This window comes from Diabrotica undecimpunctata, chromosome 3 (genome assembly GCF_040954645.1).
Source record: "Diabrotica undecimpunctata isolate CICGRU chromosome 3, icDiaUnde3, whole genome shotgun sequence".
In the NCBI taxonomy this organism is placed as follows: domain Eukaryota; kingdom Metazoa; phylum Arthropoda; class Insecta; order Coleoptera; family Chrysomelidae; genus Diabrotica; species Diabrotica undecimpunctata.
Window position 1 is genome coordinate 7,983,728 of NC_092805.1, and position 72,089 is coordinate 8,055,816.

Sequence of the window (72,089 nt, forward strand, 5' to 3'; positions counted from 1 at the left end):
AAGTTTGGCAATAAGTTTGATGTCTTTCTCATCTAGTTGGATGCTCTGCAAGGCGGTAATTAGTCTGGTATGCTGAACGCGATCAAATGCCTTTTCAAAATCAATGAAGCACATATATACGGGTTTTCTTACCTCCCAACATCGTTGAAGGAGTGTTTGCGTAGAAAATAGTGCTTCTCTAGTTCCAAGGCATATTGAAATATAGTGACATTTAAAAATATAATGAGGTTACCACTCTTAGCTTCTTAGCCGCTGCCTTTTAAATGGAAGCAACAAGTAGAATCCACGCCAAACAACGAGAAAAGACAGTGGATTTGAGGTTAAAATATGACAGAGCAGCAAGGCGTATTAAAATAGTCTACGTTGTGGCTGAATAGCCAGCCAACAGGTGAAGATTGATTCAACTTCCAACAGTCCAAGGTTCATAACATTTGGAACTGAGACTAATAAAGATTCTATGAATCAATTTTAATTATAAACTTTTATTAAACTATTTGATCAGAAATAATTATTTTACATATGTAACATTGACAAAATAATCAATAAAATGTAAGTTGAATGAATCTAAGTTAAATAAAGAAAGAAAATATTTTATTTTATTTTTATTTGAAATTATTTAATATGAAAATATGATAGAACATATACCTTAGTGGACAATTTTAAAGTAAACAAAATATTAAGCCTAATTCTGCAATATTAATGCGTGATAAATTTGGCTCAAGTTACTAATGTCCGTTCTCTTACGCTCTTAATAAGTCTACTGAACAGAATCTATGAAACTGCAGAATTTCCTACAGATTGGCTAGTTTCCACCTTCATCCCTCTTCCCAAAAAGGCAAATGCCACCAAATGCTCTGATTACAGAATTATAAGCTCAATAAGCCATGCACTCAAAATCCTTCTTTCTGTTATTCACTCTCGCATATATAGAAATCTTGAAGAAAACATTAGCAGTGTTCAGTTTGGGTTTAGGCCCTATTTTCCATACAAGTATTGATACACAGTAAATTGTGAAGTCTACGCATACTTTATAGACTAAAAAGGCATTTGATAAGGTGCAACATCAAAAATTATTTCAGATACTGAAAGAATCTAGTATTGATGACAAAGATTTACGCCTAATTAAAAATTTATACTTATAGCAAAGGGAAACTGTACGAGTAGACAACGAAACCTCACAAAAATTCACGATAAAACGGGGAGTATGTCAGGGCTGCATTTTATTACCGACGTTGTTCAATATTTACTCGGAAACGCTGTTCAGGGAAGCTATTGATTATTTGATATATGCGGACGATACGGATTTGATTGCTGATAATCTGGAGGATCTGCAAACATTAATAGACCGTGTAGTGGAAGCCTGTGAGAGATACGGCATGAAACTAAACTGTAAGAAGACCAAAATTATTGTAGTAAGTAAAAACGACGTAATACAGCACCAATTCACAGCTATGAATCCGTAAAAATAATCGACAAAATTACACACCTTGGATGCAGCCTGGACGCAGCATGGACGAAATATAGAATGGGACCACTCACAGGAAATAAGATGTATAGAAAAGGCGAGAGCTGTCTTCAATCGCCTCAGGAAGATTTTATGTAATATGCACCTGAAAATTGATATAAAAACACGAGTCTTGACATGCTATGTATTTTCTACCCGTTTATATGAAGTCGAAGCCTAAACCTCGACGCAGGCAACATCCAAACGATTAGAAGCCTTCGAAATGTGGTGCTACCGCTGCATGCTCAGAATTTCCATCCATCATGTTACAAACAACACCGTGATTCAACGTATGAATAAAGATCTGGAAATTATGCGTATCGTGAAAATCAGAAAGATGATATACTTAGGGCATGTGATGCGCAATGAGAAGTATCAACTAATTCAACTAATTTTACAAGGCAATATAAAAGGCAAACGATCTCAATTGCGCAGAAGGACATCGTGGTTGAAGAACATCAGACAGTGGGCAGGAATGACTACCATACATCTATTTAGAGCAGCTGTTGCCAAAATCCACAGAGGATAGGCACCAAAAGAAGAAGAGAATCATTTATACTTTTATTTTAGAATTTTGTGAAAACAATTTGCCATTTGGAAATCTATACGTCAAAAACAAATGTAAAATGTAATTTTCCTTACATAATAAATTGTGGTTTAATGCCATATTAAATAATAGTTAACTTCTATCTATCATATTAGCCCAGTCTGGTTAAAAAAAAAGGTGGAAAAATGTTTCGCAGATATCTGAAGCTTTTAAGACATAGGTGGGGGATACTAGATGATGAATAGATGAAAAGATATTCCTAGTTTTACCTTGCGTTTTTTTAAAGCAATAATTTATGGTCACAATTTGATTTTTTGTCTATAAATTTTTTCGCTTGTATTTTAAATAAACAATATTTATGTCATTTTTTTATGTCAAGAATATCTTTATTTTCCCGTTTTTTTAATTAAAATTGATAAATAATTTACAGAGATATTTGCAAAAAAGCAGTTTTTTTGCACTAATTTATAAATTTTATTAATTTTTTTATTAACAAAATAAAATAGTATTAATACATTTAAACATCAAGGAATTACCATCTTTTAGATTTGTGCGAAATTTCCCCCCGATCAATCAAATATTTTATAAGTTATTTAATTTGTTTATCCCTGAGGCTAATTATTTAAACTATTGAGCTTGCCCTACGCATGATGCTAGACACATTCAGCAAATTTCATAGGATTGTTTAAGACTTAGACTATCTCAGAAGTTAAATGCATATTGAGTTTTCATCGAAATTATTTACAAAATAAACGTTTGAAAAAGGGGTATGTTTTTTACCTATAAACAATTGTAATAACTCCTATATTTTTCAAGCTACAGACTTGTACGTACAACCATTGGATAGCTGGTAAAAAAGCTCACATTAAAAAATCTTCTATGACCAATAGGAACGAAGTTAGTGACTATTTAAAAAAAAAATCATATCTCCATTGTTTATAAACATTAAGAAGTAAAATTTGCACAGTTTTTAAATGAAAATCTAAACTTTATATTGAAGCTTATAGCTATAAAATTTATCTAATTTTTCGAAACGACGGTACTTTCGAAAGATCGACATAGGAAAGTGGAGAGGAAATCTGTTTCAGCTCCGTTTTTTTTTATCTCAGCTTCCTTTGCAGCTGCAAGCCTCTTTTTTTAATTCTGGGGTAGCTCGTCGAAATATGAATAACTACATAGTTTTCACTGGCCGGAAAATATGGGAAAACTGGGAAAAATTGAGTCCATATAAAATTCACTCTAAATACTTACTTTTTTTTAATTTGTTCAAATAGTCTGTCGCAGTATTAATAATGATGACATAATTTTCACCCCCCATAAATCTCGGAATATCCCGGAAAATCAACATATGTTTTTTCATTTTACATCAATGATGTAATAATACTTATATATTTTATAAATTAAATTTCAGGTAATTTTTTACACATTATATTATTATATTCCTTAAATTAATTATAATTGTTTGTATTTTTATAATTAACAATATTAATTTTTATTCTATTTTTCTTACAAATATTATATACAATATTAATCTAATCTGCCTTACTGCTTTGATAAAATAAGTCGATTTACTTGCTTTATTAAATTTTGCAATGTTTATTGAACTTTACTTTTTTTTATTTTCTTTACATACATTGGTTTAAAAGTTAAAATTTGGTTCATTTATTCGACTTCACTGTCAGGTCTGAACCTCTTTGTTGCAGGTTGTTTGTCTTCACTTATTAAGTCAGTCTTTCCATACATTAACATATTAATGGGCGATCTTAATGCCAAGGTGGGTCAAGGTAAGGTAGGAGAACAAGTAGGAAAATATGGGCTTGGAAACAGAAATGACAGAGGAGATCGATTGATTCAATTTTGACAAAGTGAAGACTTCGTAATAACAAATAACTTTTTCAAATTACCTCCTCGACGGTTATATACATGGACATCTCCACAACATACCAAAGAAAAAATAGTGAGAAATCAAATAGACTACATTATGATAGCAAGGAGGTATCATAATGCTGTTAAATGTACTAAGACGTACCCAGGAGCTGATATAGGCTCATATCATAACCCGGTAGTTACTGTGATAGAGGCGAGACCAAAAAGGATTAGAAGACCACACAGAAAGGCACTAGATTTAAATAAACTTAGAAACAAAAATATACGACAAGAAACAGGAGAAGAAATAAATAAAAACCACCGTTCAGTTCAGCAACAAATTAACGATACAAACAACGTTATTTAAAAATTAAAGTACATAACTACAGCTATACAAACACCAGGAAAGAAATATCTTACAAAAACAACAACAAAGAATAAGGGGTGGATGACACAAGATATACTAGACTTGATGGAACAAAGAAGAAAGATGAAGAATTACCCAGACAAATACAAAGAAATAAATAAACACATAAAAAAGAGAATAAAAGAAGCCAAAGAGGAGTAGATTAAAGAACAATGTAAAGAAATGGAAACCTATGAGAAAAAGTACGATGCGTTCAATATGCACAAAAAAGTAAAAGAGATAACAGGAAGCATAAATAAATGCCAAATAGGTAAACTTAAAGACAGAAATCTTATTGTAGATCTAGAGAATAAAATAAAAAGATGGACAGAATAACTGAATGAATTATTTGAAGACGATAGAAACAACTTAACTCAGATAATCAATGCAACTGGGCCAGACATATTGAAAGAAGAAGTAAAATACGCAATAAGAAACGCTAAAAATGGAAAAGCAAATGGACCTGATGAAATTCCTACAGAACTGTTGAAGCTTTTGAATGATAAATCCGTAACAATAATATTAAATTTTGCAGCGAGGAGCTAAAACAGTTTCCCCTCCACTTTCCTATGTCGGTCTTTCGAAAGTAAATTCGTTTCGAAAGGTTTTAAGTTTCGAAAAATTGGATGAATTTTATAGCTATAAAATTCAATATAAAGTTTAGATTTTCATTCAAAATTTGTGCAAATTTTACTTCTTAATGTTTATAAAGAATGGAGATATAATTAACAAAAAAATTGTCGCTAACATCGTTCCTGTTGTTTATAGAAGGTTTATTTTTTTTGTTGAATGTGAGTTTTTTTACCAGCTATCGAAAAATGTAGAAGTTATTACAATTGTTTATAAGTAAAAAACACACCCCTTTTTCAAACGTTTATTTTGTAAATAATTTCGATGAAAACTCAATATTCATTTAACTTCTGAGATAGTATGAGTCTTAAAGAATCCTATGAAATTCGTTAAATGTGTCTAGCATCATTCATAGGGCAAGTTCAATGGTTTAAATAATTAGTCCCAGGGACAAACAAATTGAATAACTTTTAAACTATTTGACCGATCGGGGGGAAATTTCGCACAAATTTAAAGGACGGTAATTGCTCAATGTTGAAATGTATTAATAACATTTTATTTTGTTAACAAAAAAATTAATTAAATTTATAAATTAGTGCAAAAAAATTCCTTTTTTGCAAATATCTCCGTAACTTACTTATCAATTTTAATTGAAAAAACAAAAAAATAAAGATATTCTTGATATAAAAAAATGTTATAAATATTGTTTATTTACATTATAAGGGAAAAAACTTATAGATAAAAAATCAAATTCTGACCATAAATTATTGTTTAAAAAAAACGCAAGGTAAAACTAGGAGTATCTTTTTATCTATTCGTCATCTAGTAACCCCCACCTATGTCTTAAAAGCTTCAGATATCTGCGAAACATTTTGCCGTGAAATCGATGATTTTTGTATAACCAGACTGGGCTATATCTATTTATCCCGTGTACCTTTAAAATTTAAAAAATGATTTTTTGTCAAAATAAAAAATAAATCGAAAATATTTTTTAAGTAAAACTTTTTTAAATCTAGAAAGATTAATTCAAGTATAAAAAAGTTTTCTCTTGTATATTCTAATGTCTAAATAATTACTTCTCGAAATGTTTACCAAACTTCTTAAGAAAGTTTTGTGTTTCGCGGCCAATTTGATTATTTTAAGAAAGACAGTTACGTTCTAATTTATTATCCGGTTAGTGAAGTTGAAAATGAACCCTTTTAAAGGGCTATCTATCTTTGCCTTGATAAGAAGAGAGTGAAAAGTTGTGTTAAAAGTTATTCGATGCATGATAAAGAGCGTTTGTGGAGTACCTTGGTGAGTTATATATAAATGGGCTGAGGTTGTATCTCCTTGACGCGTTTTCTTTGGAAAATATATTTTTGAAATAGGGCCTATTATTTCACCCTCGCGTTTTTTGTTTCAAATTTCCTGGAATCGAGATGGAAAGTATGAAGGGTGGTAAATTTTGTTCTTTTTGGGTTTTATGGCTAGGATTTTTTTTCGTTTTTAAATTAACTGGTAGGGGTGAGGGGGCACATGTGGACAAATTTCAAAAAAAAAAAATTTTGTACCGTAAAATGAGATTCATTGTAAAGTATCGGCTTCTTCAATGTAAGATTCACATATTTGTCAGTCTTTGTGTACATTTAAATTTGGCAGTAATTAAATTATTTAAGGCACGTGCATTAAATTCCTAGTAGACGTAATTAGTCCACATGTGCCTATAAGGGAGGCACATATGGACAAGACAATATTTTCTCCGGGGTATATATGGACATAGGTTTTGATGGAAATAAAATAATATCATTTTTTTATAAGTGAAACTTTTAATATTTATTTAACCCTACAATACTAACCTTATTTTTACCTTTATTTACACTAACCATCGTAAAATTGACTACGCTGAGAAAAAAAAAATGTGGTCACTGAAAAAGTATTTAATTTATCTTAATTTTACAAATTATTTTGAACAACGAGATGTTTCTAAAACCTAAAAATTACAAAAAAAATTATAACATATAAATTTAACATTTTAGAACTACACTACTGACAACAAGGGTCGCGTTGTTCGCCACAAAATGGACGTCGGCAGTGCTCGTAATGATGGGTTGTCATTCGATGTTTTTTAGATGGACAAAATTAACACATGGCACGTTTTGACACAATAGGACATGTTTGTTCTTGCTGTGGCTCTAGATTTAAAATATTTGCTATAAGCAACTTTACCGAGCCGTTCAAAGTTGGCCAATTTACACAATGCTGTAGCCAAGGTTTAGTCAGTTGTTCAGAAAAAATGACCATAAATTTTTTTCTGGTGATGGTTTTTTTTTGCTAACGTTGTTGGATATAATTATAAATTATCCAAGATTTTATGCAAGCTATATATACATGCCATAGAACAGGCAAAGAGGCCATCTTCTTGTTTTTCTGGAGATGTTCATGTTTCCGCACATTTAGTCAAATGTGTCTACTCCGTAGTACATAATTGCATTATAAAATTTAATGATATCTTTCTTTCCAGTTTGATCACGTTATAGTGGACAGTTGTGGATTGCCTAAAGAAGAAGCACAGACTTTTATCTTATAGGATACCATTGTTTTTTCACCATCGAACCAAAATTAGGAATGACCAATTTCACGATTCTTGAGATTTATCACCTGGGGAGGTATTTCTCTTTTATTTTGCCGTAAAGTACCAACTATAGTTAAATTTTAAGGTGGGTTCAAGAGCTTTGATGCTAGCGGTACTGACGTAAACCTATTATCCATGGTTATGTTACGGTTATTTTCGTACACACCATGAGTTAATTGTTTTTCATAATATTCTCCTAGAGAAAGTCCGTTGGTTTTAGTTCCCTTTCCTAAATACAATTCTGCATTAAACATATATTTGGTACCTACATCAGATAGTATTACTATTTTCAGTCCATAATTGGCTGGCTTGTTTAGGATATACATCCGGAAAAGAGATCTTTCCGTAAAAGCCAGTAGCTGCTCATCGATTGTTAGGTGTGATCCAGGCTTATAGGACGTTTTGCAGTTCTGTATAACATCATCCCATATTTCACGAATGGCTGCTAATAGGTCCGTTTCTTTTCTGTCTGGTCCAGACATTTTATCATTAAAACGTAAACATTTTATAAGAAATTCAAATCTTTCCCGGTCCATAGTTGCTTTGTATATCACACTAGATATTTTGTCATCAAATAATAGCAGCAAAAATAAGTTGTCCTAGTAGTGTATGTCATTTGTCAATATCGACTTTCGAGTTTTTCAACTTTATATTTGTGTATCTTAACAGAAATTTTAGCATTTGTATATCCTACAATTTTTGCCTGAGACTCTGGACTCATAAAACAATGAAAATCATTTAAGGGAGTATGTACTTCTTTGGTTTTATCAAAGGGTCCTTGAACAAAATGTACAAAGTTACGTTTTGGAGTTTTAGTAGCGACCTTTGGTTGAGAGGACCACCTGTGTCCATTTTTACCTTTTAGACTCGACGGCAGCCGAATTTGCTTTTTTTTAGCTGCAATTTCTGGAGATTCTTCTTCGTTTGGTGGAGTTTGCTGAGCAGGACATTTTTTTCCTTGTCGATTTTAGAGCCATTACGTTCATTTCTTGAAATCACTAAAGTAAACTGTTTAAACTTATTAGAACTTCTTTTTCTTTTTTTACTACTAGATGGCAAGTCATGGTCGGAATCTGAGTCATTTTTGCTTGATGAATCGAACTCTGATTCAGATGGACTGAATGCTTCTAAAACGGCATCTTTTGTCTTAGATCCACTTTCTGGTTTATCAAAATTGTTATCCGATTCATCTCGCCAAAGTTCTTCCAGGCAGAATTGCAACTCAGCTTTCAACTTCAGCTGCGTGAAAGGTCTGTGCTTGTCTCTATTTTTCCTATTCATATTTTACACTAAAAAAAAACAAAACTGATAATATCGTTGTTTCTGCAATTATATCGTTATTATTTGCATTCGTGATATTATATGAGCGAAAGTGAAAATATGAGCGATGGAGAGATACTGCTGTACCCCTTTCACAATATCCTACAACAATGACATTGGCGTCGTAAAAATTACGATGGTTAGTATTCTAGGGTTAACATAATACATTGAATTATTCCATTGTCGCGGGGTCATTTAAAAAAAAATACTAAAAATTCTGACTCTTCTAGTTTCTTTTCGATCTGACAAACAAAGAATTTGAGTGTTTTTTTTTTGTAGCAAATTTAATGAAAACAAAATCCCCTTTCTGGATATTCGTAAGATCCAATCTAAAATCTTTACCATCCTCGGTCTCAACTTCCATAAGACTATCATCTGATTCTTCGCAATAATTCTCAATTTCGCTTTCTGATGTCTCCGCATAAAAAACTTTGCGAATATGGGATTTGGATTTTTTCTTTTCTATATTGCTTGCCTTTCTTTCCTGAGCTCGTTTCTATTTTCCTCCTCTTCTCTTATTTCATTTTTTAATCTATTTTTTTCTGGTGTAGCGGTCAGAATGGTTGAAATTTTTTTCTTTCTTCTTTTCTTAGAACTACTCTTACATTTTTGGGCATAGACGAATTTGTTCCGGAGTAAGTTTTACATCGCAAATAATTACAATTTTTGAACTTTGTTTTTCGTTAGTTAAACAGGTTGACAATTATTGTTGACTTGTGGTTAAACATTTGCCGATGATTATGTAAAAGGAATTTCGGAATTAGAGAGTGTACTGCCATTTAGACAATTATCAGTTGTGGTATCTCTCTGCGATACATCACTGACTTCCGTAACTTCAGCTCCTACGAAATCTTCTGAGGAAAAAAAAATTTTTATTAAAGGGATAGCAACCAGTGTTTAAAAATCCAGAAATAATGTTTTTTTGATTAAATCTTTCGTCAAAGACTGGAACTGTTAGATGTGCAATGTCATAAATTTTTATAGCTTTTCCCGGATGTTTAGACATCCATAAGTTGAATGTTGCACGACAACGACTCTTAAAAGAGCCAAATACACACACACCTAGAGGCTGCAAATGATGTGTTGTGTGTGATGGAAACGTTAAGAGTACTAAACCATTTTCCCTACAATACAATATAACATCTAACGTTGCATGTATATTATGGTTATCCAAAAGTATTAACGCAGGGTTTTCCTTAGAAGCATGCATGTTCTTTTTTAATATACTTTACAACATCGAGGAATCTCTCGTTGGTCATCCACCACTTGGATGACGTTTTTCTCTCTAATCAGAAAGCATCATCAGTTCATCTAGCAGATGTTGAAAACATTTTGTCTCATGCGGACAATTCTGACCTTTTATCTCTAAGGTTTTCTTCCAACAATATTCTGTTGAATTTTTCTAATCGACCTAGACAACCCATCGGAGTTAGATAAGATTTACAGGGAGACAGTATCGTTTTTAAAAACCTGCCCTAATCTTCTCGTTCTTACCAGTGACAAAAGGAATGCCACTGTACTCATGGACAGAGATCAATATCTTAGTTTTAGTTAATCATTGTTAGATGATGATAGGTACTATCAACCTCTCTCTACCAACCCTTGTTCTAAATTCACTAATAAAATAAATAAATTTATCACTCATTTAAAAAATTTAAAGATCGTAGATCAACCTCTTGCTAAATTTCTACATAATTATGATGGATATGCTCCCAGATTATATTGTCTACCGAAAATACATAAGCCTACATTGAGCATAAGGCCTACTGTTTCTTAAATAAATTCACCAAATATAAATATTTCAAAATTTCTAACTGGCATCTTGTCTAAATCATATAATTATAACAACAACTTTAATATTATTGATTCTTTTCACTTTAGTGAATTTATTAATAACTTTAAACTTCCACAAGGTTACATTTTAGTGAGTTTTGATGTGGTATCTCTTTTCACTAATTTACCTTTATCTAGTGTCATTACCTCTATAAGAAATCACTGGAACTCCATCCAACCTAACTGTCCGGTATCCTGGGATGTATTTGCAGAACTGTTGCAATTAGTATTTGACACCAACTTTTTGGTTTTTGATGATAAATATTATCCACAAATATTTGGGACACCTATGGGTTCCTCAATATCTCCCATCCTAGTTAATTTTGTACTGGATGATTTAGTATCTGGCCGTTTGGGTCTTTTAGATTTCCAAATCCCTTTTATTAAGCGGTATGTTGACGACCTATGACTAGCCTTACCTCTAGACAAGATACAGGCCACCTTGTCTTTGTTCAATGAGTTTGATCCTCACTTACAGTTCACTGTTGAACTTGAGGACCCCATCACCAATAGTATTTCCTTCTTAGACATGCGTGTCATTAGAATGGGAGACAACACCTTAACCACGAGTTGGTATAGGAAACCAATGGCCTCTAATATGTTTCTCAACTACCACTCTTGTCATCCTTTTAAATACAAATTAAACCTTATTAAAGCTTTAAGCTGCAGGCTGTATAGGCTAGCACACCAGGTTAATCGAAGGGAATTCCTCCAATTACTCAGAAACATATTGATTGAGAATTCCTACCCATCTTCCATCATTAATAAATACCTTTATTTACAAAGCTATGGTTCCTCATTTAATGACATACCCAATGGTGACCAACTTAGAATAATATCAAATAATACTATAAATAACACTGTTCTGCCTAGTACTGTACTTGGGACTCCAACTACCCATTACTCCTCTTTGTCTTATTTCCCACAAGTTACTGAGAAACTAAATAATTTCTAATGTCTAAAACTAAAACACCCTTGTCCCTTTTGGAACAAGTCAACGTCATTTATCACATACCTTGTGCTGAGTGTGACTCGTGCTACATCGGTCAGACAGGGAGATCACTACGAGGGCATCTTACGACACACCGTAGTGATATTAACTTATCTAAGCATACTTGTGCTCTTGCTCAACATACTATTAACACTAATCACAAGGTGGACTTTGTTGAAGTTAAGATTCTTGGCAACGAACGCAATCTCATAAAAAGGCAGTTTTTGGAAATGTGTTCAATACTTAAACACCCTTACGCTCTGAATAAGAGAACTGACATTAGTAACTTGAGCCAAATATATCATTCATTAATATTGCAGAATTAGACTTAACGGTTTTTTACTTTAAAATTGTGTCCTAAGGTGGGTATTTACAAAATTTTTCACATTTAAATAAATTAAAATAAAATAAAATAACATTTTTTTACCTTACTTCACTTAATTAAGATTGATATTTAACTAATATTTTATTGATTTATTTATCAAGTTTATATATAAAATAATTTTTGATAAAATAGTTTAATACAAATTTTTTTTAAATTAATTGCATTCATAGAATTCTCATTAATTTCTCAGTTCCAAATTATTATGAACCTTGGACTGTTGAAAGTTAAATTAAATCTGCACCTGTGACTGGCGAGCCAGCCTTAACTTAGACACTTTTATATGAGATGTAGGGATCGACCTCACTCGTTTGTTCTTTTTCTCCGAGCCATTCCCTGAATGGAGAATGGTGTTTTTAAACATCTTTTTCTTTCATTTAATGGTTTGTACAGACAAGGTTTTCGCCTAATTTTTCATATTTTTTAAACTTACCGCCATATTGCATGAGCGGTTGGTAACTCGCCTTGTCGTGTGTCATGTTTTGCCTTCAAGGACACTGTCTTTTCACGTGATAGCTATGTGGACCTGAATTGTGCTCCCATTTGCCGGGTATCTCCTGTTAGCATTGGAAGCTTTTGTGGTAACTTCATTACACCTTTTATAATATTACTAATTAAATTCTTAATCTGTTCAATAATGTTACTTAAAGTAAAAATTAAATTAAATTAATATTAAACTGTTGGAAGTGTGATCCTATGATCTTGTTCTTCTTCTCATTGCGCCGTCTCCTTTCGAAGGTTGGCGATCCAAATGGCAATTGTAGTTTTGGAAACTGCTGCGCGAAAGATCTCTGCGGATGAGCGGTCGAACCATCTCCTCAGGTCTTTCAGCCACGAGTTCTGGCGTCTTCCTACTGATCTTTTGCCCTGTACTTTTCCTTCCAGTATAACTTGAAGTAATTCATATCTTTCGCCTCTCAGTACATGACCCAAGTATTGCATTTTCATCTCTTTGATTATTCTTAGTAATTCTTTTTGTTTACACATGCGACGAAGTACCTCAACATTAGTAACTCTTTGTACCCATGGAATCCTCAACATTCGTCTGTATATATACATCTCAAAGGCATCTATTCTTTTTTCTATTTCAGAGTCCATTGTCTAACTTTCACAGCCATACAGTAAGACAGAAAAAACGTAACATCTGATCATTCGGATTCTAAGCTGTAGACTAAGGTCTGATCTTGTAAAAAATGTTTTAATGCTCATGAATGTTTTCCTTGCTTGTTCGATTCTTGATAGGATTTCTTTTTTTGGATTACACTGACTATTGATATTCGTTCCCAAATATTTTATGGAATTTACCTGTTCTATTATTTGACCCTTGGCATACACCTGTACGTTTATTGGTGTCTTTGAAAATACTAAAGTTTTAGTTTTGGAAACGTTTAGATGTAAACGGAACATTTCGCTGTGGTAAACTACCGCATTTATTATATTTTGTAGTTCTTGTGCGTTGCTTGCTATTAAGACGGTATCATCAGCATATCTGATGTTGTCTATGCTGATTCCGTTAATCTTAATTCCGCCTTGGACCTCGTCTAATGCTTCTCTGAATATAGACTCCGAATACAAATTAAAGAGTAGCGGTGATAAGACGCAACCCTGTCTCACTCCTCGTCGGATTTGTATGTCTTCTTGTCGGAAGACATATGTCGGATCTTGTTAGTTCTCGGCAAATACTTATTTTTACATAAGTTTTTTACATACTTTTTTAAATTACATGTACAAAAACCACATGGTCTTTTGCTGTACTATGTTTGAATCAAATTGTAAACTGTATCTAGTTTCAATTTATTATTTATACAACTAATTATTAATGTCCATTATCTTAAGCTTCTTTACATTTTATACCATTGACTGCTACATACCTTTTTGAGGTAACAGATTTATATTGATTTATCTATGGATGTTTGGTTTTTCATATTGTGCTTTTAGATGAACTGATAATGCTTTCTGATTAGAAAGCGAAACGTCTTCAATAAATAGATGAAGTAGCCAACTTCTTTGTAGTTTTTCTCCAACTTTTGACCGAAAAACCCACCACTTTTCGAGTGATCCTTATTTATATATATATATATATATATATATATATATATATATATATATATATATATATAATTAAATTACTAAATAATACAATATATTGTAATTATTTGTTGTTAAAAATTTTTTTGCAATCCTTAGAACCGCCAACCAAAAGTTTTAAATGGATTTACTTCTGTTCTAATACATTATTGTCTTGTTTTTCGCAAATTATTCGAGGCATTAGAATTAACATAAAACAAATAAAAACAATTGTTTTATTGTAGCACAACTTTGTATTATATTGAAATACCAACCAATAAATTAAATAGAATCATACTTTGAAATAAATAAAATTTAATGTCAATATTTGCGTGTATTGTCCTTTTAGTATTAATAAAATTACCTATAAATTACACAACTCGCCGAATTGTTAGCATAGTTTAAACCAAAAAAAAAAAGGCAAAGGGATCTGAAAATCCCGCTTATAAAAAGGTTTTGTGTCACGCTCTGGACGTCGGCCTTAAGCGATAAAATTACCTACATATCTCTCTATTTTTACGAAGGTTTTGCTGTGATGTCCTTTGACAGAGTCAATGTCCAAATAATAAATGGGTCTAGCTCACAAAATTGACTACCGGCATGGCGAAGGCTGAAAAACGTCAACGAAAACACCGATAGGCCGGTATAAAGGAAAAATTTCACAATTCGGCTTTGGAATTAAAGATATTTGACAAATAATGGATTATTTTTTGAAAATATTTTATAACGTAATATGTTGTATTTATAAAGTAGTATTACAACTTGTAAATTCATTGATATTCATTGTTAAACTTAGAATAACTTGAGGCAATCTTGCAAAAATTAGATTTTGAGGAAGCTTCATGTCTCTTCCGCAGATCATTATCCAACAAAATTTTTGACGGAGGCGCCGATGTCACGTTGGAGGCGTCAAATTTTATATCAAATTTAAAAACGTTGCATTGTCGCTTGATGGCGGTTGGCAACAGATCTGGAAGCACAAATACCACATTTGGCTTTCTTATAGACAAATAGACAAAAGCATTGTCTATTTTATTGCTTTTCCTCAAAAACGACACTTTGAACTCTTCATCCTGCTTTTTTACTTCTGTAATTAAAAGAAAAATTAAAAAATATGCAATAATAAGAGGTATTATAGCTATATTGTTACCTGCAACTTTTCCAACAGTGTATTCTACCAGGGAACCGTATGAGCACAAATTTTCCTTCTGTTATTGGAATATTCGAATCTTGATCCAGCATAAAATTTTCTTAATCCATTTCCATGTCTGAGGAATCCTCTTTATATCCAACTTTCTATTCACTTTTACTTGTATCACTTTCTTCTGAAATATTTCAATGGTATCTTCACGTTTTTTCCCTTTTTTAATGATTTTAATTTATTCATGTAGGTTTTAGTTTTTTTGGCTCATTGTTATGTTTTTTTCTCTTTCTTTAATAAGTAATTTCTCAGGGGTATCTGTTAACACTGCGATTTTTTCTTGCCCTGGCAGTCTTCTTTGGCCTTGCTTTAAAAACCCTCGTATAATTTCAGGGTTTAAAACTTAATGCCTTCTTTTGGCGGAGTTACTTAAGCAACGTTAGTTACTTCAGTTTGTCGACTTGGTGTCTTAACATCATTATCTTCGCTAACAAAATTTATTACAGCAGCATTAACATGACTTGGACCTGGTGTATTAGCTAGATATGTGCTTTAATGGGTGTCTAATAGTCTGTCAGTTACGCTTGCTAGAAGAAAATCAGCATCCCCAAATATATCAGAGTTAAATGGATGAGTCTCCGATCTCTCAAATCCTTTAACTATATTGCTAGGGGTAAAAGCATCTAAAAACGCAAGGCAAATACACTCGGCTATATTTAAAATTGTTAAAGAACTACCCGGATTGTTTAGCATCCATTTGTCATATTCTATGTTATAATATGATTTAAATGGACCAAAAACTGTTAGATCAAGGGGCTGTATTTTATTGCTGCAATATGGAGGCAAAGTTAATATAAAAACTCCAGACTCTCTAGCCCTGTTAACTATTTTTGCAGATATGTGACACTCTGCAATATCATAAATCAATAGAGAAGAATTATTTATTGATCTAAGATCTTCAGTCTTAGTGGAAAGTCCTTCAGAAGCCAAAAAGAGTTTAACGTTTGTAATGGTCAATCTTTCTAACCTACAGAAGCAGTTTGGTCGTGTAGAAAAGCAAAATATAGCTTAATGGCTTTTAAGATATTCAGTTCCCTTAATCTTAATAGAACATACCGACTGTTCGAGTTATTGGTTAATCTAACTCTTGGTGGGGTCAAAGGATCCAGATTTATCGGTGATTTTATACGGGTATATCTATTGTTTCTACAAAATTCTCATATCAAAAAATTATCAAATTGTTTCACAATGTCTCAAAACTACTCTTTTTATTTATAGCTCTAGAAGCCTTTAGTCTTCGTTTCTCCTAAAATACCACCAGCGTTCCGTTATCAGTGACATTTCCCCTCCATGTCCTTATTTTCATTGCTTGAAGACTTTCTTTCACCTTGCCCAGGAAGCGTTTTTTGGTCTTCTGCCTTGCTTCTGTCTCCAATAATTTTGAAACATTGATTTTCGGAGTGGATTTTTATCATCCAAGACATTCCCGCCCACTCCACTGTGTTGATTTTAAATATTTTTATGACATTTCATTTTAAAAATCCATTGTCATTTAGAAATTCATATATTGTTCTTCTGACTTCTCTTTAAAAAGTTATCAGTAGAAAGAGTACGGTTCTGTATTAAAAAAATTCAGTTTTTTATAGCCCCGACTGCGTCTTTAAATACAGTATTTTCATCCTATATCAAATTGTGTCTGGGTTGTTCTAAAAAAAGAATATTCATACTTTCCTATAAACACGTGCAGTCTTCGTTTTAAAAACTTCACTTATGAGCAATCCTACCCATAATTTCTCTCAAAATTAATTTAGTTCTGGCCATAATTAAAATTAAAGTATTCCAAAGAAGACAAAATAAGCAATGAAACTAAACAGCTAATGACGGAAAGAAGACAACTACTAGTGCAAAACAAACGCTATACTCAAGAATACAGAGAACTTAATAAATAAAACAATTAGAAAAGAACTAAAACGCTACATACAAAAATGGAACGAGAACTTAATAGAGCGAGTCATTGAAAACAACAGAAGCTTAAAATGTCTGTCTAAAACCCGCACTGGGAGTTCAAAAAATCATCAAAATTAAAGACGCCAACAATAAGGAATAGAAGGACAAATATAAAATAACAAATATTGTCGAAGACTTCTACACATCCTTGTATAGCTCGCAAGGCCAGCCTAATGAAACAACAAAGGAGAACGTCAAAAGAAAAATAAAAAACGTGGAATCATAAGTACTATCACATATAAAGGGATTCGAAATAGAAAGAGCTTTAAAAAAACTAAAAAATAATAAAGCTCCAGGATACGACGGTATAATTGCTGAGCTCTTGAAAACAAGCAATACATTAACCATCCCTGTACTAACAGAGCGTTTTAATAGATGTCTCCATATAGCAAGATCCCTAAAGACTGCAACGAAACTCTAGTAATACTCTTACACCAAAAAGGGGACAAATGTTATCTACAGAATTATAGACCTATATCGTTGCTCAGTCAAGTATACAAACTATTTATGAGAATTATTACCAACCGGTTAACCTACAAAATGGAAAATTACCAACCGGTTGAACAGGCTGGCTTCCGCAAAGGATATAGTACATCAGACCATCTGCTGACAATGAGAACATTGATAGAGAAAACAAATGAATACCAACTACCCGTATTTCTTGCCTTCATCGACTATGAAAAGGCGTTTGATAGTATCGAGATGTGGGTCATAGAAATAGAACAAGCTATTAATAATTGTAGAATAGATTCGAGATATAGGCAACTAATACATGATAGATATGAAAATGCAACTATGATAGTATAACTAGGCGAAAATGCAAATCCCATCCCCATTAAGAGAGGAGTGAGATAAGGAGACGTAATATCGTCAAAGCTTTTCAACCTAGCCCTAGAAGACGTCTTCAAAACTACAAATTGGTCAACCTATGGCATTAACATTATTGGCAACAAGTTAAACCACCTCAGATTCGCTGACGACATAGTGATTATAGCGAGCACATTCGAGGAACTGCAAATTATGATGGGGGAACTAGCAGCCAGCTCCCAATAATTTGGCCTAAAAATGAATATCAAAAAAACAAAAATAATGATAAGCACAGATGACCCCAGACGTATAACTATAAATGACAGTGAGATAGAACAAATCCAGGAATATATCTACCTAGGCCAAATCCTGAAACTTGACAAAGAGAACCAAAGTGCGGAAATTACTAAAAGAGCAAGACTAGCATGGGTTGGATTTGGAAAACTCAGTTGGATTCTTAAGAACCGCACAATACCCCTATACTTGAGGAGCAAAGTGTTCAACCAATGCATCCTTTCTATCATGACATATGGATGTCAAACCTGGACCCTAACCAAGACAAACATGAATAAAGCAGCTACAACAGAAAGAACAATGGAAGAAGCAATGTTAGGTATACGACTGTCAGATAAAAAGAGGAACGACTGGGTAAGATCCAAAATAAAAGTCAAGGACATAACAACAAAAATTGCCAGACTTAAATGGAGCTTCGCGGGCCACACTGCTAGACAAAACGACCAACGTTGGAATACTACAATACAACATTGGAGACCTTACGAAAGTAAACGACCAAGAGGAAGACCACGGATGAGATAGGTTGATGACATTAAAAGAATAGCCGGAACAAATTGGAAATATGTTGCTCAGGATAGAGACTGATGGAAGGAGTTGGGAGAGGCCTATTTCCAAACATGAACGACAGAAGGCTAAGAAGAAGATTCCAAACTTTTGAATTGCATTGTAAAGAGTCTTTCCACTTACGCTGTCATAAGCAGAGTTAAAATAAACAAAATAAATATTTTACTTGTCAATACTATGTATATTTAAATTTTTCGAGAATTTTTCCAAATTTTTTCAGAATTTATATTAGTGTAGATATATGATCTATTGTTGTCTTTTCTATCCGGATATTAGTTTAATATTTTTCCATTCATTCTAAAATATTCTTGCCACAAAAGCCATCCGGTACACGTCTAAAATTGTTAAATAATATCGTATTGTTTTGGCTCATATCAAACAACTGTTCTTGTTTGTGTACCTAACCAGTGTAACTTTCTCCAGTTATAATTTAATCAATGTTTTATGAAATGTACTGGCCTGCTGGCAAAATTGAATGCTGTCAATGTCGAACCCATAACCTATTTAAAGTAGACCGCCATTGACATCCAATCAACTGAAAACCGTCCGGTAGATGTTGGTTTGGAGATTACTTTTCGGTTAAACCAGCATCGCATAGAAAATCAAGCGAGTTTTGTGGTGTAGGGAATAACCTGATATTTCAACAAACCATTTACTTCCGTTTTCAATTCCACTGACCATAAAACACCTTTGTTACTGTATTGTATTTTCGATGAACAAACTATAGCATTTTTATAGTGGTTTAAGCGGTCTCTGCAGCGATGCACAATTCGAAAAACAATAGCTCAAATATTTCGTCATAGATGAAAATTTTATTCAGTGGGCAACAAACATAGCATTGTGTTTGATGCATTTTTAATAATTTTAAAAGCTTATCACACGTTTTAAAATTTGTTTTAAATTTTTGTCATACATACTGCTAAAAAATCATCAAATCTAACATAATTTCAATTTTTTTTAAGATATAGGACAAAATTAGGTTTTTTGGGTGGCGCCAAGGTTATGGCGGCATTTTTAACAAATAAATTTCAGATAAAAGTTTATTTATATTATATTAAAACAAGGGTATTAAGTATTATATCTAAACAGTTTATTGATACAAGTTAAAACAACTTCTTCTTTGTGTGCCGTGCTTGTATTCAAGCGTTGGCTATCGTCATATTGACAAGCTGATAAAATGATTGTCGGTCGGCAGCTAGATGAAACAGTTCCTCGAACGTTCGACCTGTCCATTGTCTAATGTTACGCAGCCAGGACAGTTGTTTTCTTCCGACCCAACGTTTTCCTTCGATTTTGCCCTGAATGATTAACCGGAGTAAGAGATATTTAGGTCCTCTCATTATATGATCGAAGTATTGGACCTTTCTCATTTTGATGATGTTGATAAATTATCGCTCTTTGTGCACGGTCTCTATCACGCGTTCGTTAGATATGTGTGGTGTCCACGCGATTCTCAGCATGCGACGGTAACACCATAACTCAAACGCTTCTAATTTGTTAAGATTTTTTATTTTTGTTGTCCAGGTTTCACATCCATAGAACAAAGTGGACCAGACGTAGCACTTCAATACTCTTAGACGTGTGGTCAATGACAGACTTCTACTGCATAATACAGAACGCCAGTTAATAAAGTTTTTCCGTGCGAGTTCTATTCTGGTCGAAATTTCCTCGTCACTTTCAACCCTGCAGTCAATCCAGCTACCCAGATATCTAAAGTGTTCCACCCTTTCCAGGATTTTGTTACATAATCTTAGTACTGAGTCTTCTATATTAATTTTTCCGACCACCATCCATTTTGTTTTTTTTTGGGTTGATTGTTAAGCCCTTTTCAGTGCATTCGTTGTTTACTGCATTCAACAGGGTTTGGAGATCTTCTAGACTCTCTGCCATTATTGCGGTGTCATCGGCGTATCTGATGTTGTTAATAACTTCACCACCGATCTTAACACCTTCGCAGCGAATATTTAACGCTATTTCAAAAACTGGTTTAGTGTAGGCATTAAACAGCATCGGTGACATAACACATCCCTGTCTGACACCACGCTTAATAGAAACTTTAGCTGAAACCTCTTGGTCCACCTTAACACAAGCAGTCTGATTGTAGTAAAGATTTTTAAGCAATCTAATGTCATACGTGTCCAGACCAACTGAGTCTAAGCATTGAAATAATAATGTATGTGGTACTCTATCAAAGGCTTTTTCGAAATCTATAAAACATACGTAAATATTTTTCCTAAACTCAATGCTCTTTTGTAAGAGTATTCGCATGCAAAAAAGAGATTCTCGAGGAATTAAAACTAAAACAACTTATAAATGTTAAAATAGTTAAATTACTTGTATTACGTAACACTCAAAATCCTTTTCTTATATACATCCCTGCTCAATTTATTGGACTGCCGTAGCAAATTCTGGTTTTCTGTGTTTTATAATCAATTATAATTATAACTATGTTAGCTATAAGTAAGAAACATAACACAAATGTTAGTAGTTACCTTTTAAGCCACCCTTGGCTTTAAGCAGTGCAGCCACTCTCCTAGGCATGCTGTTTATGCATTTTTCCGCGATTTCTTTTAAATTTTTGATGTGATCCCAATGGAAAATGATTTTTTTTATCAACTAAACCTTGTTGCTAATGATTTCCTGGGCTAACTCTCTGGGAATGTCTCTAGGCACTCCCAAACATTTTCAATAGGGTTCATGTCTGGTGAGTTGCCGGGCCATGGTAAGAGCGGAATTTCTTATTCTAATAAAAAATGTTTAATACTTTTAGCCATATGGCAAGGTGCTCCACCCTATATAAATATCCTATGGCTGTTACCAAAGCATTCGTTCACTTGTGAAACCAATCTTGTCTGAAAAACCCTTTTATATTGGTCTTCCTTCTACGACATACAAACGTCCAATACCTTTGCCACTGATCATTGACCACATCACTACTGAGGTGAGATGTTTAATTGTATAAATTACACACTCTTTTCATATTTTTCCCCTGGACGTCTTCGGACAAACTGGGTTCGTCATCCATAATTTGAAATGTGACTTCATCGCTGAAGGAAACCTGTGAATATAAATAACAATGATCAAGGGCGAAAATAAAATGATTGGTAAAAAGTTACATTACACCAATCATCAATAGACCAGTGTTTATGGATCTCGGCCCAAGCTAAGCGTTTTTTGAGTCTTTGTTTTGTTAGTTTTGGCTTCTTAACAGGCTTGCGACATTTGAAGCATATGCCATACAAATTTCGGCCCACGGTGGGCACCGATACTGAGCATCCTGCCTCTTCCAACTTGTTTTTTAAATCTTTATGGGTAGCCCAAGTTTTTTGCCACACCGGCCATTCCGAACTAACCTAACAGGTCGCGTTTTTGAGTTTTTAACTCAAACTTCTTACTGGTGATGCCGATAATGCAGTACTAATTGCTGATAATAAAAATGACCTGCAAAGGTAGCTCCACACCTTCAATATCACAGCAAACCAACTTAATATGAGAATATCAGTAGAAAAAACTAAATGTATAGTGATCAGTAAAGAGCCGCGTAGATGCAAACTAGAAATAGACGGCAAAATTGTAGAACAAGTAATGAAATTCAATTACCTAGGAGTAGAGATCACTAGTGACAGGAATATAGGAACAGAGACCACAAGGCAAGCATCAAAAGCGGCAAGAGTAAGTGGTTGCCTCCGAGAAATCATATGGAGAAACAACTATCTGTCCACGGAAAGCAGAATGAAAGTATACGAGAGAACAGTATGACCAATCCTAACGTATGCAGCGAAGACAAGGACCGATACAAGAAAGACGAAACAACAAATCAACAATATTGAAATTAAAGTATTAAGATCAATAGCGGGCATATTATTAAGAGACAGACAAACCAACAGAAGTATACGCGAACAATGCAAAATTTAAAATATTAACAGGTGGATAAAAACAAGAAAAAAAACTGGAACGAACATGTAAACCGAATAGGACCAGATAGATTAGCGAGCATCTGTAAAAACAACAAGCTGTAGAGCAGAAGAGCCGTTGGAAGGCCGCCAAAAAGATGAAAAGATAATGTACAGTCAACAACGACTGAAACAGAATGAGACAGACTGAAAGAGACAGACAAACAGGAGTAATCCTAGTCGCACGAAGAAGAATAAGAAGAAGACTTCTTACTGACGACTTAAATACACACTTGTAATAATGTTAATACTTACTAGTGCAAATTTTAAATAAACTGACCACAAATATATGTGTTAAGTAAAAGAACTCAAAATGTAAAACAATTGGTTACTCCACACTTTAAGCACATCCTACTGTCATCCGTAAATTGTTGACAATTCTAAGAAAAAGTTATACCATTTTCTACGTAACTATGTACCCAATAGTTATGCAACCCTTTCAACACCGTAGTATCCAAGTGAACATACTTTCAGTGCGATTGAAATCAAAAGAACTTAAATTTTTATGGTGAGCATGGTGGTAAATTAAGCAGGGATTGTATAGATGTATAAATCTTTATTGGAGTTTTGTTATGATCTCTCATACGTAGTCTTAAATCAATAAAGGACCTAACGAAGTCGCTTTGCTGGTCGGTATATTTCCCTTTATGTTTTTTGTGAGCACCTCTACCATCCGGCTTAGGAGTTAATAAACCAGATTTCATATTTTTTGTTTGTTATTCATACAACCTTTATTATTTTGTAATTCATGTAAGTTTAAAAATGCCTTTTTAGAAATTTGTAATGTACTGCTGATTTCCAAAACTCTTTAAAATCTACCTGAAGGAGGCACTGAAAAAGTTTATAAAATTATATGCTGGAATTGGTATACCTTTAAATGACCAAACAAACGTATCTGCGGATAATTAAGTAGTCCTTGCACAAGACCAAAAAGATCTAGATGTGATGACAAAGCGATAATACAAACATAGAAGTGATCGAGTCTAAATGTCAATTAAAAAAAACGAAATAGATATGCACTGGAAAATGAAATTAACTTTCCTTCTCCAATGGTAATGTAATTTCATCATGTTCCGAAATATATCTACTTATGAGCGAAGATTTAAAAAAATAGGGGTCTGATCTAAAACTACCTCTTAACAAAAAAAGATATAGCTATGTAACAGCATTTTTAAAAGCGTTGTACCTACTTTATAGATGTGGCAACTTACCAAGAGAACGGAACAAAAACTCCTTAATCTTTAAAACAGATTTTTGCAGCAGTTCAGCAGTTATATCCAAAATGATGCATGTAACAAATGATAGAATAACTCAAATCATGAACAGAACAACCTCTATCATAGAAGAACAGCACAAACGGCATATTTGTTACGGACATGAACACAGAATGACAGACCTTCGTCTACGAAGATAATATTGAATTGACATTTGAGCGAAAGAAACGAGTAAAACCGAAAACGACATGGCTTGATGGAATCCGAAAAGCGATGTTAGAGAGAGATCTATGACCAGGAGACTGTACCGCTAACGTGAATGGAGATTGGGAATCGGAAGGCGCAGGATCCTATTAACTGTATGACGACATTATATATGTAGGTAGGTATGACTCTAAATGTTACTCAATGATCACACTACATGCCAAGATTCGGTAAAAAATCGGCACTCATATACCAAGAAAACTTTTAAATTGTTTAATAAACGTTTCTCATAAATGCCTATTGAAGTAATATTAGAAGATGAGATCGAAGGACCTGTTAGTATAGCAACAAAGAAGATGTCACGACTGCGTTAACATAATAATAAAGCTCCTATAACAGACAAATGAGTTAATGCATAAAGCTGGATTTATAGTTTGACTGACTGTAAACGTAGACGCACTAGAAAAAGATCAACATAGAATATTGTGTACTGTATAAATAAACACACACAGTTTGTTAATCAATAGTATAATTTATAGGTTATGTTGAATGTCGGTTAATGTTACTCATTTTTAGTCACCAACTCTAGCCACTGTTTCTACTCATGCGCAAAAATTCCACTCCGCTGATTTATGAATAATACTTAGTCCCTTTGTTACGTCTCCAGTGCGTCTACTTCTTTACAGTCCGTCAAACTGTAAATCCAGCCTTAAGCTCTAGACAGCGAAAAATTGATATGTTGGTTGCCTACCTCAATCGAAAAAAACAAGAAATATATGCAAGTAACATGTTAATATCATTAATGTCATAGGCGTTAAAAAAATTCGTCCTCCATTTTAATATTCCTATCATTCAGCCTAATAATCGAATAATTTCGGTTTTTACTTCAGACATTCGTACTTTTTGCGATATCTATGCATTCATTTTTATTTAAAATTTGTAGTAATTATTATTGTATTGATATTGGTAGTTCATTATTATGTTTACATTGACAACCAATATGATAATGAAATGAGAGAAAGTAAAGAGCCTCGCCGACCTTTAGATTTTACTGGATAATTTACTCCAATTTTCTTAAAATAGAAGAAATGATCCAAGAAAAATCAAATCTATAAATGTAGTAAATCTTAAACGAATAAAGAGATATGTGTATAAGATCCTACATTTCCGTTATATTCCATTTTTCCTTATTGAATATGGAAAAATTTATTTTTCATTACTGACGTTTTCAGATTTATACGTATACCAGAAAAACTCCGATACTTTAGAATACAAAAGACTTTTCGTATAAATTCAGCTACAACTCCAATAAAGATTGAGAGATTCGCAAAAAAAATTGGAGCGATACGGATATGATTCGAGTCGAAAAATAGACCAGTACGCAAAGTAAACTAAAAAAAAATGTAAAAAATGATGTGTTAATATAGTTTGCGGTTACACAAGGTCTAGATACAAAACAATATTTAAGTGTTTTACTAATATCATCAGAATTAATAAAACTATAAAAAATATCGTTTAAACTCTTTAATAATCTAGGGTACAAAAACAAAATGCTAGATTACAGAAGAATTTCAAATAATTTATTTTAAATATTTCTAGCAAAAGGGTATAATTACGTGTCCCAAATATAAAATAAACATCCTTTCTTGGAATTATCGCAATAGCTCTTAATAAAATTAAAAGAGAACTCCATAAGTCAAAAAATGGTAACAAAAAAAATAAAAAACTAATTTGTTGTCCCTCACCTCCCAACAAAGTAGTCTTTAAGTTAAGTTAGTACCTACCTGGTTGTTAATTACTGCCCTACATCTGTAAGGCAAACTCATGATCGTCAATGTCTTGCTGCGGTATTCTGTTCCACTCCATTCAAAGGTCTTCAAACAGTTGCTGTCTTGTATTGAACGCAATATTTTGTTGTAAAATGAGTCAGCTCAATGTGTCCCATTTATACTCAATTGGGTTTAAATCTAGCGATTGTGCAGTTTATGGTAAAACCTCAATTCCATTCTCTTCGAGAAATATTTGTACCACCCTGGCAGTATGCGGCGTGCATTCTCGTGCATTAATTAACATTGGGCACTAGTTTGTTGTGCAAAAGGCACAACAATAGGTTCAAGAATAATATCGCAGTAGTATGTTGCATTTGGTAACCGTTCCAGACAAACAAGATTTGTCCTTCTACCAAGAGTGATGCCACCCCATACCATTATAATACTGCCGCCTTGCTGTCTATGAACCTCCTGCACGGTAGCCAATCATTCAGTATTGCCAGATCGTCTCCAAATTTTTATTTGTCTTGTATCTGGTGCAAATTCAAATCAGAATTCATCTATGAACCAAGAAGAGGCCCACTCAAGTCTAACCCAAATTTCGTGTTCTTATGCCCACTGAAGTCGATGAGCGTGATTTGCTCTGGATATTACAGGTACTCTCACAGGTCTTCTCACAGGTTTTTTAAGCCAGTGATGATAATGAGCATCCGTCACGAATATTTTTAACTATATAATAGAACAATGAACACATAATGCCGAAATTGAAATGCGTAAATAAATGATTGCATTGGTTAAACACAAATGATGGAAAGCTAAGATGGAATTCGTAAGGAGTAGTCTATACGGGTTTCCAATTGATATCAAAATTTAAGAACATAGGTTTAGATAGTTAGGGTACATTAAACGGCGAATTAATATTTACTCAAAACAGAAATCATATTCAAACACATTGAATTAAAATTTTTCGTCTTTAATACCTGCCTTTATGCCTATTTTATAGGTTCCTTATCGTGAAAACTAACAAAATTTTAAGTAGCATGAACAAGAAAATAGAGGATATTGACCTATTAATATTACATTTAAAAGAATCGCTGGGAATTGGCTGCAGGAAGCTTGAGACCGACGGAACGGGAAGAAATTATTCCTATTCCTAGAGAGACCAAAACCTGTGAGACGAACGAGATGAGATAAGGGTGCAGACGAGAGGGAAGAGGAACCAACAACGATTCTTGAAGTTAAAGATGCAGTTAAAAAACTAGCCAGAAACAATTCACCCAGAATAGATAATCTTTCAGCTGAACTATATAAAGACGGTGGCGATGATACCATTATGACATTACAACAGCTTATAAAAGAAATATCGACACAGAACTTGCTCCCGAATGATTGGAATATTGGAATACTTTGCACCATACACAAAAAAGGAGATATCTTGAAATGCTCTAACCACAGAGGAATTACGCTCTAAACGCAGCGTATAAATTATTTTCCATACAAATATGTCACCGTATGGCACCATATGTAAAACGGAGTAGGCTAGTTTTAGAGGTAGGAAATCTACAATTCATCAGATTGCAACCCTGAAACAAATTTTGGAAAAACACTGAAATATGGCATTGATACTCATCTTATATTTATAGACTACAAAGCAGCCTACGAGAATAGAAGAGAAATATTCAAAGCAATGAAAGAGCTAGGAATACCAAATCAGTTGGTAAATTTAACAAAACTAACTCTTGAAAAAGTTTAATGTAGAGTACGAATTCATGGGGAACTGTCTGAACTTTTTAAAACAAATAATGGGCTGCGCCATGGAGACTCTCTCTCTCTTGTATACTGTTCAATCTGGCTCTGAAAAAAGTAATACGTATTTAATCTGATGATATCAATATTGTTAGGAGAACGGAAAACGCTGTACGAAAGGCGTATGTAGCATTAAAAAATCAGCTACAAAAATTGGTGTAATAGTAAACACCAACAAAACGAAATATATGAAAATAAGCACGCAACCACAAATCTTACGACCACTCGTTATAGAAAACGACGTCATAGAAGCAGTGAACGAATTTGAATACCTTAGAGCGCCCTTTAATACTGAAAGTGCAAGACATGCTATTTTGATTTTAATCTCCTTCTTAAATATACAATTATATCGGAAAATACAAAAATAAAACTCAACAAAACAATAATACGCCCATTCCTTATATATGTTTCAGAGACCTGCACTCTAACAAAAAATAATGTAAACATGTTTCGAAAGAAAATTACTAAGGCGAATCTACGGAGCAGTGAATGCCAATGGAGTGTGGAGAAGACGATACAACTTCGATACAACGATGTTTGTTTTTTTCGTATTATTCTTTTCAGAAACTGATGATGCTTTCTGATTAAAGAGCGAAACGTCTTCGAATAAATAGATGAAGTAGCCACCTTCTTTGTCTTATTCTCCACCTTTTGACCGAAAAACCCACCGTTTTTCGAGTGATCCTTGATGTATATTGGATTAACGGTCGTACTCTTCTATATATATATATATATATATATATATATATATATATATATATATATATATATATATGTAAAAGATTCTTTTAGCGAAAGCTGCTATCGCTTTATTGATTTAAATGGCCAAATATATGGCCTAGGAGGACAAATTCGTTAAACTTCCCGTGCTCGAATCGGTATCAATAAAGTGTTATGATCATTTCGGCCTATCCCAGCCTTATCAGACACCTGGGCTAATACAAATTCAAACTCGGAAAGTCCAGCGAATGTCTCCCAAAACTTCACTACAACAGTAACTTCACTACAACAGTTGTAAGCTAACTACTGTTGTAGTGAAGTTTTGGGAGACATTCGCTGGACTTTACGAGCTTAAATTTGTATCAGCCCAAGTGTCTAATGAGGCTGGGATAGGCCGAAATGATCATAACACTTTATTGATACCGATTCGAGCACGGGAAGTTTAACGAATTTGTCCCCCTAGGCCATATATTTGGCCATTTAAAAATATATATATATATATATATATATATATATATATATATATATATATATATATATATATATTATTTAAACTTACTTTTAGAGATATGAGCCAGGATCTGGACAAATGTCTTTGGTTTTGGACTGCAAAACAGCATAAGACTCATTAGGTAGTTAAACTTAGCCTTTGGAATTGGTAAAGGACCTGTAGCAAAAATTAAAAAAATAGTTATTTATTGTACAAGACGATAAAATTGTACTTTATCTTCGAGAGCGTTTTTTAGAGTCGAGACGCTAATAATTATGCTCGAGAAGATAATGCGATTTTATCGTTGTGTGCAATACAACATTTTTTTCTATAGCAAGACTTCAAGTTCAGGTGAAAAATAGAATTTCAAAGAAAATTATAATTTTTAGCACAAAAATCGCAATTGTGTTGCTCCGTTGCTAGGGATATGAATTACTCTGTCAACAAATGTTACGTTTTGGTTTTTGCGGAGAATATTGCTGCGTTTTGTGTACAAAGTGAATAAATACGAAATGGGCGAAATAAAGACGAAATATTATCTGTTGCAGAATCTTACATTGAAGAGTCAATAAGCAATAAGATTGCTTTATCTAAGTGTATACTTGGCGGACCAGAAAATCAATCCAGTACCTCGAATCCAGTGTTTAAGCAAACGAGTACAAGTTGTGATGCTCCAAAAATATATATTTCTAATAATGTTAATTGTAAAATTTCAGTTGTTTTTAATCCTTAATGTGTTTGAATTTGTAAATTTGATTAAATAAAAAAAAGTTAAAACATTTTATCTACTCTTGCTGTTAAAGTGTCACTTTATCTACCCTTGCGGTTAAAGTGATACTTTATCTACTCAAAACAGTTGTTATAGCAACACTTTAAGATTAGCTATGGAAAAAACGAATAAATTTCATTTTTATTTAAAATAATAGTATATAAAATATATTTTAAAATATTTAAAATAATGTTATTTGTTATTCCACATTATAATTTCATATTTACATAATATTATGATTTATATAAATACTGTTGAATGATTAAATACGTTAAAATATATACAAAAAAAATTTTTTCTTAGTGTTTTAAAAACTTATCCTTTTTTTTTATTGCAAATTTTAATTATTTACCATATTTATTAAGATCACAAAACAGGAAACAAATCGAAACAAGAAAAACTGTTTTAATCAAAAAGGGACGTTTTTACTACTGGTAGATTACTTCGACCTACTTAATATTACAAGGGTAGTTAACAAAAAATATCCCTTTTTATGGTTTGATAGCATCACTAGTCTAATCGGCAGATAGTTTGGAAAGTTGTTATTCTTTCAGGAATCCGCCGGCGTCCTGAAGAATATACCATGATTTAACGTTCTCAGAAGTGATATTGATCCCTGTATGGGATCGTAACTTGTTTTTCTCTCGCTTAGCTCCTATAAAATATGATTAGATGCTATGTGATCTCCATCACAAACAAATATCTGATCCTATATGCGGATGAGGAAAGATGGCACTCGTAAATTTTCTCATTTTCTCAATGCTCTGTCTCCCGACACTCTAACGGATACTTTATATTTCGATATTTTTCACCCTTACTGTTTTTTGTTCCTAAATTTCTGTCTGAAGGGAATTTCAATAAAATATTATCTCCAATATTATTACATACCGAAACTAGTGAAGTTTTTGGCTTCAAATATTTATATATATATATATATATATATATATATATATATATATATATATGTATATATATGTATATATATATATATATATATATATATATATATATATATATATATATATAAACAACACAGTTTATTAGGGCTGCAGTCAGTAGGTTTGGCCGGGATGTTATAGAAACACTCTTTTGACTTTTGGTCGAGCTTTCGGAATTCTTTTATTCCCTCTTCAAGACACTGTAATTAGAAGAATGTGTAAATATTTACAACATATCACAAATTGTCATTGCAACTTACTAGTCGTTGAGATTATTTGTGTAAAGCTATGACACTCAACATTAAAAACACACATATAAAATATAACATGTAAAATAATGGACAAAATACATTTTAAAATTTCGTTGGATAGTTAAAATTTTGTTAGTCACATCTTTTAATGGTGTGTTTTGACTGATCCATAAAGAACAGAAAAAAACAAAAATGGTATGATTAAAAAGTAATTAGGAGTTCTTGCTATTATATTAATGGAAGTAGTATATTAAACCTGTCTTGATAGTATGCAACATGTTTTGTATGCAGGTGTATTATGGTGTGTATATGCAAAAGTAAATCTTTATTTTTTTTTTGATGTTTTGTCAGTAAGTAACAATAAATGTTGCTCAATTTATCTGTCTGACTTTTTATTTATACAAGACGTATTGGATTTTATGAAACACATTTCCAAGAAAACAGGTTTTGAATGGTTTTTTTCCTTTGCCAAAATACAGGAATCTTCGAAATTAATAGATCATTGCATGATCTATTAATGCACACGTATTATGCATGATCTATTATACAATTAATAAAAATCATTTATTTAATTTCAATGAAACTAATATATTAAGACGTGAAAACCAATTAAATAAAAGAGAATTCTTAGAAATGGTATGCATAAATAAATATCAATGCGTTAATAAAAAAACTGATATTGATAAACTAAGCAATATCTATAATTACATTCTATCTTACAAAAATTAATACTATAATTTTCTAATATTGGATTTTCTGACTATAAATACTATAATTTCAAAAAATTTAAATATTCATATTTGGCGCCACTTTGTACGTAACCATAATAACAATCAAAAGCTAGTTATCAACAAAAAAAAAATATAATAAACAGAAACGAGTGTCTTTCTGACATAAATCAAACATCAACATAATCAATGTCATAATGAATTTGTAAAAAATTAAATAAAATTAAAATATTGTACTTATATAATATATAATTTTAATAAGTTAAGTTTTAATGTTTTGTAAATTTGAAAATTTAATGGATTAACCTCATGTTGTAAGTTTTTATACTAGTTTTATACAATGCTATTTAATTCTAATTTCATTGAATTTACTGATACCATATTTTAGCATATCCTGAAGAAGCAAATAAATTTTGCGAAAGCTTGATAAAGAACAAAGAGTTTCACTTTCCTGCCCTATTAATGACTGCAACCTCAAGATTAATGAGCCCTATTAATGACTGCAAACTTTATTTTACATAACGTGTCAGTCAATAATACCTAACTACTTTATATATTTATATATATATATATATATATATATATATATATATATATATATATATATATATATATACTCTGGGCCAAAATTAACCAACCACTTTAAAAATGGGTAATTTTTGATTTCTTATATCTCATTTATACCCTCATGCTTTCTCAACGTTTTGTTTTTTGATTGATTCGCTTGATGTTGGATAATACAAAAGTTAGGTGCTTTAACAACTAGACATGTTTTTTATCAATTTTTATCTCCGCAAAAGAGGAAAAATAATCTTTTTGAAAAAAAGTCAGTTGTTACAGTAAAAATCCAATGAATAAAATCTTCGAAGAAAATTCAAATTACCAATATTTTGGAAATCAAAGTCTAATTGAAAAAAAATTGGGTATTAATAATGGGTTTTGCCCCCTCTAGCCCTTAGGACTTCTTGGAGCCGGTTTGGCAATCCATTCATAATATCCTGGATATCAGATTGGGTGATATTGTGCCACTCCTCTACCGCAGCTGTCTTCAGCTCTTCAAAGGATGCAGGGGCTGGTACTCTTGCTCTTACCCGTATTTTGAGGTTGTCCCAGATATGCTCAATTAAGTTAAGATCGTGACTCTGTGCTGGACATGGTAGAACTTAAATCCCGACCTCATTAAGGTACTCACGGGTAGATGTTGCTGTATGGCAACGTGCATTGTCTTCCATTAGTCTGAAGTTATCACCAATGAATGGTGCAAAAGGCATGACATGGTCTTGGAGAACTTCTTGCACGTATATTTGGGCATTTACACTGCCTTTATCGAACACAACAGGATCAATACGCGGTTCGTAAGAAATACCTCCCCAAATCATTATTGGCCCTCCTCGGTAAGCCACTGTTTCGGTTATAGCGCATGCAGCAAACCTTTCATTTTGACGCCTATAGACACGTTGGCGTCCATCTGGACTTTTTAGGTCTATTCTGCTCTCATCTGAGAACAGTATATTCTTCCATTCCGCCATAGTCCAGTTAGCATATTCTCGAGCAAAATGAAGTCTAGCCCTACGGTGTTGTTTGAGCAGTTGTGGTGCGCGAGCTGAATGAAAAGCCTTTAAGTTTATTTCTGACAGTCTTTTTCTAATCGTTTGTCTACTCACACTAACGTTTATCACCTCAAGAAGAGACCTACGATATTTAGGAGCAGTGAAGTAATTTCTCAATACTTTAGTGACAATGAAGCGGTCATTTCGAACCGAAGTGCATCGTTTTCGGCTTGGACCTGGCCTGCGGTTGTACGATCCTGTCTTCTGAAATCATCTGATGGCATCTTGTACCGTAGTTCTGGATACATTGAGTATACCGGCGATATGACGTTAACTGTAACCAGAATCAACTAAAGCCACTGCCCTAGCAGCATCAGTTGGAACGAGTGGCATTTTTATCACAAACAATAAATAAGCACTAAAATTTCAACTTAAACAATATTCGCTCACAATCATATAAAGTTACAATTTTAATTGTTAATTTTAATTACAAATTGTTACAAGAATTGCTTTTAATACGGAAACAGATTTGCAACAATGTCGTACAACGACTATATGTCAAAAATCCTTCGATGACACAAATTTAGGAAACAAACTGTCACAGGTAATGTTAACAAAACAATAATAAAGGTGATGGGGGTTAATTTTGCTGGAGAGTTAAATCGTTTGTATTGACGAAAAACATGGCTAGTCGTTAAACTACCTAACTTTTGTATTATCCAAGATAAGCGAATGAATCAAAAAACAAAATGTTGAAAAACATGAGGCTATAGTTAGGTTTTAATTTCAATATTTTATAAATGCTAGAATATTCCACAGGGTGATGCAAACTTTAAGAAAAAAACACAGTTTAATTCGTACACCCGGTATACAATGAAAATTTACCTGTTTGGCAACCATATTATTATAACAATATTGTCAAGGAATAAGACTATAACATATTAAAAAAATTACTTAAATCTGACAACAGATTTAGGAGATATAAGACATCAAAAATTACCCATTTTTAAGGTGGCCGGTTAATTTTGGCACAGACTGTATATAAAAATGTTGGAAACACTTAAACGTATATTTAAAAAAAAAGTTTTATTTAAGAAATCACAAAAATATAAGTTACGGAACTTTTGTTATACAATGAAATTAAAAAGAAAGTTGAAAAAAGAATTTGAATTTGGCCTGGCTGTAGTTTGCTGGAATTTTGGATCCAAAAAGTAATCTGGAAATAGTTTTTCTCTTTTTTATTAGAAAAATAAAAATTAATAGTAAAAGGAAAACTATTAAAATTAAACGGGTGGTACCAAAAGCTACTTTTATTGACAAAATGGCAGGCAGCAACGATGCATCTAACAATTAGCTTCGGGTGTCAAAATATTCCTGCAAAAAACTGTAATATTTGTTCTTTCTTGGAACATCGTCTAATAATTTATTATAAAAATTATTATGTTAAAAATTTGGGTTATTTGAAAGAATATGATATTTCTTCCCCTAAAGAATCATTTTTTATGCTTTTTATATATAGTACCATTCAAGTACTTAACATTATCAGGTAGATAGATTAGGTCATCCTGTTAACAACAATTTTACGCCCGACAGTTTCCAGCTACGTCGGTCATTCCATTCGCCAGGGTGAAGGTTTCTTTCCGACATTGCCTTCTGAATGCCGCCCAGCCAGGATTGTTTTTGCCTTCCTCTCTTCCTTCTTTCCCTTGGCGTCCATTTTAAAATTTGGTTTGGCAGCCTGTCGTCGTCCATTCTTTTCACATGACCATACCAGATCAGTTGTCTCCTTTGATTTTCTAGCTGATCTTCTCCAGAAGTCCATTTCCAATGCAAGTAGGCGTCGCTCAAGGGATTTAGTAAGTTGCCATGTTTCGCATCCATAGAGCACTATACTTTTAAAGATGGAGTTAAAGAGGAGATGTTTTCTTTGATTTGATAGTTCTTTTGACCATAGCATCGGGTTTAGGCATCCTATCACCCTTTTTCCTTTCACGATTCTTTGCACTATCTCTTTTTCGGTGCGCCCACTCTTGTTGATTGTTGTTCCCAAATATATATATTCCTCACAGTTCTTGATTGTTTCATGTTCGTTGACCATTAGATCTTCTACTTCATTCCCGATGCATAAGTATTGCGTTTTGTTTCTATTTACAGAGAGGTCCCATTCTTCATATGTTTTAAACAACCGTCTCGTCATGAATTCTAAATCTTCCTTGTCCGCTGCCACTACTACTTGGTCGTCCGCAAAATGTAGAGTGTATAATGTTATATTGTCGTCAAGTTGGATCCCCATTCCTGAACATGATCTTCTCCAGTGTTTTAGTGCTTCATTTAAATAGATCTTAAATAGTATTGGAGAGAGGCAACATCCTTGTCGTAAGCCTTTTGTTACTGGAAATTCTTCTGATAAGATGTTGTTTAGTTTGATTTTTGATGATGCTTTATTGTATAATTGTTTGACTGCGGCGATGATCGTGCTATTTAATGAAGATCGTTCAAGAGACTGTCACAGCTTTCTCACAGCAATCGTGTCATATGCTTTTGTGAAATCCACAAATAAAAGATAAAGGATAAAATAACGATAGTCAAATATTTTTATAACTTTAACATCCTGTATCATATTTAACATACCTAATACTATTTCTTCTCCAGTTTTTATTAAGAAAATAATATTTTACAATAAACAAATTTGTACTTATGAGGATAGTACACACTTAACCCCAGAAAATAATTAAATAATGAATTGTGAAGAAGCGACTGTGGGAAACATTATAATAAACCTTGCTGAGCCGTCTGTTACATTACCCTTAGGAAGAGTAAAAAACACATACAGCTTTGAACCAAGTGCTAATTTGTTCAGAAATTCAACACTCGTCTTACCCGTCCGAATTTCTTTAGGAAGGTACGGCTATTTCATTACTCCAAAGGGAACATTTATTGGTATATCGAGCTGAAAGAAAATTGCTCTGGACTAAGGTGAACTTTATCCTTAGTTTACATTATTGAATCCAACTTTTCAACTTTCAGGGACGTATTTCATTTGCAAGGATTATGTACATATTTTAAAATAAATTTAAGCGGCATTTAAATACGGTTTTACTTAAAAAAAGAAGTGACATATATATATATATATATATATATATATATATATATATATATATATATATATATATATATATATATATATATAAGTATTTAACTAGTGGATTCAGAGGTTTAATCGGTCATTCAGGTTGGCAAATAAAAAAAGAAGTCAACTACTTTGTTTATCGAAGTTTATCGAAGACGTTTCTCTTTGTATTTCTAAAGCTTCATCAGTTCTCTAAAATATAACAGATGACATAGAGTTTATAAGAAATACAGATGTTGATGATATCTTTTCTCTAAAAGCTATGGTCATTCTATTTCGGAAACACCTAACGGTGTAATACTAGCCTCCATATCCAATAGCATACAGACGAACATTTCCCCGTTAATCCCACAAATTACGAACAAGCTTACTAAACTATTCAAAAACTTATCCGTCAAAATATCCCTAAAAAATACTAAAACCATTGGAAAGTTATTTTCCAAGTCTAAAACTCGACTAAGCTCGTTAGAGCACACTAATGTCTATCAGATACCCTATTCAGAATGCAACTCCTGCTACATTGGCCAGACCAGTCGGTCTCTTCTAGGGCGTATAACTTCACACAAAAGCGACATTAGACCAAACCCTCTTGTGCCCTTGCACAACACGCCATTTCCACCAAACATCACATTGACTTCACAAATACCAAAATACTGGCGAAACAAAATAACCATCAGAAACGCTCCTTTATTGAAATGTGTGAGATCCTCAAGAACTCATCGGCAATAAACAAAAGAACCGACATCGACAATTTGAGCCAGGTTTACCACTCTCTCATCTTACGAAATAAATAACACCTATTATTCAGTTAAAATTTGGCTTATTTCCCATTCAAAATAATAACACAATCATCCCCTATTTCCAAGTTTCATTAAAACATAAATTAAAAATAATATATTAAATATTTCCGCCATACGAATCCACCCGTCCAACTAATCACGCAATGACCCCTGTAGAAGTTCATAATTGTCTCAAACCTTGGCATTTGGTGACATATGGCCCTTAAAAAATTTTCGGTATCGGGTCACGTTGTTTGCATAGATTGCAATAAAGCAGAGCTTTGTTTGCCTTCAGTGGAGAACCATCTAAATGAAGCCAAATGTTCGTTTAAAAATTTTTAAATCTTCATATCTACAAATATGAACACTATTTTCTGCAGAGTTTGTGTGTTTTTTGTTTTGTTTTTTTTTTTTTTAAGTTAGTTTTAAATAATGAGTAAAGTTTACAGTAGATGATAACATCGATAATATACTACATATTGAGTTGTAAGTTATGAACTATAAACATCTGTATTCCTTATAAACTCTATGTCATCTGTTATATTTTAGAGAACTGATGAAGCTTTAGAAATATAAAGCGAAACGTCTTCTATAAACTTATAAAGTAGTTGACTTCTTTTTTTATTTGCCAACCTGAATGACCGATTAAACCTCTGAATTCACTAGTTGAATACTATAGAAATATAAATTGACGGTCGTGGTCTTTACAATATATAAATATATATATATATATATATATATATATATATATATATATATATATATATATATATATATATATATATATAAAGCTGAATATGAAACAATGACAAGCCACACATGAGATCAAAAAAAAGTTAGTGCTATGATCGGTTAAAGTAATAATATAACAAGCCACTAAAAATTTATTTCAGCCCGTCGTTAATAGATGACGCGACAAACCTATGGTAACAGTGTTGCATAGATCTAGTTTGTCTTAGTATCTACTCGACATAATGACAAGCCACATCAAAATGGCGAACATGGGCGAAAGCGATTCAGATATTTCTGTGAGTTCTGACGATTCTAGTAAGACAAATACTGAAGTTCAGTCGACATTCGATGACAGTGACCGTGATCCTGACTATGTACAATCTAGAAGTGACTCAAGTGATGAAAATACAGCGGTACGTAATTTTTTTGTTAAATGTGGCTTGTCACATTATTATCATTAAAGATTAAAGTATGATTGTTGTGGCTTGTGACATGGCTTGTTATATTATTGCATTTTGTTGTAGGATAATGAACAAGGTCCGTCAAGAAAAAGGACAAAACCAAACACACCCGACAAAACTCCAACAAGTCGATGGAGACAAAGCAATGAACACGGTTATTCAAGATCAAAAAGAAAAATTCGACGAAATTTAGGGCAACCATATGTAAGCGACAAAACGAAAAAAAATGTGCCTGGTCGAGAATTGGGACCGCCTTGCAGTTGCACTAAGAAGTGTAGGGAAAAGCTTCAGGGCCACGAGAGCAATATTTTTAACGAATTCTGGAACCTCGGTTCATAGGAGTTACAAAATAGCTACTTATTCGGATGTATAGATATTGTTAAGAAGAAAAGGTCCTACCGAAAGAAGAAAAAACATCAAGAATCGCATAGAAAGAGCAATGCAGTCTACTCCATTAATGTTAATGGTGAAACTACACGTGTCTGTAAAACAGAATTTTTAAATATCCACGGACTTCAAGCTTCTAAGGGCAGAGTAAATAACATTGTTCACAAGAAGATAGAAAGAAAACTAGTGCCAGAGAGAGACAACAGAGGAAAGCATACAAACCAAGTGAACAAAATATCTGATTCTGAAATACTAAGTGTTAAAAACCACATACATTCGATTCCAAAGTCGACACAAGAACATGAATAAAGTTTATCTAAATCATAACATGAGTATAGCCAGTCTCTATTTGGATCGATATGTCCCTTGATGTACAGAAATGGGAATTGAACCAGTCAAGGAGCATACTTACCGTAAAATATTTTGTACCGAGTACAATATTGGATTCAAGCTGCCAAAATCAGATACTTGCAAGACATGCGACGAAATTAATATCCAAATAGAGTCAGCAAAATCAGAAAAAAATGATTATAGCGAATTAACAACAAGACTTAACTTGCACAAGTGTAAGGCTCAGGCAATGCAACAACTACTGAAGAGCGAAACAGCCCAGTCCAAAATTGATAACAGGACATGTGTTATATCGTTTGACTTGCAGCAAGCGTTACCGATTCCCAAATTAACCACTGGTCCTGCATTTTATTGCAGGAAAATCTGGATGTATAATCTAGGAATCCATGATTGTACGGAAGACGCTAGTCATATGTTTGTCTGGACGGAAAACATTGCAAAAAGAGGAAGTGATGAAATTGCATCACTACTCATAAAATTTCTAAGCTCAAAGATAGGTGAAGTAGAGCATCTCGTTTTCTTCACGGATAATGGTCCCGGGCAAAACAAAAACTGGCTTTTAATGTCTTTATGGTTCCAGCTAGTGAAGGAACAAAAGTTTAAGTCTATTACACACCATTTTTTTAGTCAGCGGACACACTCACCTTCCCTCCGACAGGGATTTTGCTCTTATAGAAAAACGACATAGAAAGTATGCTCCGCTTGTGTACTCTCCTGAGGAATGGCAAAAAATTATAAAAGAATCTAATAAAAAGAAGCCCTTCAACTTAACTGTTATGAAGCAGGAAGATTTCCTCAATGTACAACCACTCTTAGAGAACATTAAAAAGAGTACTCGCACTGATGACCAGCAATCTTTGGATTTTTCCAATGTTTTTTCCTTTTTGTTCAGGAGTGATAATAGACAAGCATTTTACGTTAAACATTCTGTGAATGGTACCTACAACCCCGTTAGTGTTGTCAAGAAGGGACGTCCTAATGTGCTTACTGTATCTTCTTTAAAACAGAAGTATATTGAGCCCATTCGGATTGCAAAAAAGAAACTCGAAAATGTAAGATCATTATTACCCTACATACCTTCAGTGTATCATCCAGTCTACAAGAGTTTACAAGAGGATGTCAGCCCTGATGTTGCTGATGAGGTCACCGAGTTGGTTGATTAAATAAGATTTTGGGTACTTATCATTAATGTAATAATGTAACAAGCCATATTTTTTTTAAATAAATACTGTTTTTATCTCAACTTTGGAGTAATTTTATTAATATTGTTATAAATATAGTTCCATAGCGCAACATGCACCCACATATCTAAATTAAAACAACAAAAGTTGTTACTGGACCTTAAATGGTCGATGGAAATGAATTTAGCATCTTCCAAAATAACATACTTTTCTTTGTTCGAGTCTTGTCCTCGATATGACCTTCCTTTTTAGGGTTCTAGTAAAGCCGCCCAATCTGATGTTATATTTAATTTACAAAAAAGAACAATACGGTATCTTTTTAGCCTTAGTAGAATAACACATTTTAGAAGCTACTTCAAAAATCATGAGATTTTAACTCTTCCCTCATTCTAGAAACTGTTTGCTTAATTTGTAAACACCTTCATGTTTTTCCAGCAGGACCTAATCATAACTACTACACCAAAAATTTAAGCTTTTATGTGTACTTACCGATCCCGCCCACTGAGTTAGTAAAGAAATCTATATTATATTCGGCAAAAAAGTTATACAAACCATCTCCCTTTGCAACTTAAATCTAGAACTTCTTTCCTTAAGTTCCGTAAATTAACAAAAGCCTATCTATCTGAAAGACCATATTATTTGATGAAAAAGTTTCTTAACGAATACCTAAGAAATTACAGTACGTTTAGGTACACGCAACTAAAGTATTTTTATATATTATATATTTGGGTATCACATGCAGCAACTTAAACTTATTCGTAAACTAGTTCATAAGGTTTTATTATGCAATTTGCAGTTTAGTTAAATTTTGCAATGGATTGTATATTTTATTAACTGTTATTTTGTGATTCTGGTTTTGACGATTCATGTAATTTTAGTAAATTTTAATTTTTATTGTTATTCTTTTTTACTTTTTGTAAGATTTGTCCATCAAATTGTACAATTTTCAGTGGCAATAAAGCATATTTCTATTATATTCTATTTTATTTATTGGAAGTCGATAGACTTATTACATATGAATAAACTGTTATCTCTGTATGCTCTACGTCTTTAAACGGTCGGATAGATACAAACTCATACACAGAAAGCTAGCGTATATGTCCTGCTATTTCCACTTCTCCAGTGACAGCTGCAAAAAGTGTCACCTATTTTGGTAGCCTTAAATGAAAACGACTGTCGTTCTCTGTCTTTTTGATCTATATAAATGTGTAAAAGATATTTCAACAAGAGCTTTTCTCCGGCTTTGATGAATTGAGACAACAAATATAAATAAACGCCGAAAGGAGCACAATTCGGAGCACACATATATTTTTTGAGAAAACTTTAGAAAAAATTACAAAGAATATCTTACAAGAATTTACTGCTATCAATTTGATGAAAATGAGACAAAAAAAGTTCAAGTCTAAAACTTCTTTAGTGAATGTTTACTTTTTCAATACTCTAATTTTTTTTGGTATTTCCTTCTACAGATAAATACATTTTTTTCACACACAATCATTCCTTTAAGAGTAATTTCCTAAGCCGGATCTGTTTGTAAGTCCTTTTTAGAACGAACACTGCAATCAGTGAATCGTCGATAATTTTAAAAGTTCCTTTGAGAATTTCGAGAAGACCGTTCAGACTTATTCAAGAAGTTTTACTGCATTAATAAAAATGCCATTTAATTTAATCTGACTTTACCGATTTTAGCACTTTTGAGAATACTTTATTTACAAAAATAAAACTTATAATTGGTTGATTATTTGAAAAGATTTGTACTCTTAAGTACACGTTTGTACTTTAGTTTTTTAGGACTTAGACCATTATCATCCAACTGTTCTTCTAAACATTCCCTAGATTTGGGGTGGTCAACTTTTCTAGGAAGAGTGTTCCTACCGATTTTTAAAAAATATTTGTGTTTCTCTATCAATTTTTTATACTAGAACAGAAATCCACCAAATTATTATTTATATATGAAAAATAATTTTAACCCTTTGTGGACGGACTTTTTTTATTTATATTAAATGGTGAATGTGTTTAGGACATATTAGGGCAAAAAATAGAAAAATCAAAGTTTATTTTATATTGCACTTTTGTAATTAAAAAAAAGGTGGCATCATGTAGAACCACTAGGCCACAAACGAAAAAATTATTTAGCGTGAAATGGAATAAAACAATTTTTTTTCAGATAGACATAAACCTATTCTACATGTAATACAGTGCCATCTTGTATGATGAGAAGTTGCCTTACCTACTTTGGCTCCGTGCTAAGGCATATGGGTTGCTTTGTCAATTCTTATTAGGAACTTGTTTTTTTAACCTGTTGTCGGTGCTTGGTTCGTCCATGGTTCTTCTTTCAAATTTTGGCATTTGGGGGTTTGCTCCAATCAAACCGATGGCCACAGTAATTTTAAATTCTTTCAAAGACATTCTCGTACTAGTTGTTGATTGTTTGAAAATTATATATGAGTTTAGTAATGTTAGATCAACAAAATGAAAAAAAAAATTTACGTCACCACTTTTTGGATTTTCTATCCAATTCGTAGTAAGATACTAATGTATCAGACTTATCTATGAAGCCCATATATTTGTTGTAATCTTGTACTAATTGTTTGCAATTAATTTCTATAATGTCTCATCCTTTTCTTTCCTCTTCACAGTGACATTTTTGTCAGGTTTGCGAAAATTGCTTAAGAAATGAATGGGTTTTTTATCCATCCATTGCAAAGCTAGCACGCCGTCTTCACTCATTCTCCAGTTTGAGCCACTCCTTTTCAGTTTTTTATTTGTTTTAAGTTCATTTGGAAAACCTTTTCTATCTTTTCGAGTTGTTTCACATGCGTAGATTTTGTCTTTTATGAAGTCGCGTTGTAATGCAACAGAATTAAAATAGTTATCGAAATAAACTTTATATTTTTTTTAACTAAATCTATTGTAAGATCTTTTATTACTCTTACCCCAATGTTTTGCTTTCTTACATCTTTTACTTTTCCGGTGTATATTGGGAATTGTAAAACATATCCTGACTGATCAGCACGTACCCATACCTTATATCCCCTTTTTATGGGCTTCATCGGTATATATTGGCGTAAACTACTTCATGCCTTGAACCTCATCGATTCGTCTATTGATTGTTGCCTGTTGGGATAAAATGAGCGTTTATAAGTAGATGAAAATTCTTCTAGCAATGGCCGCACTTTGCAGAGTTTATCATAATTGCCATTACCTTTCTTAGGCTCTAATAAATGAATTGAAAAAAAAAACAATTTACTAATGTTTGTATTTTAAAAACGATTGTCGAAGTGGAAATTGAAACGTCAATAAACGTACTTTAACCTTTAATTGTGGCTTATTCCCATTTAAATAGAAATTACTTTAACATGCCACAAAAAAATAGCTTCAGAACAATAAATATCATTTATTAAAAAATTAATAGAAAATATAATAGAGTTAAACAGTATTTAACTATAAAACTTTTATCTATGGCTTTATCTGTATTTTAATCAAAAAACAGAAAATATACGATAAATCAAAACTTAATGTAGTGCATAAAAATCAATTATTTCTAGATTTCGTTTGACGAGCTTTGAATTTACGATGTTTTTCGGCCATTTTGATGAAGCACTACTTAAGGAGATATAAAATTAAGTACCCAACGTCGTAAAACTTTTATGTGACTCCTCATATGTCGTTTCAGATTTTAATTTACCAGAAATTTGGTATACTTTGCCAAATAGAGTTCATGAAAGATCCCAATGATATGAAGAAAAGTTATTAATAAAATAAACAATAAATCTTAGCTTTGTACTTTCATTACGAAGTAATATATTTATGTAATAAATATAATATTATATTATTGCGTTATTAAATATTAAACTAACATTACAGTTGTTTGTGGTATTCCTGTTTTAATTTAAAAATTTCCCATTTTCAACTAAATAAACTATAGAAAGTGCATAATCTTGACCGCAATTTAAGTATGTGTGTCTTTAATGTGTATAGCATAAAGGAAAATATGGAATAATTTGGAAATTCTTAGCTGTTATAGACAACGTTCGACCATTTTCCAGTCTTTCAGATTATTATAACCCCTTTGGACCTTTTTATGGCAATACGTATTTGTAATTCAAAGAAAATCTAAATAATAATATCGTAAAAGCTTTTATATTTATGACGTGAGACAGACTCCAGATTATCTTCTCTATACTTTTATCACTCTAACCAAAACTGAAAGTGGGATATTCTGTAAAGACCATCGTTTAATAAGTATCACTTTTTGCAATTTATTTATGAATATAACATAAACTATTATTTAATAAATGTAAACTTGGTGGTTGGAACCAGTTTGGATTCCCAAATAGATTTTTTTGGAAAGACTGTTTTTCTTGGTTTGATTGATTATAAGTAGGAATTTGATATTGTAAATCATGAAGTAACAGCTCCGGGTGGGATGAGTTCTCACCACAGGCTGAAGTTTTTCCCTTATATTTTTTGTTCGTAAATTTTTCCGAATCTACTTCATTACATTGTTTGTACTTTTCAATACTTGGTCAATCAGAAAATAACCTGAAACTGAAAATAATATCACACAAAATACGTAGTTGGTAGGAATAAAATTAAAGTAGATAGTAATTCAATAATTTTGTTAGTGCTAATAAATTAATTGAATCTGAAAATTTAAAAAGCAAACGGCACGAGGCATATATTCCAACCTTTTTTTTATTTAAAGGAAAGGTGTCATAAAATCTGTAGATGAAGAAATAGAAGAGGATGATTTGTTAACATTATTTTAACCTAGGTTTTAAATAAGGTTAGAACTATTACATGTAAAAAGAATAATGCGGAAAGAGATACAAGAAAATGGATCTACTATCTACGTAAAAACAGGAACTGTTATAGTAACTTTTAAAGGTCAGTCTATACCTACAAACGTAGTAATAGAAAAAATGATACACAAGGTTGAAAATTACACACCCAGAATCATACAATGTTAAAGTGTTTGAGATTTGGGCATATACCTGCTCAATGTAGAAGAAAAGATAGATGTGAAAGATGCAGTGAAGAACATAATAAATCAAATGGTTCCAAACAGAATAATTTTCTTTGTGTATTGTCCCACTTAAACATAGCCCTACTAACAAGGGAGCAAATTGTAAGGAAAGAGAAAAACAGGTGTATATTAAAAAGATTATGAATACTGAAAATATAACATATTACGAAGCTAATACTAAATATAGAAAATATTATTCAACAGTAAGTAAACAACAATAAAGTACTTCCAATAAATATACACTCTATAAACGAAAACGATCAAGTAGCACTGATTCTAGTAATGTAGACAAAGAAATAATGGAAGCGCACAGAAAAATCTTGCAAACACCAAAAAATTTCAACAACTTTAAATTAGATTTATCACAATTTAGATGAAAAAACGTTGGAATTACTGAAAAACAATATTTGACAATTATTATTAAACCGTGATGGCTAACATATCATTTCTTCAATGGAATGCGCGGTCAATTAAAACAAATAAGTGTTATTTAGAAAAAGTTTTGTATCACAATAAAATAGATATAGGACTAATATCAGAAACATGGTTAAAGAAAAGTTTTAGTGTTATTATGGCTGCTTTTATTTCTGCCAGTAGTATAGGGGGTCCTGTTTCCGTAGGTATTGGGGACTGGTTCTCCCTCTCATCAAGAAATAAATTTCGTATGTAATTTTTCCAGGTATTATCAATACTCTCTTTGTCCACGATTACCTTTTCGTTGTCATTAACAAGTTAACCTACTCTTCTGTTTTTACATTTGCCTGTAATTTCTCTTACTTTTTTATGCATGTTGAAGTCGACATATTTACTTTGTAGAATTTCGATTTCTTGGCATTTTTTCTCCAGTTCTTTCTGTCTGGCTTCTCTGATGTTTCTCTGTATATCTCGTTGTAATGTTTTATATATAGAGTTATTGTTCTTGTTTTTCCTTCTTTCTTCCATCAGCTGCAGAATCTCTGTCGTCAACAATGTATTATTCTTACCTTCTTCATTCTTCATAAAATTGTCTTTAATGTCGTCTATCGTTTTATTAAGAGATTCTAACTTCTCTTCTGTGATTTTCGTTGTATTATCGATTTCTTTGACTTTTCTATTTATTGTTTTGCTGACTATTACTTTTACTTCACTGCATTTCAGTTATCTTATTTCATGTTTTTTACAGTTTTTTCGCGTGTATTCTTTAATTTGGTTCTATACACGCCCACTAAAGGATAGTGGTCAGATTGAATATCAGCGCTTGGGTAGCTTTTACCACTGTTAAAACTATTTCGATATCTTTTGTTAACAAGTATATAGTCTATTTGGTTTCTTATAATAACGTCTTCTTCGTGATTTTCACGTATACAGGCGTCTAGGTAGTAGTTTGTAAAATGTGTTTAGCACGATCTAGTCATGTTCAGCTGCAAAGATACTCATTGTTTCTCCTCGTTTATTTCTCTATTGTAGAGGTACATTGTATAAAACATTTTGTATAAGAGTAGAATGTAACTGTATGGGAAAATAAAATCGTTGCTTCTACTATTTTTTTATAATTTCATCATATTTTGTCACATATTAGACCTTCATGGGATTTTAAATATTTCAAAACCAAAATTGGCCAAATCCATTTAGTCGTTCCTTTAAAAAAGTTATAAAAGCATAAAATGATGTTTGTTAAACGTCATTTTATGATATAATATAACTACATGGATCAATTGAACTACAACTGTAGAGGTGACTTTTTATGAGACATTTTAAATTTGCAATTGAAAAAATATTGGCCATTCATCGAGATAAAAATTATTATATCTCCTAAGTTGGAACCACAAATACACTTTCACAAAATTTTATTACAATCGGTTCAGTGGCTTTTGAATATCAACTTGGACACGTGAACACTGTGCCAGGAGATTTTTATATACAGGGTGTTTCAAAAAAAGGTAACCCCGTCTCTAGGGTACGTAAAAAACTGAAAAATAATTGGGGTTTGCTTAGTAAAAAATTTTTGTAACGCTATCCGTTTTCAAGATACAGGGCGTTGAAGAAAAAAAAAAATTACGCATTTTTTACGATTTTGTCGAAACTACTGGCAACATTGTAATGAAATTTTATACGAATATGTTTTGGAAGCTGACACATCCCATGAATTTATTTTTATATCTGATTCTCATAGAGGGCGCTAGTTACACGGATTGCACTAAGTACTAGTCAATATAACTTTTTTAAGAGCATAATTATTAATCAAAATTTCAAGTAAACTTAAACATCATTCAATTTTACACGAAAAAGGTACTCTTGGTAAAACTCGATACTGCGTACCGTTTTCGGAATATTTTGATTTGAAAATTATGAAGTAATAATTGATGCTGGTATAAAATAGTTAGTAATTAAACAAAACTCACAAGACGAAAATTAAATTAATGACTAAGAACATAAAATAAAATTCAATTACAGTAAGTGTTCAAAATGCCCTCCGTTTTCGCGAATACACAAGTCTATTCTTTTTTCTAAAGATTCCATTAACCCTCTAAACGGTAGGGGATCAGCTATGATGTCATTAAATTGACGTTGAATTCTTTCTTCCAATTCTTGGCGTAAATTTACCTCTGTAGCATAGACTTTTTCTTTAATATACGACCAAACTGCGTAGTCCAAAGGGTTAAAATCGCATGACCGAGGAGGCCAATGAATCGGAGCTTCTGCACCTCTACCAATTCATCGATTCGGAAAATGATTACTCAATCAATTACGACACCTACGAAAAATAAAGATATTCGCTCGTTTAGCGTTAAATCTTCTAATATCTCAAATAAGGAATTGTTTAAAAAATCAAGATACATATCACCATTTAAATTTCCAGGTAGAATATGATAACCTATTAATTTGTTACCTAAAGTTGCTGCCCAAACATTAACTTTAAATGAGTGTTGGTAATGTGATACCCTTTTGACTCGTAGATTCTTATCACACCAGTAGTGTGCATTATGGGAGTTAAACATACCTTGTTGCGTAAAGGTGTCCTCGTCCGTAAAAAGAATGCATTTTAAAAAATTTGGATTGTGGGCTGTCCTTTCTTGCAATGTTTCACAAAAATCCACTCTAACTCACAGCTGCAATAGAACATCCTAAACATTCGCCTAAGGTTAATAACATGTCAGAGTATTCAACATTTGAGTACATTTTGATTTGATTTTACAAATAACAAGGTTTCAAAACTTTAATTATTGTTGATTTATCGTCATAACAATCAATAAATGTCAGATTTCCATGGCACACTTGGAGAAAATAGAGGTATACCTATTAGAACTTTATCATTACTACCAGCATCAATTATTACTTCATAATTTTCAAATCAAAATATTTCGAAAACGGTACACAGTATCGAGTTTTACCAAGAGTACATTTTTCGTGTAAAATTGAATGATGTTTAAGTTTACTTGAAATTTTGAATAATAATTATACTCTTAAAAAATTATATTGACTAATACTTAGTACGATCCGTGTAACTAGCGCCCTCTATGAGAATCAGATATAAAAACAAATTCATGGGATGTATCAGCTTTCAAAACATATTCGTATAAAATTTCATTACAATGTTGCCAGTAGTTTTAGCAAAATCGTAAAAAATGCGTAAATTTTTTTTTCTTCAACGCCCTGTATCTTGAAAACGGATGGCGTTACAAAAATTTTTTACTAAGCAAACCCCAATTATTTTTCAGTTTTTTACCTACCCTAGAGATATGGTTACCTTTTTTGAAACACCCTGTATAAAGATTTTTATAATTTATAATTTATAATTATCTTTTGTCGACATTAAAATTATTAAAATATTATACGTACATACACCAATAGCAAAAGTAGGTCAGACAGCTGTTAAGAAAAATGTAATGAACAATTTATGCATGAAACAAAGCACGGATCCTAATGGTGCAACAAAGATTTAAAAAGTATTGAAAGCTTAATAAAAAGTAAGCATCTTTGGAATTAGAGCATAAAGAAGTTCCGCTACCTTATTAATTTAGGATAATGATTACAGATGACTTTCTTAGCAGCTCTTTTATCAGTGACGTACAAAAATACGTACAGGATGATAAAATTTGTCAAACGATAAATAATTGCTTACAATATTTTTGTAAACAGTAATATAAAAAGGTTGACAGTTAAAAGTTTTTTAATTTTTAACGAGAGTAGCGAACAATTATCTTCTTCTTCTTTAAGTGCCGTCTCCCGATCGGAGGTAGGATATCATCATCATTATCTTTACTCTATTTACTGCTGCTCTGAAGAGTTCTATAGAACTGCATTTAGAAAAGTCCCTTAAATTCTTCAACCATGACACTCTTCTTCTTCCTATACTCCTTTCTCCTCTTATCTTTCCTTGTATTATCAGCCTTAGCAGTTCATATCGCTGTCCCCTCATTACGTGTCCAAGATATTGTAACTTTCTTATTTTTATTGTGTTTATTATTTCGCATTCTTTGCCCATTTCTCGCAATACTTTCGTGTTAGTTTTGTTCTGTGTCCATGCTATTCTAAGCATCCTCCTGTAACACCACATTTCAAAGGACTGTAACTTATTTATGAGTTATTGCTTCAATGTCCAGCTTTCAAGTCCATATTCCAGTATCGAAAACACGTAGCATCTTAGTGCTCTTACTCTCAGTTCTAATCTAAGGTCTTTGTTAAAACAAAATTGTTTTCATTTTTACAAACGTATTTCTTGCTATTTGTATCCTTGCTCTTATTTCGGTTGTTTGATCATTATTGTCTGAAATCCAGGTTATTAGGTATTTGTATTTATCAACCCTTTTTATCGGTACATTTCCCAAATGTATGATTGTTGGTATATTTGTTTTCTTTGTTATTATCATGTATTTGGTCTTTTTTATATTCATTTTTAGTCCATATTTTTCACAGAAACTGTTTGTTTTGTTTAGCAGTAATTGCACCTATCTATTTTTAACCATTGTTGTTTTGCTTTCTTAATTCTGTATTTTATTTGTTTATCCACTTTTTTGTACATCTAATTATCTTTGTTTTTATATTGACGTCTTTTTTCCATTAAGTCTAAAATTTCTTCCGTCATCCATTGCTCCTTTTTATATCTGGTTGGTATTAGAATTTCTTTTTGTTTTGAACAATTATACGATACCAAATTCTCCCAGGTACTGTACGACAAGCAAAAAGTGGTTTGTTGCGCATTGAACAAATTTTATGTTATTACATAGAGATATAATACAAAATACACTGATCGTGGCAATACCAGCCTGTTTCCACGGGAAGCAAAGCAAACAAAAAGTCATTTGTTTTTAGCTCATTATTAATAAGCGGTTTTAAAGAACTACAGGTCCTTATAAACTGGGCCCATTCATGGGGTACAGAAATACTCATAGTAGGCAGTCTTTTTTGCTTCTTCTCAATCAGTGCAAGTAATGCCCCTTGAGTAAATATTTATGATAAATTCTAACTACTAAGGTGTATTATGGATAGCCCACATATACATACAAAATAAAAAATTTCGGTTCTGGCCAGAGCAGTTGTATGACCAAAATGTTACCTCTTCTGTTGTAGAAGGTAAATTTTTTAACCACATTATTTCAGCGGAAGCTATCTCGTTGCCACCCTTTTTGCAATAGACTCGTCCTACATAAAGCATGAACCTTCGGCAGTACTATCATTATAGACGGTAAAATTCAATGTCCATAAATGCTTTAAATAAAACGATCTTTCATTAGTCAACATAGGTGTAGAATGGCATTTTTGCAAATCCATCATTCCTACGACTTCTTTTAAATTCTGCTTTCATCTGCAGAATGAAAGCAGAATTTCCTGCTTTATCATATCCTGCCTTTTAACTTGTATCTATTTTCTGCATCATTTCAATGATCTGCCCTTTTCTTTAAAATATCTTCAACTCCATTAGGATGTGCCTCTTTTCGTTTATTCTCAAAACTGTCATAGATATCACATGTATCAATGTTAGGGGGCTTGAAATGAAGGTTGAACTCGGTAGAAAAAATTTCCCGGTACATACTTTTCTTTATGGCAAGTTCTTTTACATACTCCTTTTCGTTAATCCATTCTAAATATAATTTGTATATTATGGTTAAGTATAACTCTGGATTTAAGTATTCTCTTTCAGACCGATTGCGACAATAATGACTTTCAATTTTTGATCAACAATTTATGTGTTCCATAACCAATTATTTTGCCTATTCTGGAATTTGGTGGTTAAGTAATGGTGACTGATTACTAACCCAGCCATATCATTTTTTTTTTCTTTATTGAATTTCTGACTATTTTTTCAGAGATATCAAGTGTAATTAAAAAAAATGACTTGCACATCCTTGTTTTAAATCCGTTTGAGAGGAGATTGTAAGTGTAAGAATGCTGTCTTAGGTCCTTTTGCTTGACATTTCTTGGACGTCTTCTGCTAACAGTACCCATATTAACTGCTTGTGCAATAAATTGCCTTCTATGATCAAAGTCTGTCTGGCTTTTCCGGAAACTAATAAATATTTACGTTTTAATATTATCCTGTATATTAGTAGTACATTTAAATCTACATAATCTATTGCACGGGGGACCAAGTTCCTTAACAGTTTTCAATTTATTTTTAAAACCTACATATTCCTCTCCTAATGGTCTCTTCTCCTTTGTTACATTACTTTTCCAAGTTGAAGGCTGCCGCCTTCTCTTTCTACAACTGTTTTTTTTACAACTGTTTTTATTTTATCTCCCTCATTCACTTCAATACTCTTACTCATGTTCAGATTTTTGGAAAGCGCCTTTCTGTAATCATGTTCTTGAATACACGTAATGGTTGTATTTTCCTCACAACCATCACTGATACTGCTATCATCTGGTTCATATGTTATGTTATCCACAGAATTGTCAGAATATCTACTATAAGAAAGTTCATCAAATACGTTTTCGCTCCCAATTACTTCATCCGCAAAGAAATTTCATTGGCAACATCAGAATATCTACTACAAGAAGGTTTAGCAAATATGTTTTCACTCTCAGTTTCTTCATCCATGGAGAAATTTCTATTGGCAAGATCACTAAACATAACAGGCTTTAACTGACAGTAGGTTTTATGGTTGTTATGAACAGGAACATAGTTTTGTTTCTTAGATAAACCAGATTCAGACACATAAGTAGAGTGAACATCAGGAATGTCTGAAAAATGACAATGCTTCAATTATTGCGATACTTCTTAAATAGTTTTATTAAAAATTTGTACTGGAATCAAACTGCTATTGTAAAAATTGGAGATAACTACACCGATGAAATCTCTATACAACGAGGAGTCAGACAAGGTTGCATTTTGTCGCCAACATTGTTCAATGTTTACTCGGACCAGTTAGTTAAAAATGCACTTGAAAGATAACCATATGGAATAAAAATCAACGGGAAACTACTTAATGTGATTAGATATGCAGACGATACAGTAATTCTTTCAGATAATATTGAAGGTCTCCAAATTCTGCTTGATCGTATTCGCGAGGTAGGAGAGGAAGTGGACATAAAAATAAACTCAAAGAAAACCAAATTTTTAGTGTTTAGTCGTGACCCACATCCCGATGCAAAGCTTCAATTAAACGGAGTCCAAGTTGAGAAAGTCCACAAAATGACATATTTGGGAACTGTGATAACGGACCAACAAGATCTAGACATAGAAGTAAAACGTAGAATAGCAATGACTAAAACTACTTTTATGAAAATGAAGTCATTGCTTTGCAATAATCATCTCAGTTTAGAACTAAGACAAAGAATGGTTAAGTGTTATGTTTGGTTCGTACTTTTGTATAGTGCAGAAGTGTGGACGCTAAAAGTATCGATCATGAACAAAATTGAAGCATTGAAAATGTGGGTTCATAGACGAATGCTGAAGATACCTTGGACAGCAAGGAAAATTAATGAAGAAGTACTAAGGAGCGTCAACAAAGATAGAGAACTGCTAAAGACGGTTAAACATCGAAAAATGTCTTATCTGGGATATATAGTAAGGGGAAGTCGATATAAAATATAACAACTGATCCTTAAAGGTAAAATAGAGGGCCGTAGAGGTGTAGGAAGAAAAATTTTCTACAAAATAAGCTTTAAGAGTCGTATCAGTTTTTTTAGCAACCAGCTCTACCACATAAGGCTTTTTGCAACAAATATCATAGTAGACATCTAGCTTGCAATTTTAGTAATATTACCTGGACAACCACCTATCAAGCACCATTCTAAAAATAATACCTTTAAGTGTATTATTGACTGAATACCTCTATTTACTGTGAAAATGGACTTTCGTACTTTCAATTCTAACGAACAGATATAATATACATTTTATTTTAATGAATGTTACAAATATACTTTTACATATTTCTCTATATAAAAATATGCAATCAAATGATCTTAACTCTCCAAATATTGCAAGGCATTTTATGAAAATCATGAGGAATATGCAGCAGATATCTCCATATGCATTTTGCATATAATCCACTTTTTAGACATAATGTATGAGGATTTTCATTTTTAAGAATTATAGCTCAGATAAATGAGCGAAAATACAGAGTTTTTCGATGTCACTGTAACTGCAACTGTCTTGTTATATTCTCATTTCTCTAGAATGTTGACATTAAGAACATTTAAACGACCCTCATTATGTTTAAACCTTACCTAAGATAATATTTGTAGTTAATAACTAGTATTTTAAGTGAATATTTATATTAAACTTAGCACGGTTTACAATATTTCACACTATTATTCTTTAATAAGAACCAACTTGCTTGATAATAATACGATAACTACGCCCTTGTGTCTTTACAAGCGTTTTTATTGCATATTTTGCTTTTATTAAAGAAACCGTCAAAGCTTTTATTAAACCAGAATGAATAAAAGTTAATGTGGCTATGTCATGAAAATGGCGGATGTTCTAAAAATGCTGGAAAAACTCTATACAATAATGATGTATAAATTGAAGACTAGTCTACGAAAATAATCACCGTATTTTATTTTTATTTCGCGTTTAATAACATCATAAAAATCAGCAACAACATTTTTAATCCAAGAAATGAAAAATCTTACCAAGTAAACAACAAACTGTAAAAGTAATCAAAGGCGATTTAATGTGGTTGTTTATTGAGCCATGATCAGTTTAATTAAATATACAATGAGGTAAGATGAGGTAAGTGAGAAAGTACGATAGCTTTAACATGCATAAAAAGATCAAGGAAATAACAGGTAAAAAAGTGAAACAAGCATCCATAGTAAAGGACAAAAAAGGTAAAATAATTGCAGATTAAATGAAAAACTGGCAAGATGGACAGAATACATTGAAGAACTTTTTGCAGACGAAAGACCAGAAATAGCAGTGGCAGAACCTACAGACGACACAGCAGGGCCTGAAATCCTAAAAAGCGAGGTAGAATATGCTATAAGGAACACAAAAGGGGGTAAAGCTGCAGGACCAGATGAAATTCCTGTAGAATTGTTGAAACTAATAGACAACGACGCACTTGAAATAATAGTGAACCTCTTTAACACAATTTATAGAACAGGCATCATACCAAAGAAATGGCTCTCCTCTACTTTTGTCACAATCCCGAAGACGAATAACGCCAGAGAGTGTTCAGACCACAGAACTATAGCATAGATGAGCACACTAAAGGTATTTTTTAAAATAATTCACAAAAGAATATTCTAATAAATTAGAAGAGGACATAAGCGCCACACAGTTTGGATTCAGAGGTGGACTGGGAACACGGGAAGCTTTGTTTGATCTGAGTGTGTTAATGCAAAGATGTTTGGATGTAATCCAAGACCTCTACGTAGGTTTAATAGATTTTGAGAAGGTCTTCGATAAAGTCAGACACCAAAAGCTGTATGAAATCCTAAGAAACAAAAACATCGACAGTCGCGACATTAACATCATATCCAGGTTGTACTGGGGACAAACAGCAAAAATCAAAGTTGATAATGAGTTAACCGAAGAAATTGAGATTCATCGAGGTGTGCGTCAGGGTTGTGTACTTTCTCCACTATTATTCAATATATATAGCGAAACAATATGTCAGGAAGCGCTCCTAGAGCAAAACATTGGTATGAACATTAATGGAGAGTTAATTAACAATATACGATACGCTGATGACACGCTAATAGTAACAGATAACCTAGCAAGTTTACAGTTTTTGATGGAAAACATAAACACCCATACCAAAAAGTATGGTCTAAAACTGAACATCAAAAAGACTAAATTCATGATTGTAACAAAGAAGCTATACACCAATGTGAATTTAACCATAAATAATCAGCCAGTTGAGAGTTACGTCCTACAAATATTTAGGGGTTTGCTTCACTGATACTAATGACCAGACATGAGAAATCAAGAGGCGAATAGAGATAGCGAGACAATCGTTTGTCAAAATGAAAAAGTTCCTATGCAGCCGGAACATAAATATAAACTTAAGAACGAGAATGTTAAGGTGCTATGTTTTCTCCGTTCTGCTGTACGGCATGGAAGCCTGGACACTGAAAAAATAAACATCAAAAACATTGAGGCATTCGAGATGTGGTGTTACAGGAGAATGTGGAAAATACCATGGACAGAAAGAGTAACAAATCAAGATGTTCTGCTGAAGATGGGGAAGAAATGCGAAGTCATAAAAACCATACAAACGAAAAAACTGGAATATCTGGTCCACATAATACGAGGAGAAAAGTACTCTCTGCTTAGACTCATAATCCAAGGAAAAATCTCGGGAAAGAGAAATCTGGGACGTAGGAGGATTTCCTGGTTGCGAAATTTAAGGGAGTGGTATGGGTGCAGTTCAATACAGTTGTTCAGAGCTGCAGCCAACAAAGTAAAGATTGCTGTGATGGTAGCCAACCTCCGATAGGAGACGGTACTGCAAGAAGACAATGAGGTCTTAAGACTTACTTTTAGTCCATTTTCTTAACCGTAAATCTTAAATTATTTCTGCTCAAATCTCACTTTCCAGAGATTTTAGGTGAATATACAATATCCAACTACATATGCATCTTTCAAAGTAAGAAAATATCAAGATAATTTTAACACTTTAAGTGCCATGTGTACCATATATGGACACAGGCAATTTTAGTTTTCGCCAGGTGTACATATAATGGACACAGGTTTTATCAGTAAGAGTGACCAGATTGGAACATAGCGCTAGAGGTGTTATACCGAAAATTAGAAATGGCTAAGCAATTACGGATCATGTAATGGAATGCTAATGGACTGCTACCACATCAAAATGAGCTACAGTCCTAGACATAAAAGAAGTTGACTTGTGTCTCATGTCCAAAACACATTTTACTAAACAATCTTTCATACAATTTAGAGGATACAAGACATACCATACTATACATCCTGACAATGCAGCAAAAGGAGGCAGATGAGAAGCTAAAATATGAAACTGAACAAGCAACCACAGTATGTGTCAAGCTCAAAACTAATTGCGAAATTACTATAAGTTCAATGTATAGCCCCTCTAAGCATGCCATTAAAAAAGAACAGTATGAAGAATTTCTAAAGAGTATGGGAAAAATATATATCATTGGAGGTGACTTTAATGCAACGCACACTCAATGGGGATCAAGATTGACAACACCAAAAGGGAACGAGTTGCTGGCAGCCATGAAAGTACAGAAATGTGAACCAATATCAACGGGTAGACCGACGCATTGGCCAAGTGATCGGAACAAGATACCGGACTTAATTGATTTTTTCATTATTAACCCTTAACTAGTCGCTACATGGTCAAAAAGACCGCACGTATTAAAAATTTCTAATTTTTCGGAAAACAATTACATTTGGCAACCACGGCCTTCAGTAGCTTACTCATTCGATACAAGGAGCCTCAGTACTAACTCAGAGTAGCGGGAGGTTTGTTGATTAGGAGTTACAGCGCAAAGGTCATAATTTCCGCGCGCGTCTAGTCAGCTAAAAAATTTGTATAAATCGTTTTATTGTGTTTCTTATCACCTTAAGGTATGTATAAACGCTAGTTTTTTTAAAATAATATACTATTATACTTTTGTCTTATTGTTAAGTAACCTTTTGAATATACCTCTCTTTCTTTTACTATGTAATTAGTCATCAAATTTTAAATTACTTTGCAGCAAATTACTATTACGATATTTCATAATTTTCTTTGTTCTATTATTGAGAACCAAATATTAATTTTTTTTTAATTTTAAGCTACAGCAAAATTTTATATATTACTTGTTTGGCTTTATTTTTAGTATGGACTATGAGAAGGAACAAAGGAGACTTCAAGCCCTCATGGAAGAAGAACCGCTTGATATAGAATATGACGACGACGATGACGAGAATGAAGTAAATCTGGAAGTTATTGATGAGAGGTCGGAAGATTCGGAAAGCGAACAAGAACAGGATTTAGAGGAAATAGGAAAAGTTTTACTGAATAATGTACAAGAAGAAAGTGTTTTTAGGGGAAAAGATGGTACAGTGTGGAGAAAGCATCAAAGAAAAAACAAAAGGGTACGTATGAGCAAGCCTAATTTAGTAAAACAATCACCTGGGCCTAATAGATTTACGAAAAAGTTAAAAGACATTTATGAAATATGAAGTTATTTCATTGATGAGGACATAATTTACGTAATTGTAGAATCCACTAATAAATACATTGCATACAGGGACAGGGATGCAAAGCTTACAAACCCATTTCAAATTCGCGCTCTTATAGGGCTTTTATATTTAGCAGGGACATATTATAAAGCCCATCACCTGAATACAGAAGATATCGGGCAAACTACTGGCAAAGGTATCGAAATATTTAGACTAGTTATGTCCTTATCCCGATTTTGGTTTCTTCTAAGATGCATTAGATTTGATGATAATGTCGATCGTGAAGAACGTAGGAGACTGGATAAGATGGCTGCCATCCGAGTATTTTTTGACAAATTCGTAGAAAAGTGTAAATCGGGATATAACTTCGCAAAATTTAACATGCGATAAAATGCTTTCTGGATTTTTAGGGAATTGCCCTTGGATACAATATAATGCAAGCAAACCCTCAAAGTATGGGCTCAAAATTTTTAGTTTATGTGATGCTGAAATGTATTATACCATAAATATGGAGGTTTATGTGGGTCGTCAACCAGATGGCCCATTTACTGTAGACAATTCCCCGAAAGAAGTTGTAAAAAGAATGTATGCGCCAATAAAGAATTCTGGGCGCAACATAACTCTAGATAATTGGTTCATTAGCATTCCTCTACTAGATGTTTTAAAAAAAGAATTTGAGAAGAGAAGAAAGTTGTATTGCTTGTTTCAAGTCTACATGATGACGACGCTATAGATAGAGAAACATTTGAACATTATAAACCAGAAATTCTGACGTTTTATAACAAAACAAAAGGCGGGGTTGACGTCGTTGATCAGCTATGCTCCTCTTATGATGTTTCGCGAAAAACAAGACGTTGGCCATGGTAATTTTTAACACCATACTATATATCGCAGGCATTAATTTGCTAGTGATTCATGCAAGTAACAACCTTGCTGATAATAAAATGCTTGGAAGAAAATTTTTGAAGCATTTAGCATTTTCTCTTATGGATGAACATCTACGGGTCCGATCAACAGTAGACAATTTGAATAGAAATCTGAAGTTACGTTATTAAGGATATATGTAATATTCCTAACACAGACGGCACTCCAACGAATGAAGGAGTACATAGTAGATTCTACTTTTGCAACCGTAAAAAGAACCGGAAAACGACTGTTTCCTGCTGTAAATGTAAAAAGTTTTTATGCAGAGAACATACACGTGCAGTATGCGAAGAGTACCAAACTGAACTTATTCGGATTAACTAATAGTCACTTTTTTTTTACCGGAGTAGAAATAGTTTTTTTAATGTTCTGTTCAGTGTTTTTAACATTAGTTTACTTTTATATTATTTTGTAATATGTTACTTTACTTATTAAACCTTAATAAAATCGTGTTTTACTTAAACTAGTTCCAAATACTTTTATTAACACAAACTAAGAAGTAAAAGACCAAACGGTCGTTTCGACCGCGCGCGACTACTAATTTTCAAAAATTCCTAGCGACTACTAAAGGGTTAAAAATATCTCAGCCAATAATGTAGATATTGATGATTGTTGGGATATGAACTCAGACCATTCACCCATAATGCTCACATTGAGTGACACGATTATTAGAAAGGAGTGTAATCCAATATTAACCATCAAATTAACAGACTGGGAAAGTTTTAAATCAACCCTTGAATAAGAAATTGAATTATCTGTACAATTAAAAACATCTAAACAACTACATGAGGAAGTAGGGTTGTTTGTTCGAAATATACAAAAATCAGCATGGGAAAATACTCCGATTCAAGTATCAACAGTAAAAGGAAACAACTATCCGAAGGAAATTAAAAAGTTAATTAAAGAGAAAAGAAAACTAAGAAGGAGTTGGCAACAAACCAGAGCTCCTCAAGATAAAATGAATCTGAACAATGCAACTCAAAAGCTTAAAAGAGAAATTCAAAATATAAAAAATGAATCAATGATTTCTTACCTGAGAGAATTGACGGATGATAGCCAACGTCAAAAGTATTAGTGTTGACACTCATGGTTTTAACAATATAAATATAACTTGTTTGACAGAATAATGGGACACAATTAACTCGGTAAATTAATAACTTAAAGGTTATAACCCAGTAAGTAACTTCACTTAACCCTACAACTTTAATCCTAGGTGGAGAAGTAGAAATATGGGTTCCTGGAACCAAATCAATCAAAATCAACTTTCAGGCGTTTTTTGTTAATAAACTTTTATAATTTGGTTGCATTTTTTATAAAGACAAATTAAATATCATAGTTATATTATTAAATTGTTATAGATCACCCTCCGGTAATATTAATAATTTTTTCTGTCGACCATCCATTTATGATCAATTTTAACACCCTCAAAATCATTGATTAATGACCCCTATTAATGAATGATTTTCTATTAATGAACGATTTTATTATAGGCAACACAACATACATTGCTTGCATAAATTAATTTAACCACATTTAACGCTCTGTGATTGGCAGTTACCTGTGGTGTAGGCAACCAAACATACCCATTTATATTCGCACTAACAAATTATTTAAAATGAAGAAGCCGCTGTAAGTACTGTCTGTCATTGTATGTCATTATTTATCGTTAAGTAAATAAAAATTTAAACTAAGATATTTTTATTTCTGAAAAGTATGGTCGACGGAAAAGTTTTGTAACGAACTCGTGAATTAAAATGGCGATTAACAATCTCGAACATTAACGCACTCGCTTCCCCCGCGCGTGTATATATCTCAAATGTTAATCGCCCTTATTAATACACTTGTTGGTTAAATAACTATTTAGAAAATCTTAAATCTGTTTTGAATTTTGTTTTTAAATCTAATAGCAGTATTATTTTATGCAGTGATTTTAAAATTAAGACACGATATTCAAATTCTGATGTTAACTAACTGCAAAATGTCCTTTCTTATTTTAATGTAATCTTTAATCTCGTAAAATGGTCCTCTAGGGCCACGGCTACCAGCATTACGACGATTAATAATGTTTTTGTAAATTTTTCAAACTCTTCTGTTATTTACGTAAATGAAAATAATGTGTCTGACCATCGAATAATACTGTTTGAGTTTTGTTTTGGAACAGGTAAGTCCCAACTGAAAACTTCGTATGCATTATCTAGGACATTTCCTGAGTAACGTGATTATTATAAACATAAAAAAAGATCACCAACAGCTTCTCAATTCAACCAAAAGATGTCATTACCAAAATATAATAAACACACCTGATAATCCTTCTAGAAGTGATTGGAAAATTATTTTCGGTATTTAAGATTCGTTAAAAATAGATAATAGTTTAAAACTATTTTGAAAAAATGCTCCACTAGAAGTAAATACCACTGTTTTGGATGATCACCTTCTTCTTCATCCGTACACTATATTTGAATTAAACTAATTATTAAACCAAAAAAACAAAAAAACCTTAGGGATTTGATGAAATCCATGGGTTTTATTAAACAGAGTTCTTTTTTATAATATAAACACTTATGAAATAGTGCAAAAAATGTTTTTTGATATTATCTTGACAGAATATTGACGAATTCGACTTGCAAAAATTTAAAAGAACCGTCTCTTCATGGCACAAAATATTCTTAATAATATATCTTTCGCTTTAAATTTTATAAAAGGATTATACAGACAAAAAAACTATTTTATACTATCAGATTTTTTATATCTAATATACCCGTAAGGCTCTTTTAAAAAATATTATATTTAATTCAGCAAATTTTTCATTTTAACTGGATAATATGGGACATTTAAAATATTCACATATTTTTTTTAATTGGTTTTGTTGCAAATTTCAAAATACAGATAAGTAAAGAACTTAGTACCCAATAAATGTTTAAATATTTTATTATTTTAATAGTTTTTGGACTATTTTATTGTAATAATATTGATATAAAATTAATTTTTCATAATATATTATCCATATTTAATTTATTTGTAAAATAAATGTATATATATATATATATATATATATATATATATATATATATATATATATATTATATTTACGCTTAACATACATTTAGTTCATTGTATATTTTGTGGATAAATTACTACCAAATCAATAATTAATTTTTTCATTCGTTAATAATTAAAATAAAGAGTTTTAAACTATAATGTAATATTAAACAAAACTCTTCAACCTTTCAACTAACGAATCAAAAATAGCAAAATTAATAAAAATAATCAGTCTAATATATATATATATATATATATATATATATATATATATATATATATATATATATATGTATATATATATGTATATATATATCATGTTAAACATTTTAGAAATATTGCAAATCTTTCTTTTGACATAACACATCTGAATATATCTCTACCAGTGCCATCTGCAGCAAATATAGAATTTATATCTTCGTCATTGGATTTGAAAGCTGATGAGTATAAAAGCAATCCCAAAAAGGCTTTTAGTTTTATTTCATCAATTTCATTTAGTTCTGGTCTATTCATTCTTTTATAGTTTTCACGAATTGCACGTAATTTATTATTTGTCCATTTACGTATTTCTTGTATTATATCCTCAGAAATAAGAAAATTAAAAAAAAATGATGAAGTTTCGTTTCTTACATCTCTGGACCGCATAGCTGGTACTTTTGTTACAAGGTTGTGTAACGGAGTTCTTACATTTTTCGAGGGTGCTGTAGTAGACCACTTAAAACGATTTTTTCCATAAAAATATGACTTACCATTATCATTTAAATGATATTCGTCTTCAGAACTTTCTGGCTGCTCACTTCCGGTGTCGTGTGAACTTTCAATACATACTTCTTCGCTTGCATCGTCAACATCACTATCACTAAAATATTCTAAATCACTAGGTACTTCGTCAGCCCTTTGAGATAAAACAGCCTCAAAATCATCATCTGAAAGCTTTACAGTTTTGCGGCTAAATTTAGAACAACTGGATGAACTTGCTGCCATACTAACAGCAAAAGAATACACTACACTGCTTTTAACTATAGAAACGTAAATACTGACATGCGGTATTTGATACCGCAAGAAAACTTTATGTCAACGTAGCTCAAAGATTAAACGTGTACTAAAACTGCAGCAGTTGAGAGCAGGTACAATTAAACCCCACTTGAAGGTACACAGATCATGTTCTAAGAATCTTTTATAAAACACGTTTTACAACAAAATATATTTTCGGCTCGGTATGGCATACCGCATGTCAGTGGTTAAGGGTTAAAAATAAAACGATTAATTTTTATTACCAACACAACAAATCTAGCTTCTGGCATGCCCGTAGCGGTAGCGCGAATTCACACTTGCCAGTGACACTCCCCACGTATGAGCCTTGCATCTCACAGCATACTACTAGCAAGAAAAATCAAATTCTTTGCGATTAGCTAGCATGCCAGGAACTAGCATGCCAGTTAACGTACACACTTGCGAGTTTGGGGACAGTAGCTGGTGCTTGCTAGGTACTGGTTTACCATTGTGCTAGTAACAGGCATTTGTATCTCCGGCTATATTCTGTGCTTTCATATTGCGGGCAAAAATTTTCTCTCTTATGATATTATATATTACAAATCAACACATAAAATTGCCTAAATCCTTGTTTATAAAAATCACAAAAGTAGCTATTAGTCACTTTAAGCATTATTTTATTTGATTTTGAAATGTACATATATATTTATTGTGCATGGAGATTTTTATTTTGAAAATAATTAATGTGTTTAGATTTATTATTTATCTTAAGCAAATATTGATTTTTTTCTTAAAAGAAATGAAATGATTGAAGATCTACCAAAACGTCTGATTCAATATTATTTCAATTTGCTACTGTCTGTAGCCGTATTCAAACATTGTATACATCACAAAATCTCCTTGTGTTTCCTAAACGATTAAATAGCCTGAATAGCTAAGGTTGCAGAACGTCTAATAAATAATTCGAATTTTCCACGTCGTTATCCCGAAAGAAGATTGATAGAAACAGACAATCTCTTGCTAAACTAGGCTAATGTGATATGGATGGTAACATGACAGCATCGTTTGTTTGATATCTGTTCGATGTTTCTGCATTAGCGTGTTAATATAACAGCTTTCTATGGAATACGGCAAACAATTCAAGTTAACGTCAATACTGATATGTGTGTATAATGTCACAATGGAACAGAAGTTTAATTTGAAGGGTACATATATATATCTGAATTGGTTTCAAAACACAATGCGGTATGTACTTTCCTATTTCTTGATATATTCTCTATTTAGATGCTTCTAGGTAAATGATAATTTTAAATCATTTATTTAATAAGACTTGACTTCTTTTTTTTTATTTATTTACGCTGTAACCACCAGGGTTATTAGCGACCTAAATATATAATACAGGTGAAGTTAGAAAAAATTACAATAATTGATACAGTCCTGAGTCTTTAAGATAACTTATTGTGTTTTTAATGTTCATGTTTTTTCCTAGGGCTTCCTTTATATTATTTGGTATAGTGTGCTTCTTTCTTGCTGCTTCATACGTTTTGCACTGAGTTAGTATATGCTTCACGTAGAGTGTTACTTGACAATTTTCACAAATTGGCGGCACAGTTCGCGTAAAGAGGTGTTTATGTGTAAAGTTACTGTGTCCTAGTCGTAAACGTGTTATTCTCACTTGGTCCTGTCTATTCGCTGTTGGTTGGAGCCACGGTTTCACTAATTGTTTGATTTCCTTAAGTTTATTTTGTGATGCACTCCACTTATTTTGTCACGCACTTAACACTTTATGTTTTATTTCTGACTTAAAGTCATCTGAAGAAACCTCATTAATAAGAATGGAGTCCTGGCTGAAGGACTAAGCGTGCTAGTTCATCTGCTTCTTCATTTCCTTGTATACCTGAATGTGATGGAACAAACATAAAGTCAACAGTGATCTTATTATTATTTAGAATCTCTATTTCTGATTTGATATGTGAGGCAATTGGATTATTGGTATATAAACGTTTGATAGTGTGACGTGAGCTTGGTGAATCGGTTATTATGAGAGACGGGGACTGTTTCGACTCTTTTATGTGGATAAGTGCTTGTAATATTGCAAACAACTCCGCAGTATATGACGAAGTAATGGGCTTGAATTTAAATTTTAAGGATGTATTGGGTGTAAGGATTGCTGCACCAACACCGTATGAAGATTTGGATGCGTCAGTGTATATCTTATAGTGATTTTTATAAGTTTCCATTTCTGTTAAGAATGATTGTTTGATCAGGTCTGTTATAGTCTCACCTTTTTTATATATACTAAGGTTAGTATTAATCTTGGGAATTGGTATTAACCAAGGTGGAGAAGTTAAAAGTTGGGAAAATTTCAGGAAATTTAAGATGTAGGTCATGAAGGTTTCTTCTTACTCTTTCGTAAAATGGTGGATCTAGTCTTGTTGTAGAGAAAGTGTCTTGAAATCGATCTGTGAACGTATTGGTATAAGTAGGGTGTTCTTTATTACTAGCTATTTTAGAAGCATATGAGAGAGAAAGGTATTTGCATCGTAAACTTAGTGGTGGTTCTCCTGTTAAGCATTGTAAACTTTCAACTGGTGTCGTTCGAAACGCACCTGTAGCTATTCGTAGAGCTGTATTTTGAACAGTTTCTAATGTTTTCAATACTGATATTTTACTTGATGAATAAACTATCGCACCATAGTCGAGTTTGGATCTAATTAAAGATTTATATACATGTAACAGTGTATTTTGATCTGCACCCTAGTTTTTGCTGGAAATAGTTTTCATAAAATTTAGTCCTGCTTGGCATAATTTTTTAAGTTCTTCTGTATGTTTTTCCAGGTGAGCTTTTGGTCGAAAACCATACCTAAAAATCTGATATTATTTGTGAAACTAAGGGTTTGATTATATAGTTAGATGTGGAGTTAGAGTGTTATTTTTTCGTGTAAATAAAATACATTTAGTTTTTGTTGGTGAAAATTGTAATCCGATAGTCCTAGACCATGATTCTAACTGATTAATTGTTTGTTGTAAATGTTTTTGAATAGATGTAGAGTTTTTTTCTTTGGCGAATAAAACTAAGTCATCAGCGTATAATCTTCCTTTAACAATCGGTGAGCATTGTTGAATTATGTCGTTTATGGCTATTAGAAAAAGGGTTGAGCTTATAACTGATCCTTGTGGTACTCCGTTCTTCTGAACTTTTTTATCTGAGTTAACGTTGTCTGATCGAACTATGAAGCTGCGAGAATGAAGAAAATTGGAAATAAATTTTAACATATTGCCTCTGATATTCCAATTATGCAATTTTGATATGATATTGTATCGCCAGACAGTATCATAAGCTTTATTAATATCAAAAAAAACTGCAATACAATCTTGCTTATTTGCAAATGCTTCATGTATTCCTGACTCTAAGTCTATTAGGTTATCTATAGTGGATCTATTTTGCCTAAATCCGCTTTGTTGTGGAATAAGGAGTTTTTGTTGTTCTAAATACCATCTCAGCCTTTTATTTACCTTTTTATCTAACACTTGACATATAATATTGGTTAAAGATATTGGTCGATATGACTCAGGTGATGTCCGGGATTTCTCAGGTTTATAGGGCTTAGGGTTTATAGGTTTCTCAGGCCCAGATAAAATTATAAAGGTCTAGTAATAAATTTTTTCCATTGTCTGGTAGATGTAGTAGAAATGCTAAGGGGATACCGTCTGGTCCTTGGCTTGAATCTTTGGAAGAGTTTAAGGCTTCAGTAAGTTCTATGAGGGAAAAAGGAACGTTAAGGTTGTGAATCTCATGTCCGTCTAATCCCAATACATTTTTTTCCACGTTGTTTTTATGTATTTTAAAATTATCAGTGTAATTTTTGTCACTGGAATTTAATTCGTATTGGTCTGCTAACATATCCACGATTTCTTTTCTATCACTAATTATTTTGTTATTTTTTGCTAGAAAAGGAATCTTATATGGTTTGCTTTTGCCAGAGATTTTCCTTAAGTTTCTGCAAACTGTACTTGTGCCTGAAGAGGTATTTAGAGATGAGATGAATTTTCTCCAGGATTCTTTTCTATTCTTTTTTAGGATGTATCTTGCCTCAGCTCTTCGTTTTTTGTAATCCGTTATATTTTCGTCTGTTTTATGATGCTTTAGTTTATTGAAAGATTTCTTATACGCTCTTGTAGCTTGGCTGCATTCAGATGTCCACCACGGAAGAGGTTTATGTTTCTTTAAAATTTTTGTTTTTCTTACATACGTCTCTGCGGCTGCTGTGATGGTTTGTAAAAATGTACTTAAAAACTTGTCAATGTCATTTGATGATGTAAAGTTGGTTTGGTTAATATCCTGTTCGATCTGTTTGGTAAAATTAGTCCAATCAGCATTTTTAATATTCCATTTTGAGATAGGCGATTCGATATTTGTGGTTTTTTGATGCGTTAAAGAAATTATAATGGGGTAGTGGTCACTACCATATAAGTAGGGTAGAACGTCCCATGTTAACGTAGTGGACAGAACAGGGTCACACAGAGAAATACTTGACTTCTTTATTATCTATTAAAACTTTATAAGAAAGTGTTTATGTCTGCTTTTTAAACATAGAATTTTTATACATTTTTACAGCAATATCATTTAAGAAAACATTTTTTTTATTGGTATCCTATTTTGCTTTTAAAGTACGCTATAGCGTAATTAACCCTATCAGTTCCACTTATATTAAAAAAAAAACACGTAGTATCTTTGTTCCTCCACAGGGACAACTATTTCTATAATATTAAATGAACGGATTGTGTTTTTTGAGCGCTGAAAACACATTGTACCTTGCAACGGACAACTTTTTCGGATTTCCGACTGACACAAGTCAGCTGTTCTGGGTATATTTATTATTATAAGTTTTTAAAAATTGTATGTAATTTTATAGATTTGGACCTTTTGACTTAGATACTCCTTACTAGTTCAGGAAATGTGGAAAAACAAAAAGACCCTTACTGAACAGGAACTTTTCTACTATTTAGAAAATGATGATGACTCGGATGTTCCGTTGTTGTCTGACGAAAAGTCTGAATATAAAGAAGACACAACCGTCAAAGATAACATTTTTTCAGAGTTGGTTGCAGATGATGTAGAAAATTGAGAACTGGACAAAACGTGCTCAGAAGGACCAAATGAAAACGAAACGGGACTAGAAGAAAATGTTGATGATCTAAAACAGAAAATAGAAGACTTTCACAAAACATATGGCCTCACTGAAAAATCTAAAATTAAATCGATGAATAATGTTACATATGTAACAAGACATATTAAGTGGTATAAATCTATTCCAGACCCTGTTAATTTCTATTGTTTTTTTCATGGACTATTAGGATGATATTTCACGCAATTGATCTAATCCAAACACCAAGCTAATGCATTAGGAATTAACAAAAACAAGATATTTGACCTTCTGGCATTTCGCGAAAGTGTAGCAGAGCATCTAATACTATTTAAAAATCCTTCTAAGAGAGAAAGGCCAAGTAACACAGATTCGCAAGTTCAAGCAAAAAAAAGTGTGAAGCAAGACCTTTTGTATAAATGATATATGACGGCTACAATCATACTCACTTAATGTGATCAATTATACATATCCGTGGATAAGTCGGGTATGTCCCAGACGAAGTCGAATAACTACTTGACGAGCCCTGTTGGGAATTTCATGTTTCCATCAAGATAGACTTTCCATGGACAGATGTGTTTACTTCACAAACCACTGGTTTTGCAACTAATTTTTGACAAATTATTTAGCACTACGTTTTGTACTTTACTAACGATTTCACTAGTCCTCGTTTACTGAGGTGTTCTCTTATATAGTTGAGCGTAATGTTTGCAGTAACGACAGCTTCCCTAATAAAAGTGTTTGAAGAGATAAGTTAAAAAATCTTGTAAATTTGTGGCTAAAAGTATTCTGTTAGAGATTAAGTGTTAAAGAGTATTGTATTTTCTAATAATATTAAAGAATGTTTCACATCGAGGAATACATATTGTCCGAGGAGGAGGAATTCTTATTAAACTGGAATATGTATCTGGTATTTAAATGTCTAAAGCCCCCAGAGTTTGCCTAAATATTTTGCATATTGATGGTTTCATGTTCCTATTATTAGTATACACCTCTTCAAACAATCAGTGATTATGTTATTGGAAATTGGATTGTTTGGATTGGAATTAGCGGTGAATGCATCTCTCTCTTTAATCCTGACCCCTCGGAGGGAGTGTAGTGGTAATCGTGATGTCTTGTATTTTACGTCTCCAAAGATCTCTGTCTCTGGTCATCTCTTTTAACTCATTTATAGTTTTTTGCCACATTCCTGTAATTTGATTATTCCATCTTATTGTTGACTTTCCTCGTGATTTTCGGCTTTTTTCACCTATCCTTAGATAATAGGTCTTTCCATGTTTTCTGTGTTTGCTCTCATAATATGTCCAAAGTAATCAATTGATGGGGATGAACTGGATAGCCGTTTGCAGACTTTTAGCTCATTTAAAATTGAAATACTTGTCCTGTGGTCGGTCCACGGAATTCGTAACTTTCTTCTTCGCTTATCATAGAATAATATTCACATGTCCGTATTGGGAATATTAAGCAGTTAATCAACCATATTTTTACAGTTCGTGAAATTTGAGAGTTCTTGCATATATAGGCTATCTTTTCTACGCAACTTTTGATAGATCACATCTACGTTTTATTTCTTTCTGTAGTGATCCTGTGTTTGTGATTAATGGTCCCAGATATAAATATGAGCTAACAACCCCAAATCGGACAATCATGGTTATGTGTGGATGATTGTTATATAGTTTATCCCATGGACGTATAAACATATATGGACCCAGCAATAAGATACCTTAAACACACACTGTTTTGAAGCTTCGATATTCCTGGACAAGAGGGTAAAGGGGAGTAAAACGGGTATCGATAGACTGATACTTCCTCAATGAGCACAAGCGTGCTTGAATTTTTACTAGCGGGGATAATTATTCAGACGTTAATAATTGGAAGTAGTAATAATGTATAAAAACACGTTTTTATAGAAAAAATAAAATACAATTTTATTTGCTTTAAAATTATTACAATAAAATATAGTTGAGCTCAAGTTAATTTTTTAATAGGTATCAAATAATCCTACGATTAAAAAAAAAACAATTAAAAAATATACATTTGTCAAATTTAAGTACATACCTGTATTTATTGATAATGTGTTAAAACATATTTTTTCAAATTGTGACAAATTTGTTTTAATACAATATCAATAGATTCCACGTAGTAGGGGTTTCTGCTACAAAATTATTTATTCATCATTCCAAAGCTCTTGCTGGCATTTGACATAAAGTTATTTGCAAATATACCTACTTATTAAAAAGTAGGCGTGAAAATGTATAAATTATTGGAAAGCTATTTACCGAACAGAAATATTAAAGTAAAAATGGTATGATGAACTCATGAACGTTTCATGATGAATTCCAATTTTAAAATATTTCTCAAGAACCAATTTTAAAATTTGCATAGAGTGACCATCGATTGCATCTTCATCATACATATGGTCACCAAAATGCTCATAGATTGATTTTGGGACATTTTGTATGGATTTATTAATCAAAATATTCATAAGGTTTTTAACTAGTCTGTTGTAGATATTTATAGTTTTATTAAAAAATCTGAAATATTTTTCAGCTTCCTTACAAGTTTAAATAACCAAAAAGGGTGCTACTGAAAAGTTTTTTTATACTGTTTTCTCTGTTGAAGTTTAGAGTAAGTTTCATCATTAATCAATATTATTTGGAAACCTACATAGAAAAATAAATGAGTTTTATTCATTTCACTAATTTATTGTTAATTCATAAGAAATATTAAATTAAAAAGCTACTAAACAGATCTTTTTAATCAGATGATGTCTACTTACAATTTAAAAATGTCTATACTAATGTCATGAACTAATATCTTGTTCAATACATTAATTAATATAAATAAACCCAATGGTACGCCTATGAAAGACATATTTTAAAATGTAAACACACAGGCTTCCTCAGTTCCTCATCTTAAATAATGTAAACAAACAGTACTTACACATTAAATGAGACATTGGGATGTAAATATTTCGTTTTTTTTTGCAAATGCAAAACTGTAGCACCATTATTATAATTTGTTTATTTCACTATTTACAAATATCACTTAAAATACAGCCAAAATATCGAAAAACAACTTTTCCTCATGTTGGGTAAAAAGTAAACAAATCATGGACATGACATGGAACAGCATTTGAAGTTTGACGTAGAGCCATAAGACAGAGAAATGTAAACACCGTTGCCATTAATAAATAGGTTTCAGTGCTTCTACATATAAAATAATTGGTTGATATCTGTTATACGCTATTATTAAATGATGTGCACACTATGTGCACATTTGATGTTTTAATTACAATTAAATATATTAATATAAGTAATAAATTATTATTTTGGTTTGATATCACCTGTAGAGTATAAAATAAATATAGTAATATTTTCAGCGATACGTGAATAAGATATTTTAATAAAAAAATGTGACAACATTTGAAGGTGCTGAGAATGTGATCTAGTCAAATAATTTTGGCTTCACATTTTTATGTAAATAACTGAGTCCATCTGTGTTTATACGTCCATGGTTTATCCACTATGATGGTCTTTTTCTTTAATATGTTTTACTGCAGAACAAATATCTGACGTTCGTTTTCAACCAGTCGCATGATATCAATTAACTCTTTTTGACTATTTGCAAGAAGAAATGTATCATCTGCGAAATGTAGGTTGTTTACTTTTGGGTTATTTTTATTGAGATGCCCTTTTCTCATTTTTATATGGGATATATCGGAAGCATCATATGCTTCCGAGAGACAGTACACATCCTTGTCTGAAACTTTATTCTGGATGGAATTAATTTGAAAGTCTATCAAGCACTTTAACTGTTCCAGTAGTGTGTTTGTATAGTTCAGTTATAAGCAAAATTAAGTGCTGTGGTACTCTAACTTCTTTTAGTATCTGCCATAAGTGTTGTCATTTGACTCTGTCGTACGCTTTGTAATAATCTATAAAACAAATGTATAGTGGGATAAGTTCAAGTGTTCAGAAGATATTCTCCAGTACCTCTACCTTTGGTTAATCCAGTTTGCTCTTAGGGTACTTTTCTTTGTAGTTAAGTA